At 37.5% G+C, this 72,089-nt stretch overlaps 1 long non-coding RNA gene and 1 other non-coding gene across 3 annotated transcripts; one reads left to right on the forward strand and one right to left on the reverse strand.

The window, feature by feature from the left end:
* The first annotated feature begins 37,282 nt into the window (after nt 1–37,282).
* Nucleotides 37,283–37,389, forward strand: LOC136201636 (small nucleolar RNA R71). The gene has a single exon (XR_010673982.1). It is a non-coding gene; the product is annotated as a small nucleolar RNA R71 (small nucleolar RNA).
* Nucleotides 37,390–38,687: 1,298 nt separating this feature from the next.
* LOC136200979 (uncharacterized) lies at nt 38,688–41,435 on the reverse strand. 2 transcript variants are annotated; one of them, XR_010673629.1, is made up of 2 exons: nt 41,260–41,435; nt 38,688–39,460 (listed from the first exon to the last, which is right to left on the reverse strand). It is a non-coding gene; the product is annotated as an uncharacterized lncRNA (long non-coding RNA). The 2 variants fall into 2 exon arrangements; XR_010673630.1 differs by having other exon boundaries at nt 38,688–39,490.
* Between the last annotated feature and the right edge of the window lie 30,654 nt (nt 41,436–72,089).

Below are 72,089 nucleotides of genomic sequence, written 5' to 3' on the forward strand. Positions count from 1 at the left end.
TTCTAAATTTCTAAACATAAAATTCTAATTTGATTCTTATTAATTAAATTCATCACAATCCAATTCAATTTAAACGATTTTCTATAATACAAAAACGAGTTTGGGCGAAAATAAAAAAAGACAAAAATTCTTATTTTACCACACTACTAGATACTCATCAGCAGGTCAATACAGAAACGAGTTTGGGCGAAAATCGTGTCGTGGGGACACCTGATAGTCACGCAGGGCGTATGGGCATGTTTGCTCGTCGAAAACTGGCCTTTTTAGGCCAGCTTACCGAGCTGGGCTGGAGGCCAGCTCACACCGAGCTGGCTCACCTAGCTCGGTGATCTGACTTGCGGGAATCAGTCTTTTGACTGATTCCCGGCCCCACGACGCCATGAACGGTCCCACGTCTTTCCACCTGCAAAAGGAAACGAATTAGGTCAGAATGGGGGCCCAAACCGCAACTATAAATAGAACTTTTAGTTTGTAAATTAGATATCTTTCATTATTGTAAAAAACCCTAGCTTTCTCCCTTGAAGAATCCTCTCCACCTCCTCCATCTCCTTCAACCTCCATTAAAGAACCTTCGAAGCTCCGCTCACCGAGGATTGTTCAATATCCATCCTTAAGTCCTAGGAAGACGCCTGTAGTGGTAGACAGGTTCCCTAAAAGGGATTTTCTCACCCTTTTCATAATTTGTTTAGCTCTTGATACAGTCTATGAATCCTAGGCTAATTGTATCTCTATGACAATATTTCTCCATCTTTAATGATAATATAGTTTTTGTTTTGTTCAATCAGTTTATTTATTTAATCATTGTCTTGCGCTTTATTCAATTGGTTTAACTCATTCATAAGTCCAAAAATTAAGTTGGCACATATCGTATCATTCCATGTTCCTTCGGGTAATTTCATTAGTGAAAGATCACTTAGGAGTAGAATAACTTAGTTAGGAGTAGAGTAATTTAATTAGGAGTATGTTAACTTAATAAAAACCAAACTCAACCCCCCCCCCCCAAAGCCTAGATAACACTAGAACTCGAGTAGCTCGATACTTGCAGGAGTAAATCCTGTGGATTCGATACCTGGACTTGTCTAGATTATTACTTGATAACGATGGGGTACACTTATCCCTTAGTGAGCTTAGTGGTCCGATGCCGTTACGCGCATCAGTCCCCGATCCTAATGAACTCCTTCACTGGATCCATGTAACTGTCCATATATCTGCATATCTGAAGCTTGTGAGATCAGCTCTCTGTCTCGACAGAAAACATTGTTACATGCAAGTCTCTACAGTATTATGTGTCAATCCCTATTCAAAACATATTACTTGACTTGGGGTGGTTTTAAGTTTTTAAGTTTATTATAATGTTTTGTCTCACTTCATGCTTGTATGAACACTTTATAATCACTTTAAATAAATTTGGGGATTTCCTTTTATTAGACTTATTTAGTTCTTAAAAGTAATTGCCTCTATACAGTTTGAAAACCATATCTTATTAAAAAAATGACATAAAGAACAATTCATTTACAACTGGTTTATATCCTAGAACAATTGACTATAGGACACTAAACCCCAACAACAACAGACATCATCCTGTAGTCACAGATCAAGTCTGGACGAATAAAAAAATGCAGCATCATATAGCACAGAGTCATCAGCCTTGGCTAGGAGGCATCAGTCTTCTCCACGGCAATGCATAAGGCAAGAATATCAGTCATCCACAGTCCATGTGCAGAGCTTGAGTCTTCAATCAGCTTGATCACTCGAGTTTGCTGGGATATTTAGAAATAAAGCCAGTGTGTCGGCATCAGAGTATCCAGATGTAGGTAAAACTAGAGGTCTAGACCAAGTTCAAGAAACTCTCAGTATGGCGCAAAATTCTTTGTATGTAGGGCAAAACTCTTATGTGGTAAACCTAAAGACATGAGCAGTCTCATCCCATAAGTTCACTGCAGCATTCAAGATCTCTTGGTTCATTGTCGGTGGAGTATAATATTGGATGTTCCACATACATAGTGGAATGTGTTGGTTGTACTCATCTTTCAAAATAGTCCGCCTATAGTCGTGGCATTGCTTTTGAAGTCCTTGCATGACTGGATCAACCACAAGTTTGGTTTTAGTTTGTGAGATGACAATGATATGTGAAGCATTCAACATATATGACAAACGAGCAACCAATGTTTTATTTATCACAATAAAATATAAAAGTCCAAGCTTTCATATTGTTTTAAGCAAGCTATTGGCAATGACTACATCCTAGTCCTATCGCCTAATCCTCCTCAGAATCGCCAACATCCTCAACATCATGTCTATCGTACTAGAGCCACATAGCTCGGAGTTGTGATCGTATATTCGCCAGCTCAGCCTGGCTATCTCGTAAAGCCTGCTCCCTCGATAGAGCATCCTGCATTTTGCACAAGTTAGGAGTCATAAATATGTATATAATTACATGCATACATTCATTATCACATTGAACAGGCTTACCGAAAACAAGACTGTCACACCCGACCCTAAACGGCATCGAGTACGACGAAGAGACAAGATGGCGAACGCCTATTTGTCTAAGAGGCAAACCTATTTTCTACGAAATCGACCGATCACTTTTTAAACGTAAAAGTTTATTAATTTATCATAATTAATTCCATCGAATTATCTTTTAACTTATTATATTCTTCAACTAGAAAAAACGTTGATTCAGACTAGAGTAAATTACACCAATGATACCTGAACTTTACCATAGTTCATACTTTGCTACCTATATTACATTTTGTCTCAAAAATATACCTGAAGTAACGATGACTGAACAATTTAGTATATTTTACCGGTCAGTGGGCAGTCAATACGAGTTTGATGAGTAAATTACATTGATGGTACCTGAACTTTACCCCAATTCACACTTTGGTACCTATATTTCATTTTCTCCAAAAATACACATCAAATAAAGATGACCCAATATTTTAGTACATTTGACCGATTAGTGATCGGTCAATGCGAGTATGACCATTTTAAATTAAAAATTGAGACTCATCACACACTCAATTAACATAAAATTACAACACTACTATTTAGCTATATATATATATATATATATATATATATATATATATTAAATGGCAATATTATAATTTTATGTTCATTGAGTGTATGGTGAGTGATAGGGACGTTTTGTCCCTATCTTTTAACGTGATTTACGGTATAATTTCGAGCTTAATAAACAAGTTTAATTACAAAAATAGAATGTTTTCGAATAAATTACAAAATAAAAATAAATTTTACGTTTTTAGTTAATTTCCTTAATTTTTGATTAATTTTAGAAAAAAAAATGTTTTTAGTTAATTTCCTTAATTTTTGATTAATTTTAGAAAAATAAACATCAAGCTAATTCGGTTTTCAAGGATCGTATTTTGCAGGTAGAAGCCAAGAGTAAGCAGGTAGTAATTCATAGCTACGCGGGGCGCAGAACATGGCACGCGGTGCGTAGAACAATGCGCCTCAACGAACGGCAGTTAATTGAGCATTCCCACATGGTCAACACCAACCACGCGGGGCGTATATCATGGTATGTGGGGCGTCTAAGGTGTGAATTGAAGACAAAAGTTCCAGGAGCTCAACCACGCGGGGCGTTCCCCAGTTTATACGGGGCGTGGTTGAGTCCACAAGTCTAAATCTGGTCCACGCGGGGCGTACCATGTGAAACCTGTATTTAAAATGTGAATTCTTACTTGTAACTTGTGTATTTACGATTTTACCCCCGAACTTGATGTGTATAAATAAGAGTGATTAGCACTCATTTCATGCATTCAGAATTTATGTAATAAAAACTCTACCACCTTGAGAGCTTGTACGTTTATTCCGTCACTCCGTCGAAGTTCCGTTCCATCCTCTTCCACCAAGCTCGAGAGTTCCACCTCCAAGTCCTACGAGACGGCCTTGAGTCCGGTTAGCTAGTTCCAAGGGCCGATTTTTCTTCCCTTTCTACTTGCTAATTAGCTTGCACTCTTCCTATGTACTAGGCTTGGTTGTATTCCGCATTTACGCGTTCCACATTTATAATATATGATTTGCAATTTCCGTTTCTCTATAGTGTTGATATTTATTGCTTGTTTTGATATTCGTAATTGATTATTGTGTAGGGGGATGTGATTCCCGATAGCTTTTGGGAACCACATAGGAGTTGACAACCCAAAAACCGTAGGAATTAACAAGCCACGGAACTCACGGGCCCTAGTTTTCGATCCCTCGTATTAGACACGCCTTTAGGAGGAACCACGTAGTCTAAGTACTTCACGGGTCGGTCGGTCTACACATAATCGTCTTTGCAAGAGTAAATTATCATTCGTATATGTTCGGAATTATTATTTATTATATTTTATAACTTAACGCCACCCGTATCACTCCTTTAGAGTTTGAATTATATAAATCTGTTTCACCATAGTTTAGGAGTAGTTTGTAATTGTCACCCAACCCAAACTAAAATATTCACCGCTTAGATAACGTGTAAAACCGAGTAGTTTAATACTTGTAGATATAAATCCCGTGGATTCGATACCCGGTCTTAACCAGATTATTACTTGATACGACGGGGTACACTTGCCCCTACGTAGTAGCGTCTAGTAGAGTTTAAGCATACACACAACATCTTACTTATTTCACCCATCTATCACATATTTTTTATCGCTCTACCTAGATACTCATCAAGTTTTTGGCGCCGTTGCCGAGGATTTATAGTTTCTTGCAATATTAGACAAAAGCATTTTATTGTTAGTTTAGGCATCCTTTTTGTATAAATTGTTTATACTTTGTTTATATACTAACAACCATTCTTTTCTTGTTCATATTTTCTTTTATTTTCTTTTGATTGTTTATGCTCACCCGATCTCGAAGTGATACTCTCGTTCCTATTGATCTTGAAATTGAACGTACTCTTTGTAGGATTCGGAGAAAGAAGATGGCCAACGTCAACAATGAAACCAACCCACCGGTGAACAACATCCTGAACGGAGGAGGAAACGACACCCGAACAATGATGGAGATCCTAACTCCGCATCGACCATAAAATCGCAACGGAATCGTCGCCCCCACCATTCTAGCCAACACATATGAAATAAAGACTAGCATGATCCAATTGGTCCAACAACTCGGTCAATTCGGAGGAGAACTTCATGAGAACCCTAACGAGCATCTTGATAAATTTCTTATGTGTGCCGATACTTCTCGGCAAAATGGTGTCCCGGTTGAGGCCGTACGTCTAAAACTTTTTCCTTTTTATTTGACAGGCCAAGCGTTGGAATGGTTGCACTCATTAGAAGCCAGAACTATCACGTCATGGGACAAGCTCGAAAAGGAGTTCCTCCTTCCAAGACGGTGAAGTTGCGCAATGATATCACTTCCTTTCGGCAACTCGAGTACGAAGCCCTTCACGCGGCTTGGGCGAGGTTCCGAAAATTCCTTCGAAGTTGCCCGCACCACGACATCCCCAAGCACGATCTTGTAAGTACTTTCTATCATCGTTTAACGCCTACTAATCATGCTACCGTGGATTCCGCAGCAGGTGGGGACCTATTGAGGAAATCGGCAAGCGAAGCATATGAGCTCATTAATGAGCTCGTGAGAAAAAGCGTTCAATGGCAAGAAGATCGGCTTGCCGGACCCCCGAGACATCAAACGTTCGCCACGGAGAAAAAGGCTCCGAAAAGTTCCATAGTTGAAATGAATAAAAAAACTAGACGCTTTAATAGCACAATTGAGCCTCAAAGATGCACAGGTCCTGATGTGCAACTATTGTGGTGGCGATCATGACGGGCAAAATTGCCACACCGGCACCCCTTTTGTCGGTGACACCGAGAATGTAAGTTACGTAGGAGGTAACCAAAGGTATAACTCTAACCCGAACTCCTACCCTAACACATACCACCACAATAACCATGATAATGGGTGGAGGCCTCGATACCAGCAACCAAACTTGTTGTATGGCAACAATAATAATGTATTGAGGCCCCCACCCGATTTTCACCAAGAATATAGGGAGCACGGGCTCGGCCAATCTCAAACCACTTCCGGTGGCTGAAATACCCAACCTCCCAACAACGTACAAGGCCAATCGGTGACTTCCTTGTTAAAGGATATTCTAACTCGTCTTGCCGACAATGAGGTGTTTTACAGGGATTTGAGTCACCAAGTGGCTCATCTAAACCGTCATCAACAGAAGAGGCAGCTAGGAACTCTCCCAACAAACACCGAACAAAACCCACGGGCTAAGAATAGAGAATCCGGACAAGCAATAACTCTCCTTAATGGTAACAGTTCAGATATCATGCAATAGACACACCCGCCGAGAAAGTCGAGCTACTCCGACTATTAACGTAACACCGGTTTGCATCCTCCAAACCTTTGTTTATATGTATCATACGCATTTTTCAAATTATTCTCAACTTTATTTTTGCGTGTTTTCATTTTTTCCAAGTCTTTGCGTTGTTTTCGTTTCCGTTTTACTAAATTCACCTTCTTTTTCCTCTTTGCCAAAAAAAAAGAAGAAAAAAACAAATCCCACTCCAAATCCAAAACAGCTATGCGGGGCGTATCCCCAAGCAAGCCCCACGTAGGTGAGTTTTTGGCCCTTTTTAGTGCCACCAAGCATTCCACGCGGGGCGTACCCCCTACTACGCCCCGTGTGCTCTTAGACCTGTAGGTTCCCCCCTAAATAATTACGCATATAACAGGTCACGCGGGGCGTGCCCCTATAATACGCCATGCGTACCCTTGGGGAGTTGCGAAATTCAACTCCCCATGACACCCCTATTTTCCCTTTATCCACCCTAACACTCCACCTCTTTCTTCCACCACTCACATCACTCTTCCCACTTCCCCATTTCTTTCTCCATTTTCCCACTCCACCTCTTCTAACCCCCACTCACTTCCATTCATTTCAAATTCAAAAATAAATTAACCTCCCTCCATAATTACTTTTCCATTTAAACCACCACCTTAATTACTCATTAAAAACCCATAAAAATTAAAAACCATTAAAAACCCCAAAAACATTAAATGCATCTCCAAAAAACAAAAAACTCGTCCCACTTCTGTCTTCTACGCGGGGCATACTCCCACGCATGCCCCGCGTACCATCCTTCATTCGACCAATTTTTGGTCAGAGACCCAAGTACGCGTGGCGTACTCCCGAGCACGCCCCGCGTCCCTTGGTTTTATTGGACCAAAACTTGGTCCAGAGAGTAGGATATGCGTGGCGTGGCCCCTTCACGCCGTGCATACCCCTTAGGAATCCGAAAATTCATTGGATTCCCAGCCCCCCTATTTAAACTTCCCTATTTCCTTCCCCCTTCTCCTTCACATTCACTCCACCTTCCTAACTCCGTACCACACTCACTCAATTTCCTCTCAGCATGACTCGCCGAAGGAGATCCGCCATCGAACATGTTCCCCGTTCCTCTTGCTCCCGCTCTTCACAAGCCAACCGAACACCATCACCACCACCACCCAAGGAGACGAAACACCACCACTCACCCTCTAATACTGAGCCCCCTTTCATATTCTGACCAAGGGTGAGGGGATAGCCTACCACAACGTCTCCCGCTCCAAAATCATGCCACTCCCCTACATTACCCTCGACGCCCTCGACCACCACAATATTGGTTGTGCCTTTGAGGACCGTCTCTGTGCCCTCGGATGGCACGAACATTTCAGTGCACGCCACCGCGTGTACCCTACCTTGGTGACCGAATTCTTCACCACCCTCGCGCCCACCGGCCTCCACGGTAGTTATGTCCTCGCCTTCGGCCTCCAAAACCGGCCGTTCTCTATCACCATGACATGGATCCGCACTCATTTCACCAAGCAAGGTGAAGATACCGGCCTTACCTAATGGCCCCCCGGAGTCGCTCCCCACGACTTTTGGAAGTCCATTACGGGGCGGGACAACTATCACATCTCCAACCTCCATCCGGGTAGCATCCGCAACCCCATCCTCCAACTCCTCCACCGGTTGATCAACTATTACTTCTCGGGGAAGGCCGAGGCCACAAAGGTCAACAAACTCGAGCTCCTCACCCTCTATTGCTATGAGAACGGGCTCACATTCGACCTTTCCCTCCTCGTTGAGACAATGCTTCAACAAATGAACACGAGGAGGCGTGCCGGGATCGGGTTAGGGCACTTGGTCACTATTCATGCCTCCTCCGCCCTTGGCCAAGCGGCTCTTGACCTACCCCACTACGACCCCCGTCCTTTGGACAAGAATGCTTTCAAAACCCTCCACCACAACACCTCCGGCCCGGGTGAAATTTCGGGGGCCGCTCACCAACGTGAGGGAGAGGAGTGGGACTCAGACTTTGACCTCGACTTTAGCCCACCCCCGGTCCCTCCTTCTCCACCAACCCCCGACTTCCAATTGGTTTATGCCTGGTTGGACATTTTGGAGGGGAATCAGAGGCAAGATCAGGCTCACATAAACGCCTGGTTTGACACCCTCGAAGCCAACCTCGCCACCCGCTTCGACACCCTCGAGGCTAATCGCCTCATGGACTAAGCCGCCTTTGCCACACGCTTCGACGCACTCGAGGCACACCGGCAAGTGGACCGGGCTAGCTTCGAGGCCTTCACCAACACATTCTTCACCCATTTTAACATACATGGGAATCCGCCACCACCTCCACCGTAGTTTCTTCGTTATTTTTTTCGTTTTATGTTTTTGTGTTTTCTAGTTCATTTTTTATGTTCTTTTGTGTTTTTGTTTTCTGTTTGTTTTTATGTCATTTTCTTTTTGTTTCGTGTATTTTTTTTTCTATTAATACAATTCCATTTCCGTTTATGTTTGCGTTTTATGTTTATACGTTTTGGTGCATTAATAAGGTTCACGCGGAGCGCCCCTTTCGGCAAGCCTCGCATGAACCACCTTCTGACATAAAGAAGGGCCTAGAATTCAGAGCACGCGGAGCGCCCTTTTGGGCACGCTCCGCGTATCCGAGTCTCTGCCCCCGAATAACCAACAATAAGTCTGTCACGCGAAGCGTATCCCATTGTACGCCCCGCGTAAGAACAGACATGTAAGGTCCTAGTTTCTTTTTAATTCCTCCTTTATTTTTCATTTTGTTTTTGTTTTCTTTTCTTTTCCGACGTCTTTGGAATAAACGTCATTTTAGCCACGCGGAGGGTCGTGCAACCCCGCACTTACAGTTTGTTTTGCACTAACAAAATAAAATAAAAATAAAATAAACAAAAAATAATTAAACTAATTTATTGGCTCGGAAATTTCCCGACACACTACCCTCTTCGGAAAATAATTAAAAGTTCTGTTATTTGTCTTCAAAAGTAAATACGTAGAATCACAAAGGATCGCTTTAATTAAGAAATTTAAGTCTTGATTTTGAAGTTAAGGAATTTATGCAAAGCCGAGATTCGTACTAAACAAAAGCATTGAGTCCCAACCCACAAGTTATTTCTATAATGAAATTTAAAAAGGCAATAAAGATGGGATTTTTGAAATTTTTTACGAGAACTTGAAAGTACACAATTTAACCCGAAATTCATGTGAGGTCTTTTTTAGCCTAAAAGAGTTCGTACAAGAACTCTATTTCTTTCACAACATTTCGAGAGCTTTGACTTCACTCAAATCATAGAGTTTGTGTCTAATACCGGGTTAAGTACACTTATTTTGGTAAGAAGGGTAATAGATGATAAAACAGACCCACTTAGGCTAATTCTTTTCTTAATTATTTTTCTCGTTTTCATAATCCTTTAGGAAACCCCCTCGAGCCTATTAACCGACTTCTTTGCTAACACCTTTTTAACATTTAACCCTTTTTCCTCTTGTTCAAATACCAATAAAATCAATCGTATCAGAATTACCCAAAACAAACCGGAGCCTTAGCAAGTAAGCACAATAAATCTTTGAAACTGTTTTTGTGCCGCTCTCAAATAAAAAGAAAAAGAAAAAATAAATGAAGCAAAAATAGAGAGCAAAAAGCATTCTCAAGCTCCACCCCGAGCAATTTCAAGTTATATCTTACGAGCTTGCTAAAGCCAAACAAATGAAAAAGCGATGCGATCATCAAAATGGTGTTTGCACTCGAGTTTCTAAAAAAGTAACCACTAAAAAGCCACCCACATTACAACCCCCCTCCGGGTCCATTTTTAATATTGCCTAAACCATAATATAGGTGGAAAAACCCGGATGAACATGCAAACTCGAGGTGACTTTGAGTAAGTGCAAAGAAGAGCGTAAAAACACCAACCCACCAAAGTTTGAGCGTAAGAGTGAAATCCCTTGGTGAGGTACAATCGGGTTCTCAAAAGATAATCAATCCCCGTTAATATTGCCTATTAAGTTTGATCATGGAGGTTTCGATTAAGTTTTGATCACTCATTCGCTTGCGTAAGTACTTGTCAAAAACTTCTCGTAAAACCTTAGCTTTGAAATCACGCACTTGGTAAAACCAACCGGAGGTTTGTTTCTCAATTGTCTCAATCCCTTGTCTTTCAACTTTCTTTACTTGAGGACAAGTAAAACTTTAAAGTCCGAGGAGGTTGATAGGGACGTTTTGTCCCTATCTTTTAGCGTGATTTATGGTATAATTTCGAGCTTAATAAACAAGTTTAATTAGAAAAATAGTATGTTTTCGAATAAATTACAAAATAAAAATAAATTTTACGTTTTTAGTTAATTTCCTTAATTTTTGATTAATTTCAGAAAAATAAACGTCAAGCTAATTCGGTTTTCAAGGATCGTATTTTGCAGGTACAAGCCAAGAGTAAGCAGGTACTAATTCATAGCTACGCGGGGCGCAGAACATGGCACGCGGTGCGTAGAACAATGCCCCTCAACACACGGCAGTCAATTGAGCATTCCGACATGGTCAACACCAACCACGCGGGGCGTATATCATGGTACGCGGGGCATCTAAGGTGTGAATTGAAGACAAAAGTTCCAGGAGCTCAACCACGCGGGGCGTACCCCAGTTTACGGGGTCGTGGTTGAGTCAACAAGTCTAAATCTGGTCCATGCGGAAGAAATTATCAACGGAATGGGTTAATTTTACAGATACGCGGAGCGTACTACCTTCCACATGGGCGTACCATGTGAAACCTGCATTTACAATGTGAATTCTTACTTGTAACTTATGTATTTACGATTTTACCCCCGAACTTGATGTGTATAAATAAGAGTGATTAACACTCATTTCATGCATTCAGAATTTATGTAATAAAAAACTCTATCACCTTGAGAGCTTGTACGTTTATTCCGTCACTCTGTCAAAGTTCCGTTCCATCCTCTTCCACCAAGCTTCTGAGTTCCACCTCCAAGTCCTACGAGACGGCCTTGAGTCCGGTTGGCTAGTTCCAAGGGCCGATTCTTCTTCCCTTTCTACTTGCTAATTAGCTTGCACTCTTCCTATGTACTAGGCTTGGTTGTATTCCGCATTTACGCGTTCCACATTTATAATATATGATTTGCAATTCCCGTTTCTCTATACTGTTGATATTTATTGCTTGTTTTGATATTCGTAATTGATTATCGTGTAGGGGGATGCAATTCCCGATACCTTTTGGGAGCCACATAGGAGTTGCCTTACCGAAATTGACAAGCCACGGAACTTACGGGCCTTAGTTTCTGATCCCTCGTATTAGACACGCTTTTAGGAGGAACCACGTAGTCTAAGTACTTCACGGGTCGGTCGGTCTACACATAGTCATCTTTTGCCAGAGTAAATTATCATTCGTATATGTTCGGAATTATTGTTTATTATATTTTATAACTTATCGCCACCCGTATCACTCCTTTAAAGTTTGAATTATATAAATCCGTTTCACCATACTTTAGGAGTAGTTTGTAATTGTCACCCAACCCAAACTAAAGTATTCACCGTTTAGATAATGTGTAAAACCGAGTAGTTTAATACTTGTAGATATAAATCCCGTGGATTCGATACCCGGTCTTAACCGGATTGTTACTTGATATGACGGGGTACACTTACCCCTACGTAGTAACGTCTAGTAGAGTTTAAGCATACACACAACATCTTACTTATTTCACCCATCTATCACATATTTTTACGTAGATACTCATTAGTGAGTCCCAATGTTTAGTTTAAAATGGTCAAACTCACATTATCCGGTCACTAACCGATCAAATGAACTAAATTTAAGATAAAATAAAATTCAGGTACCAAAATGTAAATTAAGGTAAAGTTCAGGTACCATTGATGTAATTAACATATGAAACTCACGTTGACCGGTCATTAACATGTAAAATACACTAAATTATCTGGTCATCGTTACTTTAGGTATATTTTTTAGACAAAATGTAATCTAGGTACCAAAGTGTGAATAAGGTAAAGTTCAGGTACAATTGGTGTAATTTACCCTTTATACAAGAATAAGCCACTGAGTAACTCCACTCAGCAACCTTTAAACTAACTCAGTAAAATTTCAACTATGATATCTGAACTCTTTTAAAAGAATCCATTCAACAAGTTTCAGAACTGAGTATAGTAAGTATGTTCTCAATACTGACCTACTTCCGACCCTGAACTCAGCCTTACTTGATTAAACCTTAAAATGTTTAAAGTAAAGCTAAGTCAGTAGTCCAACCCTTATGGGGGAGAATTTCAGAAGTCAAGGAAAGGTCAACAATCATTGGGGGGGGGGGGGGGGGCTCAACACTGAGTTCCTAATTTAATATTTTTGCCAATATCAAAATGTGTGAGTTTGTTGAAACACCTTTCCACAATGATTTTGATTTGACAAAATTATTTAAATTTGATTTAAATTCCTATGATTAAATATTCCAACACATTAAATTTAAATGCTTTGATTTATTTACTATTAATATGTTTGTTCAATGTTGAGTATTTAAATTAATAAGAATTAGAAGACATTAAAGACCAATGCCCAAAAGCCCACAAGAGAAAGTCAAAGCCCAAGTCAACAGATCCAACTCAGCATCAGAACGCGGCCTAGTAGATGGAAGGATCCAGAAGGCGTTCCTAACAACTTCATGATGAAGCTGCTGAGTCGAGTGGATAGAAGACAAGTCAGCAGTTGACTTGAACAACTTCGAGACAAAGCCATTCTACGTTGGGAAAGATTCAGACGCCGCAGGAAGCTGCTTGGAAGACTTTACCATAAGTAGAGGGACAATCTGACGCCTACCGAGCGGAAGTACCTGGCAACTGAATCAAACAGAAAAGGAAACGTTCTCATTGGCCGAAGACACTGAGTACTGACGAGTGAAAGCAACAGCAAGCCGTTTCCCTCCAACAGTTATTTTGAAATTCGAAATAACTGGTGCCTCGGATGTCACAATAAATAGGCCTCTCATTTGCTTCATTCGATGCTGATCTTCACCAAGTCGAAACGCTGATCAAATTGCTACTTGAAGTTCTGTGCCAAAGCAAAGCAAAGCAAAGAAATCTTACACTCATTTTTATTTTGTGTAAAAGCCTAGATTGTAAATCATCTAAAGTGTTCTTTGTACTTAGAACAAAACATTTATCATTTCTAGAGATTAGAAGGAGATACTGAGTTGCTCGGTTATAGCACTCAGTGGTAGAAATATTATTGGGTATAGGATATAGACGAAGGTACTCTGTATACTCACTGATTATTGTAAGAGGTTTGTGCTCTACCTGAAAGAGCTTAGTAGTGGATTAAAGCTCGGAAGGATTCCGAGGACTGGACGTAGGCAGGAGGCCGAACCAGGATAGATCTACTGAGTAACACTTTCTAACTCTTACTCCTTATATGCTTGCTTTGTACTGTGCCTAGTAAATCATTAAAATATATATACTGAGTTGTGTGGTTTGAGCACTGAGTTCAGGAATAGACTTCAGTGCTATCTCCTGACTCAACGATAGAAGCAATATTAGTTACTAGTTAACTAAACCTACCTCTGATCTCACTCAGCACCACTGTGCTAAAAGACTAAGTAAAAGTCTTATTTGAAAAAGAAGTCAGCCTTAAGGAGAATTTTTTTAAATAGTTCCTAACCCCTCTTGGAACTAATTCTCTCACGTTATACAGGACCAATAGTTTCGTCATAGTCAACTCCTTACTTTTGACGATATCCCTTCGCTGCTAACCTAGCTTTGTAGGTACTAACCTTTCCATCCATGTCTGTCTTCTTCTTGAAGGTCCACCTGCACCCAATGGGTTTTATCCCTTCAGGTGGATCAACCAAAGTCCACACTTGGTTGGTATATATGGAGTCCATTTCAGAATTCATGGCTTCAAGCCATGCTTTAGATTCTGGACTAGCAAGAGCCTCTTTGTAGGTTTCAGGTTCGTCGTCTAACACGGGAACCTCTTCGTCATCTCTCACTAGAAAACCATATCTAAATGGGAGTTCACGAACCCTTTGAGACCTACGAGTGGGTAGTGACACTTGTGTTTCATTTAGTGAAACAGGTTCGGATTCCACTTCCTCTTCCGCAGTTTCAATAGGTGTTTCCTCTTGAACTTGGACTGGCATAGGACCACATACATCTGAATGTATTAATCCTAGAGTGTCTGATACACGCTGACCTTTATTGCTAAAGGGTGTCTTTGTCAATTTTCCTTTTAAACATAACTCACATGTTCCTATTGATTCACAATCAATTGAGTCTATAAGCCTATCTTGATGTAGTTTAAGCATGCGTCTCTGGTTTATATGGCTTAAACGACAATGCCACAAGTAAGTTGAATTATCTATCTTAAGTCTTTGGTATCAATTGTGCAAGCAGAAATCTTATCATTCAAAATATAAATCCCATTTAATGATATTCCTGAAAAATAGAAAATACTATTTCTATACATTTTGCAACCATTGTTCTTAATTGAAATATGAAAACCATCATCCACAAGACAGCTAATAGAAATAATGTTACGAGACATCTCTGGAACATACAAACAGTTCCTCAATTCTATTACAAGTCCTGATGGTAGGTGTAGAACATAATCTCCAATCGCGAGTGCGGCAACCCTTGCTCGATTTCCTACTCGCAGGTTTATGTCTCCTTTCTTCAAATCCCTAGTCTGCCTTAGCTCCTGCATATTTGTACAAATATTAGATCCACATCTGGCATCCAATACCCAAGACTCAAACTGTGAAATTGAATTAATTTCAATATAGAATGTACTAGATGTTGAAGCACCGTCCTTTCCCTTATTGAGAGAAGCTAGGTACTCCTTGTAATTTCTCCTTCAATGCCTGCCTTTACCACAAAAGTGGCATTCACCTTTGGGCTTCTTGGCTTGCTTTCCTTTGGCTTGGGCTGGTTTGGCTCCCTTGTTCTTCTTGGATATTTGGGATTGGGAAAATTCCCTTTCCTCTTCCTGGATCCCTCAATGACAAGTGCGAGTATTGCCTTATCTTTCTTCATATTCGGCTCAATAGTCTTGAGCATATTGGCGAGCTCTTCAAGAGAGGTCTGTAAGTCATTCATTTGATAGTTCATGATGAACTAGGAATAACTTTCTGGGAGGGATGACACTTAGTTCATGATCCATCGCAAAACCAATATTAGAAAGTTTGGTAATATAGCCAATCATCTTGACACAATTTGTCATAATAGATGTGCCCTCTTGCATCCTGCAACGAAACAACAACTTTGCTATCTCATAACATTCCCAACGATTCTGTTTCCCAAACAGCTCTTTCAAGTGCATGACAATAGAATAGGCATCCATCTCCTCAAGTTGCCTCTGGAGTTCTGGTGTCATCGATGCAAGTATGATGCATCCCGCATGTTCATCATCGGATCAATGCTTCTGATAAACATCAATCTCTTCAATGGGTGCATCATCATCCGGAGCTGCGGGTATCGACGTATCGAATACATACCCTATCTTTTCGAACTTCAAAACAATTTTGAGGTTACGAAACCAGTTGGTGAAGTTTGAACCATTCAGTTTGTTATCGGTAATGATATTTCTTAGATCGGTTTTCGATATGATTACTAGAGTAAGATTTGTTATAATATGAGAGTGAGAAAAGTGACGGATGTTATCTATTTGTTTAATTTATTACAATTTAAATGTGTAGGACTTTACTGGTTTTTAAATTGCTCCCACTATTGTTTGTACTAAAAGTTTTTCAGTCATCATATAAAAACTTCTTAAAATTAATTGGATTTTTTGGAGTGTTTCTTCAATATATTGAAGAGAATTTTTTTTTGACTCTGCGACAGCGATTCTACTATTATTAGTATTAATGAATATTAGTATTAATGAACAATAATAGAAAAATTCCTTAAATAGAAAAATTCCTTAATAAAAACTTCCTTCATATTCATAAAGATAGAGGACATAATTCACATGGATATAGTAAGTCTCGCTTGGGCTGCTTTAATGGTAGTCTTTACATTTTCCCTTTCACTCGTAGTCAAATTAATAACCCTCCATATTAATTCGAAGAATTTCACAAACTCTTTAGTGAACTAGAATCCTAACTCCTAAAATTTCACTTTGAGTTTGCTCAATAAGCTAGTTTTATTTATTAGGTAGATTCATGCAATCAATCACATCAACCATGTGATTTCTAGGTTATTGGGTTACTTACCACATTAGTAAACGATATCTTTTGTTATCAATCCCAACCATATTTCCCATTAGTTTAGAACAACATAAGTTTGCTCATCAATTATTCTAATCTAATTTAAGTCGTTATCCCATATTTGTGAAAACAATTTTCAATAATTCAGGTGTTACCCATAAGACCCAAGATTGAGTTTGCTCAACAACCCTAAGTCCCCAGATACTGCGGCTGAATTATAATATCAGGGAGGGGCAACCGATTTTTACAATAACTTGCTTATTGACTTAACTTTTGATTAGTGAAGGATTTTATATTTAAAGTCTCATAATCTAACCTAGTCTTGATTTGCATTAGCATACATCAGACACTCATACATTTTACATTGAAAATTATTGACATATTTCTAAATTTATTCCGGTGAGCCAGAAATGGAATAAAATGTCAACCATATGGAAATACTAACTATTACATATTTCTCCTTTGAGTCCTCCGTATTTTCCCTGGCGCCTTGAATTACAACAATATTCAATTTCTAGAAAATTTCAATTTAATTGCAGGGATTTGGATGAGAAGAGAAATACAATAGAGAGTAAGAGAGGCAGGACACGCATGCCCTATTTCAAAAATACCGAAAGACTAAATAACTATTAAAGGGGGTTCAGTTAATATGTCTATAAAGTCAAACATGCAAAGACTCAATTAAATTAAATTTAATTTGTTGATTACATAAACTATTTATGTAACATATAAGTTAATCAAATTAACATCTTTAAATTAATTTATATCCAATTTTATTAATTTTGTATCCCTTATATTTTATCTAATCAAAATTGTATCAAATACATATTAGATAAACATATAACCTATACAAACATGATTATGCATATTCAATTTAATCATTCATTTAAACATTTTGAATTTACATCAAACCTTTAAAAGAATTTTACAAACAAGTTTTATTCTGAAAATCATATATATATATATAACTGTTTTTAAACTTATTTTAAAAAGAAAATAAAATAAAAACCCATCGGGTCGAGCCGATTCGGCCTAGCCCTATATGTTGCTGCTGCAAAGCAGCATCATCATCAAGGTTGCTACCGCAAGGCAGCAACCTTTTAATATATGAGGTTGCTGCCTTGCGGCAGCAATCCTATATAATTAATTTTTTTATTTTATTTTATTTATAAATATATATATATATACACACTTTTAATTAAAACCATTTTAATTAAAATATTTTCAGAAACTCAATTTTGTTTTCAAAAACCTTTATCTTTAGATCAATCAAACAAATCAATAATTTGTCAAATCACCTAACAATATCTCGTTTCAATGATTTTATAAATCAATTAACTTAGGATTGATGCATAACCATTTTAATTATCAAATAATTAACATTACTGTTTATCTTTAGATTAATCGATTAAATCAAATTTATTAATTAACCTAACAATAAACATATACAATCTGATTGAATACCCTTTTATTTACATATACGAAATAACAGATTAACATAGGCTCTGATACCAATGAAGGAAAATAGACAAGCCTAGGCGCAGCGGAATAATAAAATTTATCTATTTCCCTTTTCCAAGATCTGTTAATTGTTATTTCATACAAAGAGGGATAGAATGAAATACCTTATCTGACGAACTATGTACCGTTGCAAACGAAGTTCCCACAACTTCTTAGATTTAATCCGTGAGCCACGAACTATTGACTAACACAAAAAAGAAGAACTGTTAGTAATCAACCTTAATAATAGTAAGAAAGATAGTAATTAAGCCCGGATGATTTCGGAACGGTTCCTCTAGCCACCTTATTGTGTTGGCCGAAATTCTATAGGGAGAGGGTCTATTTATAGACTTCTCAAACCCTAACCCTAGTTGTATTATTTAATTAATTAAATAGAATTCAATTCAGAATAGAATTACTAATTAGATAATTAAATAAATACTTATTATTATCTAAATAATAACTAATTATATTTAGATAATATTACTAATCTAATTAGTTATTTAATTTATGTTAGGGATAATTAATTAGAGTTATAATCACATTAAAACCTCTAATTAATATTATCAGATAATCCTTTAATTTAATTCATAACTATAATCTAATTATAATTATTAATCAAATTAATTATCCCTACTTTAAACACTAAATTCCGGCCCATCCATGTAGTTATACTAAATTACTGTTTCGTCCTCTGGTTCCAAGTCCCATGTGCGACCCACTAGGTCCTTATTGCTACTAGCCATATATAGCCTTTGAAATTTAATTCATCCTGATTAATTTCAACATGTATATAACGCAATGTCGTCGCGAGCCGTTACTAGCAGAACCTATGACATTCCCCCAGAGCAAATAAGAAGTCAACCATAGAAGCTGAGTACATTGATGCTGGAAGCTATGTTGCCCAAGTCCTCTGGATTAAGCAACGACTTGAAGATTTTGGATTAAAGACAAAGACTATTGAAGTCATGTGTGACAACAAAAGCGCTATTGATCTATCCAAAAACCCCATCCAGCACAGCAAGATGAAACATGTCAGCACATGGCATCACTTCATCAGAGATCACGTCCTTAAAGAAGACATTAAGTTGATCTATGTACCTTCCGAAGAACAGCTTGCTGATATCTTCACCAAATCTCTAGCATGAGAACAATTATGCACCTTTAGAGTGGCAATAAGTATGTTCAATCCTATTTAATAAACTCTGAGCTATAAATGAAACTTGTTCGCTTCTGGATGAAATTGTTTGCATGCTAAATGTCTCTTCCGAGTTAATGTCATGTCTCCTAGGGTTATCAAATGCATTTAACCTAATGACTAGGATGGCATCACCTTCATCGTTATAGCTAAAACGCATGCGCCGTCACTGCATTTAATGTCAGAATCTAAGCTATAAGTGGCTCAAACTCTGACCCTTAAGTTCTGACCTCTCATCTAACACCACTTTCCCTATAAAAGGAAGAAAAGCTCTCCATTCCCATCTTTACGCTTAAGCTATTCTCTCTTTCTCTCCCAAATTTCTAGAAATCAAGCTTTCTTTTCTCGAATGAAAATGTCTTCCATTGATGATAGAACCTTTTCAAGTGGCTCTAAAAGCTTGGAGCACAACTCTTCTGACATAAATCCTTCATCACTTGAAGAACATCAAGTTGATTATGACGATTCTCCTACACATGAAACCCAGGAAGAAGAAACCCAGAACAACCAAAAACACCATGACCGTCAAACCAAGGAACACCATGAACGTTAAACCCAGGACCATCAAGAACACCAAGCTGAGGAAAACCCTAGCCAAAACCCTAACGAAAATGTAGAAGAGCATGCTTCTGAGCAAGACGCTGAAAAACAGGCTCAGAAGAAGAAGAAGAAAAAGAAGGATCGGAAGGAAACATGACCAACACAATACACCTTCTACACGGTCTATGAAAATCTGGACCAAATCAAAGATCTAATGGTAAACGAATCAAGACATTTCTCCCCTGATCTTCTATCTACTGTGCAACCCTTCTGTACATGGATCACCCAGCAGCAATGGAATAAACTCTTTGCCCTTCTGAGCATCGTTTATCCATGACTGGTCCGAGAATTCTATCTCAACCTAAAGTCTGCAGAAGAAGTTTGTGACTATCTCACCAGCACAGTCAACATTCAGGAGATAATCATAACTCCGAAGATTCTGGAAGATCTTCTTAATCTGAAAAATGAAGGCACCGAGCTTCGGAAGCTTGGTGATGAAAAGAAGGCTTCCCCAGAGCGACATTGCAAGCATAAAGGCTACGTCGATGAACTTTTTGCCACTTTCATGACTCAGCCCTCCTGAACAAAATCTCACTCCTCCACCATCACTCCCCCATCCGTGCCAGCTACTTCTCCAAAATCCAAGGCTACGTTGGTGATGAAAATAAGGCTTTCCTAGAGCGATATTGCAAGCACAAAGATCATTCCCCCATCTGTGCCAGCTACGTCTCCCAAATCCAAATTTCATCCAACTGATCCAAAGAAAAGGTACAAAGTAAAATGTTCTAAGCTTCAAGTCAGCTTTGCTGAACCTTGTGCATCAGACCCATACTCTGATGTTGACCCAAATGAGCTTGATCTTTCTTTTCCTACCTTCACCCCATCAGAACCTCTGGCTCCTGAACCAAACACAGAAAATCAAGTCTCTGTTCCTAATTCTAGGGAACAAGCCACAACTGATGCCAACAAGGGCCAAACTTCTGAAAATCAAGCCTCTGCTCAATATCCTCAAACCACATCTGAGCAAGCTTCTGAGCACACTGAAGCTAAAGATTTTGGATTGGACACAACTCCTCTCTTTCCTCCTACTTCCTAATCAAATCCACCAAAATAAACAAAGGAACCTACCTCTGAGAATATAACTCAACCTCGACCATCTAATGATGAAAACCAGCATCAAGCTTCATCTTCTATATTCACATATGCTACTATTGAAGAACAAAAGCTTCTGAAAGAAGCTTTTGATCTTATCTCAGATATGGCTAAGTCTGAAGCCTTTGCTTCCACCTCTGCGCCCTCTATCGAGCCAAATACTTTGAGTGAGATAATGCAATTGTTGACTGAGCTTAACAACATCAAAAAACTCCTCAACATTGTTGCTGCTTTGGTCTCCTAACAAGACCATCATGTCTTTGCTGAACGAATGGCGACAATCCAACTCCTGATGATCCAGCACATAGATCTTCTAGAAGCCAAAATTCAGGCTCTTCCTCAAAATGTGCAGTTTGCTAAACAACTTTCTTCATGCCTAGCCATGGAATTCAAGTAGATGAACTTCGAGCTCAACAAGATCCAGCAGACTATTGAAACATCTTCATCTTCTGTGTTGTTTCCCCTACAATTACGTGGGAACTAATTGGAAGAGATCAACGTAGAAAAGGTGCCGAACAGAGAAAGGGCCGGAGAATACAGCTCAACGGGAACTAATCGCGGGAAGCGGAGCAGGCTGACCAAAACGATAGGAGAAATAAAGTCTAAGAAAAAGCAGTAACACGCCCCACGAACCAAGGCTAGAGGAGCTTGAATGCATGAAAACGTGGCAGGTGGGAACATGGGTAGTTAATGGAGAAACAAAACCTGTTGCACAATAGAACTAACTGGGAAAACGTGGGTCAGTAGGAGCAAGAATGTGGGCACGACAATTATTAGCACTAGCAAACCAGAGTATTTAGAGAAGAGAAAAACCATGAAACAGGATCCAACTCAAACCAATTCAACAAAATGAAATCAAATCAAACCCAATCCTAATGGAATTCAAACAATTCTCACATTACGGACTTTAGCTATTCTACAGTTTATTCATCTTGATCTAACTTTCAACTTGTAAGTCCTAGCTTTAGCCTTCCAGTTATACCAACTCATTCAATGCAATGCAAGCAACGTTTTACCTTTAAATTCTCTCTTTTATGCAACATCTTAGTGTAGTCATAATCAGTCTTATAGATTTCGCTACGAACTTTAAGCACTTTTATGTCCTTTAAGCTTTTTACACTTTTGTTTGATTAGAAGTTAGATCCAATTTATAGTTCTTTTTGTAGTTTTAGATAAAGCTAGTGGCACGCTCGCAATCCGACCTAATCCACACAAGAAAGGCACTAAATAGTTGTTGATCAAATTGCTGAATCTATCCGCCTTCTGAACATCAACAGAACGGTAATAGAAACATTGGACCAGAAGGCCTCAACCATCTTCCAGCAGAACAATGACACATTCCATCAAGTTCAAACTCTAGCCAATCAAAATCGTATACTAGATCATGCACTGCTGAATATTCACCAAAAATATACGTCTGCTCTTGCTGAGTGTGTTGTTTGGCACACCAAAGCCTTCTAACACATCATCACTTGCACGAGTAGTTTCGGTGGTGTTCCTCATTCGCAAATACAAAATGGCTCTTTATTGTTTGCTGGACTGAACACCAGCACTAAAAAGCTTACGAAGTACACCAACAGCTTAACTCCAGACACGTTGGTAACCACTCAACCCCTCCGGGCACCTTCCCCATCGTTGATGATGGAAAAAGGGGGGAAAAGTCAAAGCCTCTGAGGGAGAACACAAACACAATTCAAAATTTGACAAGGCCGCAACTTCTGGACAAGCCTCCGTGACTTCTTCTCAGCAACAACAAACTCAACAACAATCTTCTAAGTCTATGAAGTCTAATCCAGTCCGAGCCAATATCAAATGTTGACAGAGAGTGACTAGTACTGTTTAGGATTACTTAGATTGTTGTGCTTATAGGTTGTTTAGTCTTATCCGTTGTTTTTTATGTGTTGAACTATCTATATACTTCTATCTTTCCAATATTACTTCTATGTCTATTTTATTAACTGTCTTATACTCTGATCTTAATTTTTGAACTCTAAACTCATTATGCTAACTCATAAGCTATTGACTTTAATCAAACAACACGAGAACTAAAACAAATCAAAGATAAATATATCAAGTATGATCATTTGAGCCTTAAACTAAACTCCGAACAGTTAATCACGTTAAGCCTCCGAGAATCATTCACACACAAGGCTCTGATATAGACTCTGATACATGAACAATTCAAAGACGTTAACAACAAGACTCCGAACAATGTTTTGACCTAAGTTTTGTTTAACGTAGATTATATCTAAGTATCAGCATCTGCCTTTGATATGTTTCACCTCTGATTAAACATGCTTCTAACTCTGAACTTAATTCTTACTATTAAACTCTAACGATTATTTTCTGTTTAAGTAAAATTATTTTTTAGAAGCTCAAACCCTTATGGGGGACAACTCAGAAGTTGAGTAAGTTCAACAATTATGGGGGAGTTTATTATTGTGTTCCAATGTTATATATTTTTGCCAACATCAAAATGGGGGAGTTTGTTGAAAGACAATTTCCACATTGATTCTGATTATGATAAAAAATATTAAATTAAATCAATTTCTCCATAATTAATAACACATTAAAATTAAATGTTGATTTATTTATACTAATGTGTTTGTTGAAGTGTTTAATGATTTAAGGCCAAGTTCAAATAAATTAGAAAAGGCCTTAAGCCTTTAAATCCAAGCACATTAGGCTTGTGGATCAAGCTTCAACCCAACAGGCAAAAAGATCCAGAAGTTTGCCTAGCTTTCTCAAAGATAAGATCAATCTGGAAGACAAGATCAAGCCACATTGGACAAGATCAAGAGTTGACTTCTGCGCAACTGACAATGCCTTAACAAATAAGGAAAGATTCAGAACCAACAGACGGCTTATCTCCTGGTCAACCTCAGAACTTTGTCTGATTTGGCTAGACCAACCAGTCTGCTTCCGACTAGCTCTGAAGCACAACAGACAAAGCCAACGGTAAAAGATAGAAGATTATTGGCTGTTGACATTGGCCTCTAAGGAGTGAAAACGACAACTGAATGTTTCCCTCTCAATGATTATTTTGAATTTCGAACTGATCCCATCCTCAAGTGTCAACTATAAAAGGCCTCTCATTTGCAACTTTGGAACTTGATCTTCAACGCACAAAAATTATGAGTGAATCATTCCTTCAAGTTCTAAGCAAAGCAAAGCAAGAACTGTTACACAAACTTCTTTATCCTTCTGTGCAATCTTTTTTTAGTTCTTCCAAAGCGTTCTTAGATTAGAACAAAAATTATCAATCTTTACAGATTAGTTCGGAAGCTCTGTTTGTTTGGAATTTAGCAAACAGAGTTAGATAGTTCTAAGTGTAGGATTATAGAGGAATGTACTCTGTAATTGCTCAACAGCTATTGTAAGGGTTTGTGCTCCACCAGAAAGAGCTCAATAGTGGATTAAAGCTCGGAAGACGAATTCCGGGGACTAGATGTAGGCAGGAGGCCGAACCAGGATAAAACTGATGAGTATCATTTTCTAACTCTTACTCCTTATAACTGCTTGCTTTTAATTCGGAAGTGAAAAATATTAAATAGTCAGAGTTGTGTTTTAAACGTGCTAAGTGTTGAAACACAATTTTCCATAGAGTTTTTGAATTTGACAAAAATAAGTTAATCAGAACCCCAAATAAACAAACTAAGGCTCAAATTGGTTTATTTACGAATCTTATGTGCTAAGTGTATCAAACTAAGTTGTAGCCAAGTAAAACAGAAGGGGCTTGAGATAAAGAAAGCTTCATCATCCATCTAGATGACCATATCCATATCCAGAGTCCACAAGACAAAGAGGATAAACAGCTGGCACGCTTATTCACAAGGCTTGATCTAAAAGAATAAGTGATACAGTGGACATGTCATGTCAACGTACCTTTGCCATGATCACAAACAGAAGTGGTTCAGAATTACACGGTCCAAGACTGAAGTTGTGGAGGTGTGGCAGACATTTCCACCTACCAGACAAAGAGGTGTCAGGACTGGAGAAGAAACCTTCATTCTATCAGAAAGGTAACTTCAATTTCAAACGGATCTCTTGATTCCTCTGCCTATAAGTAGAAGCTCACAAACTCTAATTGAAGTTGATGAAATCCAAAAGCACTCAAGCAAAATCAACCTTCAAAAGCATAATACAATATCCAAATATTCAAGCATTGTTCTTATCTTGTTCGTCCAAGGATATTGTTTAGATCTTCATTGTATTTCTTGCAAAAGAAAAATCATTGTTCATAATATTTTTCATTAGGAACTATGTTGGTTGCTTCGGTAATAAGCAAACAACAATAGCATAGATAGTTGAGTGATTGTAGAGGAAGGTACTTTACAGAGGCTCTATCTATTTGTATAAGGTTTGTGCTCTACCTCTGAAAGAGTGCTCTTGTGGATTAAAGCCCAGAAGAAGGTATTCTAGGGATTGGACATAGGCTGGAGGCCGAACCAGGAGAAGTCTGCTGAGTAACTATTTTCTAATCTATGACCTGCTTCCTCTGATTATTCATGTGTTATAACCGATCTTGCATAAACTGTATAACTGACTCTGTCTCATTATTTGCTTGTCTAAGTATGGCGCATTGTGAGTTGTCCTCTGATAAGTTTAACACCAAGCTCAGAAGCTAATAATTAAAATTAGAACTATTAGGCTAAACAGATTCATTTGTCTATTTTAAGCCAGCCTCTGATTCTAATTATTGTGCTGACCAAGTGAGAATTTATTAAAAAGGTAAAATTACCAAATAGTTCCATCCACCCCCCCCCCTTTTGGAACTAATACTACCTCACTAGGGACCAACACTAAGTTCGGAAGCTCCTTTAGGCGTTATCTTTCAAACTAAGGACAGAAGCAATCTTAGTTGCTGATCAGCTAAAATTGCCTCTAAACCTTTAACAACTATACGTTGAATCGTGCTATTATGCTGTGAGAAACGTTTATACTTGGCTAAATTTTTTAAATCCTAAATAGTTCCATTAACCCCCCCTTTAGGAACTAATTCTCACATAACAAGGGATCAACAGGGTTGAATGTCCTGGATTGATTGGTGCCTTGATAGGACCTTCCCACATCGAAGATAGAGTTGCTAGGGCATCTGCCATCTTATTATGCTCACGGGCTACATGATTGAACTCGTAGCTATCGAACATGGATTTGCAATCCCAAAGAAGTTCTAAGTAAGGCTTCAAACTCTCTTTACGGACTTCCCATATTTCATGGGCTTGTTGGACCATGAATAGTGAATCACCAATGACACGGGCATTATGTGCGCCTAGTTTGATCAATGCCTCCATACCAAATAAACAAGCTTCGTATTTCGCTCCATTGTTGGTAATGGGGAACTCTAGATGTTTAGACAAAGGAATGATTTCTCCGTCAGGAGTAGCTATAATGACTCTAATTCCTGCGCCGTGTTTGTTAACGGCTCCGTCGAAGAACATCATCCATCTTTTGATCTCGATGATGTCTATCTGTTCATCTGGAAAGCCGAGATTCTCTATGTAATCTGACTCAATAGGTTGATTGGCAAGGAACTTCGCTACTTCTCTTCCCTTGATCACCTTCTTGGTTAGGTACTCGATGTCAAATTTAGACAATAGATGTCACACCCGACCCAAAACGGCATCGGGTATGAAGGGAAAATAGGATAACAAACGCCTATCGGTCTGTTGAGCGATTTCCGCAAGTGCACGGTATACGCTTGTAGTAATAAAAGATATCGAATCCACAGGGAACGCTTTTTAACTAAAACTTATTTTAATTCAGTTCTATTCACGTCTTTAGGTTTAACTAAAGAAAATCGTTTAATTAATTGTATTGGTTTGTATTGGATTGGATTAATTAGGATTAGATGAGAACATTATATTAAACTTAGAATACAATTCTGTCTTGAGAATTAATTACAAGACAGAAGCTTTCGTGTTTAGAATAAACAGTGTATAAAACTTATTTGCATTAAGCAAAGAAAGCAACTATAACTTTGATAAGATTATGAACATGTAATAATTCAAGAATTTATGCAATTAAATGGCTTTGAACCGTAGAAATCTCTCTGGATCGGAGCAGATTTCTACCTTAATCAAATTGGTATTTTATATCCGATAAGCCGCGCTAACAATCATATCATCCATAAAAACTAATTCTTTCAAGTGTTCAACAAAGTTTCCTTGTAAATATAATTGTGTAAAACGTTTTAATGAAAACACCAGTTTATTACTTTGAAAATCATTTTGTCAGAATAACATCAAAATAACAACATGAAGAATATATTGAATAAGATAAATGTATTATTAATGAATTGTGAATCTTCACAAGTTAACAGAGAGGAAGAAACATGGATAGCATTTTGACGAAAACTTTGAGATCCGGGTTGTCAATCTTTCCCTCAAACTCCGTAGGTTTTGTCAGACCCTTTTGCGCTTCAGCCGTTAGTTCTTCTCGCTGAATCTTCGGAATAGAGACCGCTAGGTCCACTACCAGAATGAGAATTTGTCTCTGAACAATCTTTAAAACTAAACTAATCACTACTGTGTTTATAACTAATCTAAGAACAACTTGTGTACATCAAGTTTGTTTTTACAAGAATGTAATCTAAACTTCTAATTCTTTTCTGAATCAGAACATAATAACAACTCTCTCTAAACTATAATTTCTTCAATTTTTCCAACTCTTGAATTCTGAAATGAATCACTTATTTATAGTTGGTGAATGGTTGTAATTGAAGGGTCGTGTCCGCTGGTGAAGGGTCGCTTTTATCCAAACGAACAGACGCGTTTTTTAGATTTCTGACATGTGAAAGCTGTGCAGAATTCTTCGCTGTCTCAACCGAGATTCTGAGAATCTCAGTCGCGACAGGGGCACGGGAGAAGGCTGACGAAAGTTGAATTTTTCGTGACTAAGGTTAGCGTGTCGCGATTGAGATTTTGAGAATCTCAGTCGCATAGGGACGTTTTCCCCATCTCTCGGCTGCTTCTAGTCTCCTTGAATCGGTCTTCTGATTAACACGTATTTTTGGCACGTAACTTAGGTTTTTCCCTTGTTTTTGCTCCGTTTTAGCTCCTATTTGGATTTAACCAAATAATTAAGTACCTTGCATTAAAGAAGTATATAAAGACGTAAAAGTATTCTAAATGAATATAATTAGCACGATTTCAATGTAAATTTAACGTATTTATATATGATATTTTAGGTATATTTTGGGCTTAACAAACTCCCACACTTAAGCTTTTGCTAGTCCCGAGCAAAATTTCACTGAATTTATTCTTTAATCAATCTCTTTATAAATAGAACATATATCCATATATTCCTCTTTAAATTAGTTAAACTGAAAGAAAAACTTTTCATGGTAAATTTATACGCAAAGTATGAAACTAGTTAGTGTAAAAGAGATATGTCAATCGTCTTGTATCTCAATTTTTATATTGAAGTATTCGGGACGGTGTAAGCACGCATGTTTTTGAATCTTTCGTCTCAAGGCATTTCAAAGCACAAAATTTCCTTTCCCAAACCTAAACTATTACAAATATAGATTTATTAAGGACTTAGGTTTAATATATTTACTTAGTCACGCCCGTGATAAGGGTGGTCTCGTCCGTGACTTTATATGAATTAATTTGCTTTTGTGTTCGTTTAAGAGGTATCGACCATGCCATGGGTGGACGCAATCGTTACTTAAAACTTTAAACACGCAATCGTTGCTTTTATATCTATCATGTACTTATGATATAAAATAGAGATTTGAAACTAAAGAAATTTTACTTATATATATTTACTCGAGACGTTTTGTAAAAAAATCGTTTCGGAGATTTGTAAAAAATATTTCAAAAAGATATTGCCCGCATAGAAATATTATTTCTAACGATAATGGTAACCTTAAAATATGTTAAACATTATTTTGAAAATTGAATTGTTGAAACATATGAAATATAGTCTAAAATTTATGTTTATGAAAAATGTTATGTTTTTGAAAAAAAACGTCGCACTTTATATAAAAACGTTGCATTTCTGTTTATAAAAATGTTGCATTATATACATTACTTAAACATTAATAACAACATGCATTTATACTTAAATAAATAGCATTCATTCTCATGAGTTGCATTCATTCGTACTTAAAATTAAAACGAATATGAAATATTTCTTCCCACACTTAATTTGGACCATGTCCTCATTGGTGCAAAAATTGATAAAGAACGAAAAAAAGTATGAAATTAAATCATACGAATGTGAATTAAAAATATGGTATGAGAACATTCAAACATAATAATAAATATAATTGTACCAAACTTAACACAACATAATAATAATAACGAAAATGAGTGAAAGATAGAAAGGATAAAACCTATCATGGTGAACTCGGTGGTGAAGGCGTAGTCTCAACTCCTTGGCGTCGGAAGAAAGATAGCAACCGGCGACGAGTAGATTTGTGCTCACATCTCAGAGTAGTGATATTGGCATGCACCGTGTTTATCCTCGAACTCAATTCGGTATTGTTGGCAACGACTTCATCTAACCGCAAATGCATTTGACGGTTATTCTCGTTCATTTGTGTCAAAACACGTTGCCATCCAACCTGTTCTTCAATATTTGGTTCCTTATTTGCTTGCTCATGGGCATTTGCATCAACATTCTCCTCCTCCTCTTCTTCATAAAATTCCTCATCATGTTCCTCATCATCTTCTTGGGCACCTAATCCTTGAGAACTTGAAGCTTCACCACCCAAAGTAGCAAAAATACGTCTTGTACGATCCTCATATGATATAAATGCGGGTGGTCCCAATTTTTTCAACAAATTGGCTCTTTGAAGTGCCGTGATATCCAAGGAAGGCAAACCAACGTGAGGCAAATTTTGATAATCCGCTAATTCACCCCGAGCACCCAAAACAATGCCGGTAATTAAATTACCCATTGGAACTTGCTTATTACGGGAAGCGGAAGCTCGGACCAAATTAGTAAATATCATTCCAATACTATCATTGGTAAAATTCTTAAAAATACAATCTAACACAAATAAGTCACGGATTTGCACCTTTGAACTTTCAACCCGACCAAATAAAGAAAAGGATAAAAATTTGTGAAAGAAAAAGATACAATTATCCTTAATTAACTTACTAGACGTGTTTTTCAGATGAAAAACATCTAAGCCGGTTAAAGAGTGCCAAACCGTGTGTGCATCAAACGTTTTTGGTTTGGAATAAAAATCTTGAGTAGGAAAACCAAACCATCGGCCCATCGCCGCATACCCGACCTCAAAACGAATACCATTATTTCGAAAAGAAATAATACCACGTTTCTTGTTATAATCGAGAGTGACTAAAAACTCCACAATATGCGATTTACTACTAGGAAAACGCATGCTAGCAAATTTTGTCCAACCAAGAACGGACAAAAATTCATCAATACGTTCAGTAAAAGAAAATATGTTTACCATTTCAGTATCGATAAAAGGCATGTCGATGAATTCTATCTTGTGATGAGAAAAGTGGAGAAATTTTTGGCCCTCCGCCTCCGTCGCAATATCGAATGGTGCTCCATATTGAACTCGTAATCTATTGACTTCAGTGGCTTTGGTTTTGTTGGCAACTCTCTTTTCTCTAGGCATTTTTGTGTGATGTTGGTGAAAGAGATGAAGAGATTTGAAAGAGATAAATGGTAGAGTAAAGATAATGGTGGTTTAGGGAAGAAGAAGATGAATAGGGTAAAGATATATTGGGAAGGTGAATGAATCTTGGTTTTGGGAAGAGTAAAAGTTGATTGATTGGTGTAAACAGAGGTGATGTATATAGGTGTAAGTTATAGGTATTAAATAGGTTAGATTAATAGGTATGTAATTTGAGTAGGAATAGGAATTACCCAAAAATCAGCCCAAATCCCATCACACAAGTCGCGATAGCAAGCCTTCCAAGGGACGTAATTCTCCTAAAAATTGGTTCTTTCGCTGTTTCCACTGAGATTTCAGAATCTCAACCGAGATTCCAGAACTGCTGACTAAAATTGGATATTTTTTACAATATCAACATGATTAATTCAACTCCTTTTGTAATTAAGTAACATTAATGCTAAGTTTTAATTCCTGAAACTAAAAAAACAAAACTGAAACATTAAATTGAAGGAAAACCTAAGGTTTTGCCTTAATTAAAAAATTAATGATGAAAAGAAAATGGAAATTATTATTCACAATGAAGATAATTACATTGAATACCTTATTAGATATATACATAAAAACAAAACATCTATGTACACAAACAACAAACATATTTACACTATGTACAATCAAACAATATCAATTTAAACAGTATCCCTATGAATTGGAATACGGCGTGCATTGGCCCTGTCAATCTTCGCTTGAATGAAGATTTGTCTTTCTCCAGGAGAAAGAAATTTTGGACCAGAACGAAAAACTCTTTTTACAAGTCCCTCACTTTCCAAAAACTCGTAATTAAGAATAGGAAATGGTTCCTTATCAGTCCAAGGAACAGAAACTGATCCCTTGGTACCCAGAATTATTCCACATATGATATTCCCAAACCCTATTTTCTGATTCTTCGAACGGGAAGCGGCAACTAATCCCTCCATTAAAGTCTTTGAGGAATTAACTGTGTTGCCTTGGAAAATATCTCATAACACATACAAATCTGTATCTTGGACGACACTGCTTCTGACTCGACCAAACAGACTATGACAGAGAAATTTGTGAAGATACAGCATGGAGTTAAAATTTATTAATTTGTTGTAGGCAAGACTTAGATTGAATCTCCAAAATCCCGTCAACATTCTCCATATATTTGCAGAAGTCATATCTCTGCCAGGATGGTGGGGAGTAGTGTCCCGTGGTGGAAAACCAAACCAAGCATGAAGTTCAGGATATCCAAAAGTGAATAGTTTACCCTCACAATGAAAACTGAGATGAACACGCCTCTTGTTGACGAAACGAACAGTAGACAGAAACTCTAGTACCCAGTTTCCAATAATAGGAAACTTCATGGATGCAAATTTGGTCCATCCTAAGTTTGTCAGATAGCGATTCATGTCATCGCTGATCCCGAGTTCTTCACTCAGGAACTCATCCATATACAGCATTCCACAAAACTGTGCATATCTAAACCTCAAATATCGTCTTCCCTCATCATGATTGTAGATGGGAAACCATGCTCCATAGCGTGAAGAGATATCAACACGCTTGCTACGAGCAGAAGTATTCTTCCTAGCATTTTTCAGAGAGGTAGTCATGTTTGTGAATAAAATTGTGTCTGTAACCTTTAGAAATGAAGAAAGAAATTCAGAATTCTGAAAGAGATGAATTGAAATAAAAGAATTCTGAATCTACAGGAATATATAGGTTACTTAAGTGAAAGATTGTGTCTGTTGAGAATGAAAAGTTGTGTCTAACTGATACTTTTTGGACAAAACTGACTGAATATCTCAACTTAGATTTCTGGAATCTCTATTGAGAATTCCCTAATTCTAAAACATGGAGAATCTCAACTGAGATTTCTAGAATCTCCACAGAGATTTCTAAATATTTATTTTTTTTTCAAAAACACTTAATACTTTAAGAAATATTTCAAAACATGACTAGATTGGAATTTTAATTTACAAAAAACTTATTTGGACACAAATTCAAAAATAAAAATAAATAAAAATAAATTAAACTAAAAATGAAAATAAAAATAGATTAATTTAAAAAGAAATAAAAATAAAAATTATGAACAAAAGATAAGAAAAACTAAAAATAAAAAATATGAAGACTAAATAAATTAATTTTCAAAGAATTCGTCCACGAATTCAATTGCTTGAATTGGAGCTCCTTCGTAATAAATTTTGCATCGATTACCGTTAACCTTAAATTGATCGCATTTGGAATTTTCTAACTCTAAAGCTCCATAATCAAATGTTTTAATAACCACATACGGTCCATTCCATCTAGACCTGAGCTTACCTGGAAATAACTTTAATTTGGAATTAAAAAGCAAAACTTTATCCCCAACATTAAAGCTTTTAACTTTAATTCTGGCATCATGCCATTTTTTAACTTTTTCCTTATAAACCCTTGTATTTTCGTAGGATAAATAGCGTAATTCATCTAACTCGCTTAAGTCGAACAAACGCTTTTTTCCTGCGCTTTGCAAATCATAATTAAGGGGTTTTATAGCAATATGCTTTATGTTCTAACTCTACTGGTAAATGACAAGCTTTACCATAGACTAGTCTATAAGGTGTCATTCTTATAGGTGTTTTAAATGCGGTACGGTATGCCCATAACACATCGTTAAGTTTATGTGCCTAGTCTCTTCTAGAAGACAAAACTGTTTTCTCAAGTATCCATTTGAGTTCTCTATTTGATATTTCCGCTTGACCATTCGTTTGAGGATGGTATGGCGTAGATACACGGTGGTGTACTCCGTATTTTCTCATAAGCGACTCAAAGCTTCTATTTATGAAATGAGTACCTCCATCGCTTACCATAACTCTAGGGATTCCAAATCGACAAAATATTTCATTTAAAAACTTAACAACTACCTTAGAATCATTTTTCGGGGTTGCAATTGCTTCAACCCACTTTGAAACATAATCTACGGCTACTAATATATAATTTTTGCCAAAAGAAGAAGGAAAAGGACCCATGAAATCGATTCCCCACACATCGAAGATTTCAACTTCCAACATGTTTGTGAGAGGCATCTCATCTTTCCTTCCTAAATTCCCGATTCTTTGACATTTATCACAACAGGTAATAAATGAACAGACATCTTTAAACAGGGTAGGCCAAAAGAATCCACATTCTAATATTCTAGCTACTGTTTTGCTTACGCTGTTATGACCTCCATAAGCGCTTGCATGACATTCTAACATTATAGAGTCATATTCAAACTCACTAACACATCTCCTAAGCATTCCATCGCCGCATGTTTTGAACAAGAATGGATCTTCCCAAAAATATCTCTTAACTTCCGAAAAGAATTTCTTCTTTTGCTAAGAATTTAATCCATCTGGTACAACATGAGCAGCTAAGTAATTGGCTATATCCGCATACCATGGTGCTATGACACTTTTTACTTGCATGAGATACTCATCAGGGAAATCATCTCGAATGCCTAATGTTTCACCGATGGGACCGTTTTCATCTTCAAGTCTTGATAGATGATCGGCGACAAGGTTTTTGATTCCCTTTTTATCTTTAATCTCTATGTCAAATTCTTGTAATAACAAGACCCATCTAATAAGACGCGATTTTGCATCTTTCTTAGCAAATAAATATCTTAAGGCTGCATGATCGGTATAAATGATGACTTTAGATCCTAACAGGTACGACCTAAACTTATCACATGCAAACACTACCGCTAGCATTTCTTTTTCAGTTGTGGTGTAATTTAACTGTGCACCGGACAATGTGTGACTCGCATAATATATAACATGAAGTTTCTTATCCTTCCTTTGACCTAATACATATCCTACAGCTAAGTCACTTGCATCGCACATAATTTCGAAAGGTAAATTCCAATCGGGTTTCGATATTATAGGTGTACTGACTATAGCTGTTTTCAATGTATTGAAAGCTTGTAAACAATCCTCATTAAAATCAAAAGTTGAATCTTTCATAAGCAAGTTAGTAAGTGGTTTGGAAATTACAGAAAAGTTCTTTATAAATCTCCTGTAAAAACCTGCATGACCTAAAAATGACCTTACTCCCTTAACAGTAGTTGGTGGGGGTAATTTTTCTATAACTGAAGTCTTTGCTCTATCCACTTCTAAACCTTTTTCAGATATCTTATGACCTAAAACAATTCCTTCGTCTACCATGAAATGACATTTTTCCCAATTTAATACTAAATTCGTTTCTTCACATCTAGACAATACTTTATCTAAGTTCTGTAAACATGCATCGAAAGAATCTCCATAAACTGAAAAATCATCCATAAAAACTTCCATGATATCTTCAATGAAATCATTAAATATTGCTGTCATACAACGTTGAAATGTTGCTGGTGCATTACATAGACCAAAGGGCATTCTCCTATATGCAAATGTTCCATAAGGACATGTGAAGGTTGTTTTGTCTTGGTCATCTGGGTAAATGTAAATTTGAAAGAATTCAGAATAACCGTCTAGGAAACAATAAAATGCATGACCGGCTATCCTTTCGATCATTTGATCAATGAAAGGTAGAGGAAAATGATCTTTCCTAGTTGCTTTGTTTAGGTTCCTATAGTCTATACAAACCCTCCAACCGGTGGTGGTTCGCGTAGGTATTAATTCACCTTCGTCATTCCTTACAACAGTTATGCCTCCCTTTTTAGGTACACAATGGATTGGACTAACCCATTCACTATCCGAGATCGGATAAATGATTCCATTGTCTAAAAGTTTAGTAATCTCATTTTTTACTACTTCTTTCATGTTCGGATTTAAGCGTCTTTGCCTATCCGCTTTAGGTGGCTTATCTTCTTCTAAGTGAATTCTGTGCATTACGATACTAGGATTAATTCCTTTTAAGTCTGAAATTTGCCATCCCATACTTCCTATCCTATTTCTAACAACTTCTTTCAATTTTTCTTCTTGATCATTTGTTAATTTGTTAGAGATAATTATAGGTAGAGAATCGCCTTCGCTTAAGAAAGCGTACCTCAAATGACTGGGTAATTCTTTAAGTTCTAATTTAGGGGGTATTACAATCGAAGGCGGAACTGGTCCATCTTCTCGAATCAAAGCCTCTGGGTCCTTATCTTCTAATTCTTCACCCATTATAGGTTCTATTATTTCTTCTTTTTGAATAACGTCATTGACACATTCTTCAACTAAGTCAAGTTTCATATAAGCGAATTCCTCCATAGGATATTTCATCGCTTTGTTCATATTAAACTCGATCTTATCTTCTTCTATCCTTAAAAGTACTTTCCCTTCCGACACATCAACTAGAGCACGTCCTGTGTTCATAAACGGTCTACCAAAAATTAGTGGACAATTAACGTCATATGCAAAATCTAATATAACAAAATCGATAGGAAAAATAAATTTGTCGACTTTAACTAAAACATCCTCAATTATACCATATGGTCTCTTAGTGGTTTGATCCGCTAATTGCAAAACTATATTGGTACGTTTGATATCTTCTTCTAAACCTAACTTGTTAAAAATAGACAACGTTAAGTTTATACTTGCTCCTAAATCACAAAGACAACTTGGGAATTCAATATCTCCCAACTTACATGGAATCGTAAAACATCCGGGATTTTTGAGTTTAGTGGGCAAAGTACTTGACACTATTGAACTACAGTCCTCAGTTAGCGAAATAGATGAAATTCCTTCCCAACTAATTTTCTTCGAAATTAAATCCTTTAAGAACTTACCATAGTTAGGAATTTGCGTAATTGCATCCATAAATGTTAAATTAATGTGCAAATTTTTAAGTTTATCCAGAAATGTTAAAAGTTGTTTGTCATAGTCCTTATTTCGGACTTTGTGCAGAAAAGGTGGTTTGGGTACAAAAGTTTTTGTACTTGAGTCAATTGGTGAACTTTTTGTGTTTGATATATCTTCTTTGGGTTTTGGTAAATCAGTTCCTGGTAATGTTGCATCTCCGGACATTTCCGGACGTAGATAATTTTTCCCTGAACAAAGAGTGATAGCCTTTACATGCTCTTTCGGATTTTCTTCCGTATGGCTGGGAAGACTTCCCTCTTTTCGGGATGGAATTGATTTAGCAAGTTGACCAATTTGGACCTCCAAATTATGGATGCTAGATGAGTGGTTTTTAATAAGCTGATCGAATTTATTTTCGATAACCATCGTCGTGATTACTTATTTTTCCACCGATAGCATCTATAAATTTGTCGATTTTAGAAGATAAAGTGCTAATCGTATCTCTTGACTGATTTTGATAATTATTGGTACGATTTTGATTAGCATTTGTATTATTATTATTGTTATCTTTCCAGTTAAAGTTAGGATGATTCCTCCATCCAGAATTATAAGTATTAGAAAAAGGATTATTAGTTTGGTTTTGCCCTTGGACAAAATTTACCTGTTCGATATCACTCATACTTTCATAATCCACATCTGTTTGGATTGGATTACCATTGGTATCGCACGGTGCCATAAACCTATCAATTTTGTGCGATAAGGCAGAAAATTGGGCTTGTAACATCGCGACTGGATCAAGATTCACTATACCTTTAACGGATGATGTGGTTGAGGATGATGGTTTTGCCACCGGTATATGTCCACATTCCGCGGGCCACATACTGCTGTTGATTGCCATTTCCTCCAAAAGTTCTCTTGCTTGGGCTGATGTCTTCTTCAGCGGGCAATTGGTAGGATTTAATCCATTATAAAATGTTTGCATTAGAAGTTCAGTGGGCAATTGGTGGTGTGGGCATAAACGTTGAAGTTCTTTAAAACGTTCCCAAGTCTCATAAAGAGTTTCATTATCATTTTGAGAAAAAGATGTTAACTCTTTTATGACTCTTGCGGTTTTTGCTAAAGGAAAATATTTTGATAAAAATGCTTGGGCTAATTGTTCCCAAGTTGCAAATGTTGCGCCTGGCATCGAAGTTAACCACTCTTTGGCTTCTATCCTTCAAAGTGAAAGGAAAAAGGCGAAGTTTGATTGCTTCGGCAGTCACATCTGGTATTTTAAAAGTGTCACAAATTTCAAGGAAATTTGTCAAATAGGTGTTAGGATTTTCGTTAGGTAACCAGTAAAATGTTACATTATTTTGAAACATATTAAGCAATGCTGGCTTAATTTCAAATTGGTTTGCGGTGATTTTGGGTTTAACGATACTATTGGTTACACCGGCCACCCCTGGCCTAGCGCAATCCATAAGTGTTGGTGGGTCTGCCATAATATCTGGCTCGGTATTTGTCTTTAATGGAGTTTTGTTTTTGCTTTTCTTGTTCTTTTTAATGGTTTTTTCAATTTTTATGTCTAACGGGTTTGGTGCAATGCCTGAACTTCGAGAACTACGCATGAACTTGAAATAGTGCACAAACCGAAACTACCTTCAAAACAGAATTTTTGAAAAATAAATATGTTAGTAAATTAAAATTAATAAATTGCAAAAGTTAAAATAAATATGTATAAACCTAGATTCGAAATAAAACACGAAAAATCTAATTTTTTGTTAAAAAATTTGGCGTTCCCCGGCAACGGCGCCAAAAACTTGTTGACCGATTTCCGCAAGTGCACGGTATACGCTTGTAGTAATAAAAGATATTGAATCCACAGGGAACGCTTTTTAACTAAAACTTATTTTAATTCAGTTCTATTCATGTCTTTAGGTTTAACTAAAGAAAATCGTCTAATTAATTGTATTGGTTTGTATTGGATTGGATTAATTAGGATTAGATGAGAACATTATATTAAACTTAGAATACAATTCCGTCTTGAGAATTAATTACAAAACAGAAGCTTTCGTGTTTAGGATAAACAGTGTATAAAACTTATTCGCATTAAGCAAAGAAAGCAACTATAACTTTGGTAAGATTATGAACATGTAATAATTCAAGAATTTATGCAATTAAATGGATTTGAACCGTAGAAATCTCTCTGGATCGGAGCAGATTTCTACCTTAATCAAATTGGTATTTTATATCCGATAAGCCGCGCTAACGATCATATCATCCATAAAAACTAATTCTTTCAAGTGTTCAACAAAGTTTCCTTGTAAATATAATTGTGTAAAACGTTTTAATGAAAACACCAGTTTATTACTTTGAAAATCATTTTGTCAGAATAACATCAAAATAACAACAGGAATAATATATTGAATAAGATAAATGTATTATTAATGAATTGTGAATCTTCACAAGTTAACAGAGAGGAAGAAACATGGATAGCATTTTGACGAAAACTTTGAGATCCGGGTTGTCAATCTTTCCCTCAAACTCCGTAGGTTTGTCAGACCCTTTTGCGCCTCGAATCTTCGGAATAGAGACCGCTAGGTCCACTACCAGAATGAGAATTTGTCTCTGAACAATCTTTAAAACTAAACTAATCACTACTGTGTTTATAACTAATCTAAGAACAACTTGTTTACATCAAGTTTGTTTTTACAGGAATGTAATCTAAACTTCTAATTCTTTTCTGAATCGGAACATAATAACAACTCTCTCTAAACTATAATTTCTCCAATTTTTCCAACTCTTGAATTCTGAAATGAATCACTTATTTATAGTTGGTGAATGGTTGTAATTGAAGGGTCGTGTCCGCTGGTGAAGGGTCGCTTTTATCCAAACGAACAGACGTGTTTTTTGGATTTCTGACATGTGAAAGCTGTGCAGAATTCTTCGTTGTCTCAACTGAGATTCTGAGAATCTCAGTCGCGACATGGGGCACGAGAGAAGGCTGACAAAAGTTGAATTTTTGGTGACTGAGGTTAGCGTGTCGCGACTGAGATTTTGAGAATCTCAGTCGCGACAGGGATGTTTTCCCCGTCTCTCGGCTGCTTCTAGTCTCCTTGAATCGGTCTTCTGATTAACACGTATTTTTGGCACGTAACTTAGGTTTTTTCCTTGTTTTTGCTCCGTTTTAGCTCCTATTTGGATTTAACCAAATAATTAAGTACCTTGCATTAAAGAAGTATATAAAGACGTAAAAGTATTCTAAATGAATATAATTAGCACGATTTCAATGTAAATTTAACGTATTTATATATGATATTTTAGGTATATTTTGGGCTTAACACGGTCTAAAACACGAATCTATTTTCTAATAGATAAAAATTTATTTGAACTACCTAAAGTTTTATTAATTATTTGGCTTGGACTTGATAATTCTATCAAGCTTCCTACGTATCCCGAACGTCTTTTAATCTTTAAACCGGGAATCAAAGCCACGTAGTTCTACCTATTTTAGGTAGTTTCAATAGATAGTTCTTTTAACTTATTAACTCGTTTTAACTTGTTCACACGTTGAATGACACGCTAATACTTTAATTGGATATTTCACTTTGTTATAATCTTTATATATATATATATATATATATATATATATATATATATATATATATATAAATCATTTTATCAAAATGAAACAAATCGAATAACGTTTTATCAAAACGAATCAAATCGAATAACGTTTTATCAAAATGAATCAAATCGAACAACGTTTTATCAAAATGAATCAAATCAAATAAACCGCTTTATCAAACCAATTCGTAATCAAAGAAACATTCTATCAAATAAACTCGTAATCAAATAAATTGTTTTAACAAACCAACTCATAATCAATCAAACGTAAAACATTATAATTCAAATCATCAAGCATTTCCAAAACGTAATATAAAATTTGTGTGTCCATCCTCGAATTCCACCCGTGTAGCTTATCATAACATCAATCATATCAATAATCAAGATATCTCATTCATATCTCGCCTTGCCTAACGTTAGGACTACCAGCCGTGCACTCTGGCCATACCGCCCTTAGGTATGGTCTTACAACTTACAACTCCTACCCCGAACAATCCTAGATGGACAAAACCATTTTTATCTATCGTTCAAAATATCGCAACATAAAATCATATTTGGATTTCAATCCAAATCACAGAAATACTAGCAATAATCGAATCAGCTTTCTCAATCCCCAAAATAGTTTAGCTTTCTAAATCCATAAACAATTCTCATAATATAATCAAATTCATTTTCCAACCCAATTTTCAAAATACCACAATAATAAACAATTATTTAACCAAAATAACAAAATATATAACTATTTAAAGAATATATTTTAAACCATTTAATCTAACGTATTCAAAACCACTTAAATATTATATAAATAGTTTAAAACTAAATATTAAACCACATACTTTTATGTGACTTATTTTTATCTGTCACCGGAATAATTATGGATAACACTAAACCGGTATAGTTAATTTAGACCAAATATACTGTTAGACTCGTTCTATTGTCACAAGTCTATTTGTAGTAATTTGATATTCAACTTTACACCGACTCTAATAGGCAAATATTGATATTAGTTCTTCCAATTTATAACTTATTTTAATTCGATAATTTAACGTCCCTTAATTATTATATAATATTAAATTTTCAACCAACATTTTTATCAGACTATTTATGTTCGTCACCGAAATTGTAAACTGTAACACTAAACTAGTATCGTTAATTTTGACTAAGGGTTCCGTTAGACTCGTAAACTTGCTAGAAATCTATTAATACCGAATTTCACGTTAGTAATGGACAACTAGTCTAAAATTATATTATGATTGATTGACGCTAAATTATTAATCGTAAATCTATTAAAATTTGACGACACTAGACTTACTCAAAATCATCCCTAGAACATTTTAAAAATAATTCAGATATAAAATACAGTTACCGAAATATCGTCGTCGGTCAATGAAAATTAATCGGTATGATCTGTTCACAACTGATCCCGAACATCATCGTTGGTCACCAAAAATTAATCGGTATGATCTGTTGACAGCTTTTGATTTTCCAAAGGAATACCTTACTTTCATTTCTTTTCTTCTTTTTTTCTTTTTAAAATACGCCCCCCTTCCTCCTTTTTTTTCTTTCCTTTCTTTTTTTTCATATATATATATATATGAGGAAGACTAAAAATGAGACCTATCTTTTCAATTGACACATATCCTTAGAAAACTCAATCTAATGACACGTTTTTTTTAAGATAAACCACCAAATGACACCTAAGGTCCCATTATTTATTCATTTGTTTAATAAATATTTTTATAGAAATATATATATATTAACATAATTAATATTAATTGTAATATACCTATCATAACATTCTTTCTTATTTTTTGTATATTTATGATTTGGTAATTGAAAAATATTGATTTTGATCCTTTAATTTATAACTTTTTATAAAAGTTACCCAAAACTTTTAATTTACACCTAAAAATATTAAATTAAACCCAATAATATATTTATAATATCCAATTAATGAATAATCTGTATATTATATTCTATACCGGAATCTAAGGATTGAAACTTACGGACACGGTCGTGACAATAAAAGTAACCATCTGGACAATTTTCCAACTAGCACTGGAGCTGAACACAAGTACTTCATCGGATCAACCTTTGCTACTACTTGAATGAGATAAGATTGGAAGTAGTGGAGAAGCTTCTTTGTGAGCCATAACATCATTGCATAAGTCTTTTCCACTATAGTATAGCGGATTTCATAATCCAACAACTTCTTACTGAGATAGTAAATGGCATGTTCAGATTTATCAGCCTGTTCCTAAACTAGCATTTCTCCAACTGAAGATTCTTCCACAACTATGTATAAAATAAAAGGCTTGCCCGGCATAGGAGGATGCAATACCGATGGATTAGTGAGATACTTCTTAATCTTTTCAAAGGCCAACTGACACTGTTCATTCCAAACAACTGGTTGTTCCTTCTTCAAAAGTTTAAAAATGGGTTCACATATTATAGTGAGGCGTGAAATGAATCTGGTGACATATTGGAGTGATCCAAGGAAAGATCGAACTTCTTTTTCTGTCTTTGGTGCAAGCATCTCAGTGATTGTTTTTATCTTATTTGGATCAATCTCAATACCCTTCTGGCTAATGATAGGCCCTAATAACTTCCCGGAGGTGACTTCGAAAACACACTTCTTTGGATTTAACCAGAGATTATACTTTTCTATTCGAGTTAGGAAATGATACAAGATAGCTGGATGCTCTTCTCTTGTCATGGACTTTACTAACATATCATTGACGTAGACCTCGACTTCTTTGTGGATCATATCATGAAGAATTACTGTTACTGCACGTTGATAAATGGCTCCAGCATTCTTTAATCCGAAAGGCATCACCCGATAACAGTAGGTACCCCATTCTGTAATAAAGGACATTCATCAGGATCTGATTATACCCATAGAATCCATCTATAAAGGAATACATAGTTGCTCTAGCTGCACTATCAATTAACATGTCAATGTGTGGGAGAGGAAAATCGTCCTTTGGAGAAGCTTTGTTCAAATCGCGGAAATCTACGCATACCCAAACTCTACCATCCTTCTTTGCTATAGGAACAATACTGGCTAACCAGTTTGATTGCTAAACCACTTCTATGAATTTGGCTACAAACTGCTTGACAATTTCTTCTTTGACTATTAATGCCCATTCTGGACGGAGACGTTGTAGCTTCTGTTTGACTGCCTTAGGTACCGGCCAGATTTTCCATTCCACAATCAGTTCCCTCACCGAAATGGAAGCCGCCAGTGCTCGGGTCAATTAAATGCAATATTGATGGGGAATTATTTAAAGGAAAATAGGCAAACGTTTGGCAGCGGAAATATAACATTTTAACCTTTTTCCATTAACCCAAGATCCGTTAATCGTTATTTCATATAAAGAGGGATAGAAGGAAATACCTTTTAGAAGTTCTATCTACCGTTGCAATTGAAGTGCCCACAACTCTTACTTCGAGTTCCCGAGCACACGACAAAAACACAATTCAAAACAAGTTAGAACTCAACCGTGTAAAAGCAATCAAGAATAGATTGCCTCTACTTAATCAACACAAGATCAAGTAATAAAAGAAAGAGATGAAAACCGATCGAATCGGAAGGAAGGAAGGGGTCGAAATTCTCTCTCTTCGGTATACTAGGGTTGGCCGATATTCTCATGTAAGGGGGGGTATATATACTCCCTTGTATCTAAACCCTAGTTAGATAGAATTAGGTTACTGAATAAGAATTTAATTTTGAATAAAATTCTTATTAGTTATTATCTATAATTATATCTAAATATAAAGATAATAATAATAACCTGACAGGATAATAATAGAAGCAATTTAATCTCATTAAACCTCCTAACTTATTTATCCTTTAATTAATTTAATTCACAATCATAATCTAATTAGAATTGTTAAAAAACAAATTAATTATTTATGTATTTTATATACATAAAATCGCCCCCCTCACTTACTGGGCCTTAGTCGACTCAGTTGGGCTTCCATCAATTAATTAACATCTGTTTCTCTTTTGGGCTCCAAGTCTTATGTGTGACCCATTAGGTTCTTATTGCTTCTAGCCGTATGCAACTATTAAATTAATTTTCTCAGAATTATATTTAATCTTTGCATAACGAAATGAGTGCGCGAAATGTGATTAGCAAATTCGAAACATTCCCCCAGAGCTATAAGAAGACAGGTTGATTCTGTCGTTGACCTTTCCGTATTAGTTACAGTATAATTCGATCCTTTATCAACTACATCCTTGAACTGAATCTTATGACTATGGATAATGTCAAGTCACATATAGTGAGACGTTCGTTTTACTTGTACAGGCCGAGTCAACTCCAATTAGATAGGTTAAGTGAAATCTGTATTTCAAGTCTTAAGCTATCACCTTGCAAGGATTTAGAGTCAAGTCTTCCACAAGCGATCCTTGGACGTATCTCCCATTTATCGGGAGTGACAAATGCTCAATCCAATGTATAACTATCCTGCAATTACTTCCTGTGATACCCAACGTCTGCCGTTCACACCCCAGAGTCATCTCTGTTATGGATCGTGTTACAACAGGGTCAAAGCATCACATTCCGTAATCCAGAATCACTAATTAGCATTCCTTTGAGTCTTAGGATTATTTATACCTATTAATACCAATGAGATGAACGGGTGACAATGATAAATCTACCCATCCTGTTATCTCAAGTCGGCTCCCCAATCCTAATGAACTCCCTTTCATTGGATCCATGCAACTGTCCAGATTATCTGTATATCTGAAGCTTGTGAGATCAACTCTCTGTCTTGACAGAAGACATTGTTACATGCAAGTCTCAACAGTGATATGTCAATCCTTTTCTAAACATATTACTTGACTTGGGGTGGTTTTAAGTTTATTAGTTTATTATAAAGTTTCGTCTCACTTCATGCTTGTATGAACACTTTATAATCACTTTAAACAAACTTAGGGATTTCCTTTTATTAGACTTATTTAGTTCTTAAAAGAGGTTGCCTTTATATAGTTATGAAACCATATCTTATTAAAACAAAAGACAGAAAGAAAACTTCATTTATATTTAGTTCATATCCTAGAACAATTGTCTATAGGACACCGAACCCCAACATACTCCCACTTGGACTAAAGCCAATTGTTTCTACAACTTATCCCAGTAGAACTTAGATGACGATCATGTACTTTTTGGGCTAAGGGCTTTGTCAACGGATCTGCAACGTTGTCCTCAGTAGGTACTCTTTCTATTCTCACATCTCCTCTTGCCACAATCTCTTTTACAATGTGGTATCGTTTTAGGTAATGCTTGGATGCATTATGAGACCGTGGTTCCTTTGCTTGTGCAATGGCTCCATTGTTATCACAGTACAGTGTAATGGGATTTACAATGTCAGGCACCACACCAAGTTCAGTAATGAACTTCTTAATCCAAACCGCTTCCTTTGCTGCTTCCGCAGCAGCGATGTACTCTGACTCGGTCGTAGAGAAAGCTACGCTTCCCTGCTTGGAACTCTTCCAACTGACCGCGCCCCCATTCAAGATAAACAGGTATCCTGATTGGGATCTAAAATCGTTCTCATCTGTGAGATGACTGGCGTCTGAAAATCCTTCTATTTTCAGATCCCCTTCTCCGTACACTAGGAACATGTCTTTAGTCCTTCTCAAGTACTTAAGAATGTTCTTGATGGCATTCCAATGCTCGTCTCTCGGATTACCTTGATAACGACTCGTTATACTTAACGCGAACGCTACGTCAGGTCTAGTGCATAACATAGCATACATAATCGAACCAATTGCGCTGGCGTACGGGATTACAGCCATGTGTTTCTTATCATCTTCGATTTTAGGACATTGATGATTGCTTAGCTTTACTTCATGTACCATGGGTAAGTTACCTCGTTTCGATTCAAGCATGCTAAACCGCTTTAGCACCTTTTCAATGTATGTAGCATGTGAAAGACCAAGCAGTCTTCTTGATCTATCTCTGTAGATCTTTATACCAAGTATATAAGCTGCTTCACCAAGGTCTTTCATGGAGAAGTTACCTGATAACCATACTTTCACCGACTGTAGCAGAGCTATATCATTTCCCATTAATAATATATCATCCATATATAATATTAGAAATGCAACTGAGCTCCCACTTGCTTTCTTGTAAATGCAAGCTTCTTTTCGTCAAAACGTTTGTTCCAGCTTCTAGATGCTTGCTTGAGTCCATAAATGGATCTCTGTAGTTTGCAAACCTTGTTTGCATCCTTTGATATGAAACCTTTAGGCTGCATCATATATACATCCTCAAGCAGGTTTCCATTTAGGAAAGCTGTTTTCACATCCATTTGCCAAATCTCGTAATCATAGTGAGCGGCAATAGCGAGCATTATTCTGATTGATTTGGACATAGCCACATGAGAGAAAGTTTCGTCATAATCAATTCCTTGTTTCTGACGATATCCTTTCGCTACTAACCTAGCTTTTTAGGTACTAATCTTTCCATCCATGTCAGTCTTCTTTTTGAAGATCCACCTGCACCCAATGGGTTTTATCCCTTCGGGTGGATCAACCAAAGTCCACACTTGGTTGGTGTACATGGAATCCATTTCAGAATCCATGGCCTCGAGCCATGCTTTAGAATCTGGACTGGTAAGAGCCCCTTCGTAGTTTTCGGGTTCATCGTCTAACACGGGAACCTCATCATCATCTCCCACTAGAAAACCATATCTAATTGGGAGTTCACGAACTCTTTGTGATCTACGAATGGGTGCCATTTGAGTCTCATCCAATGAGACTGCTTCGGGTTCCTCAACCGCCTCTATTGTTTCAGTCGGTGTTTCTTCTTCTTGAACTTCATCAAGTTCAATCATGCTTCCCTTTTCTGTTTCTTCGAGAAACTCTTTCTCCAAGAAGGTTGTGTGCTTGGATACTATTACTTTCTAATCATCTGGATGATAAAAGTAATACCCTACAGTTTCCTTAGGGTATCCAATGAAGAAACACTTATCAGATTTAGAATCCAGTTTGTCTGACGTTATGCGTTTGACAAATGCTGAACAACCCCATACTCTCATGAATGAGAATGTGGGTTTCCTACCAACGAACAATTCATATGGTGTGGAACTAGCGGATTTAGTTGGTACCCGATTTAGGGTGAAGAGGGCAGTTTCTAAGGCATAGCCCCAGAATGTCTTTGGAAGTAATGTTATGCTCATCATAGATCGTACCATATCTAGTAAGGTACGGTTCCTCCTTTCGGATACACCATTATGTTGTGGTGTATAGGGAGGTGTCCATTGTGAGCATATCCCACACTCAGTTAGATAATTCAGAAAATCATCTGAAAGATATTCGCCACCTTGATTGGATCGAAGTATCTTTATTTTCTTTCCTAATTGATTTTCTACTTCATTCTTGAAGCATTTGAATTTCTCAAAAGCTTCGGACTTGTGCTTCATTAAGTAAACATAACCATATCTGGTATGGTCGTCTATGAAGCTTATGAAGTATCTGAATCCTCCTCTTGCTTGGACTGACATAGGACCGCATACATCTGAATGTATTAATCCTAGAGTGTCTGATACATGCTCACCTTTATTGCTAAAGGGTGTCTTTGTCATTTTACCTTTTAAACATGCTTTGCATGTTTCCAATGATTCAGAATCAATTGAATCTATAAGCCCATCTTGATGTAGCTTAAGCATGCGTCTTTTGTTTATATGGCCTAAACGACAATGCCACAAGTAAGTTGAATTATCTAGCTTATGTCTTTTGGTATCAATTGCGAAAACAGAAATTTTATCATCTAGCACATAAATCCCATTTTGTGATATTCCTGAAAAATAGAAAATCCCATCTCTATAAAACTCGCAACGTTTGTCTTTTATTGAAATATGAAAACCGTCGTCAATAAGACGGCTAATAGAAATAATGGTTCTAGACATTTCTGGAACATACAAACAGTTCCTTAATTCTATTACAAGCCTAGAGGGCAAACTTAAAGCATAATCTCCAACAGTGAGGGCGGAAACTCTTGCTCCATTTCCTACTCGCAATTTTATGCTTCCTTTCTTCAATTCCTTAGTCTGATTTAGTTCCTGCATATTTGTACAAATATGAGATCCACATCCGGTATCAAGTACCCAAGATTCGGACTGTGAAATTGTATTTATTTCAATATAAAACATACCAGATGTTGAAGCACCGTCTTTTCCCTTCTTGAGGGAGGCTAGGTACTCCTTGCAGTTCCTTCTCCAATGCCCGTCTTTACCACAGAAGTGGCACTCTCCTTTGGGCTTCTTCACTTCCTTTCCCTTAGCTCTAGTGCGCATGGCCCTCTTGCCTTTCTTGGGATGTTTAGGATTGGGAAAATTCCCCTTCCTCTTCTTTGATCCCTCTATGACAAGAGCCGGTATTGCCTTGTCTTTCTTCATATTGGGCTCAACTGACTTGAGCATATTTGCCAGCTCTTCAAGAGAGGTTTGCAAGTCATTCATCTAGTAGTTCATGATGAACTGTGAATAACTCTCTGGGAGGGATTGAAGAATTAAGTCTATGCTTAGTTCGTTATCCATCGTGAATCCAATACTAGAAAGCTTGGTAATATAGCCAATCATCTTGACACAATGTGTCATTACAGATGTGCCCTCTTGCATCCTGCAACGATATAGCAATTTTGATATCTTGTAGCGTTCGCACCTAGTCTGTTTCCCAAACAACTCCTTTAGGTGCATGACGATGGAATAGGCATCCATTTCCTCATGTTGCCTTTGCAATTCCGGTGTCATCGATGCAAGTATGATGCATCCCGCATGATCGTCATCAGGCTTGTGCTTCTGGTAAGCATCAATCTCTTCGATGGGAGCATCATCAGCTGGGATAGGGGGTATCGATGTATCAAGTACATACCCTATCTTATCGAACTTCAAAACGATTTTGAGGTTACGAAACCAGTCGGTGAAGTTTGAACCGTTCAACTTGTTATCGGTAAGTATATTTTGCACATTGGTTTTAGTCATGATTTTAAGAGTATTTTAATTTAACCTGAGAGTGAGAAAGAGTAAACGTATGTTATTCATTTGCTTTAAAGTACATCAATCTAAAATTATAGGTCTTTTAGTTCATTTTAGATTGCTCCCACTATTTTGCCAAATTAATAGCCCTCCATATTAATTCGAAGAATTTCACAAATCCTTTAGTGAGCTAGGATCCTAACTCCTGAGATTTCACCTTGAGTTTGCTCAACAAGCTAGTCTCATTTGTTAGGTAGATTCATGTAATCAATCACATCTTTAATGTGATTCCTAGGTTATTGGGTTACTAACCACATTAGTAACTAATATGCTATTCATATTAATCCCAACCATATTGCCCATTAGTTTATGATAACATGAGTTTGCTCATCCAATTATCATAATCTAATTTAAGTATTACCCCATATTCATGAAAGAACGATTTTCAATAATTCAGGTGTTACCATAAGACCCCGATCTTGAGTTTGCTCAACAACCCAAAGGCCCCCAGTACTGCCGGCTAAATTATAATATTAGGGAGGGGCACCCGATTTTAATAACTTGCTTATTTACTTAACTTTTAATTAGTGATGTATTTTTATTTTAAGTCTCATAATCTAACTTAGTCTTGATTTACTTTAGCATACATCAGACACATACATTGGTGTTATGGACATATTATCTAAATTATTCCGTCGAGCCAGAGACGGAATAAAAAGGCCAAACCTAGGGAAATACTAACTATTACATATTTCTCTTTAGGTCCTCCGTCTTCTCCATGGCGCCTTGAAATTACATATTAATTTCTATACTACTAAAGAAAACTTCAATTAACTTGAAGGGAATTAGATGAGAGGAGAAATTACAATAGATAGTAGATAGGCAGGACTCGCAGGCCCTATTTCAAAAATACCAAAAGACTAAATAGAGGGTCCAAATATGTCCATAACTCCAAACATACATAGACTCAATTAAATAAATTTGGCAAAAAGCATCCTGAGGCCCCTGATCTTTCATTGTTTGGTGCATTAAGCCCTCGATCTTTTATTTAGACACATTGAGCCCCTGATCTTTCACCATTTGGTGCATTAAACCCTCGATCTTTCATTTAGACACATTGAGCCCTTGATCTTTCATATATGGGTGTATTAGGTCCTTCCATAAATCAATTAATATATAGGTTTATTAAGGGCATGTTTGGTGTGACAACAAATGATGTTCTAAAAATAACAAATTCTAAAATAAAAAATATATTATACAAATTAATAAAAATAATTTAAATAAAAAATAAAAAAATTATTGAACACAATAAAACCTTGTTTTTCGATAATTATGTTCTAAAAATAAAAATAATATTAAAATTGAACCACATTTTGTGAAAATAAGAAGGGTAATTTTATCAATAACAAGTAACTATAAACAACTGTTCATAAAAAGAGCTTTTCGTGAAAAGCTCCAAAATGTTGCAATGTCTAGAGAAAATGCGAAATGCTACAGTTATATAAACCTAACCAAACATGCCCTTAATAAACCTATATATTAATTGATTTACGGAAGGGCCTAATACACCCATATATGAAAGATCAAGGGCTCAATGTGTATAAATGAAAGATTGAAGGCTTAATGCACCAAATGATGAAAGATCAGAGGCTTAATGTGTCTAAATAAAAGATCGAGGGCTTAATGCACCAAACAATGAAAGATCAGGGGCCTCAGGATGCTTTTTGCCAAATTTATTAGATTAATACAACTATACAAAACTTTATTCATGCATGTCCCAATTATTTTGATTTTAATTCATTTAATACTTTCGATTTACAAATAAGTAAAACAGACTTTTAAATAAAATTTTCATTCGATAATCAAAACAGAAAACTATTAATTTCTGAAACTTATATATATATATATATATATAAATATATTTAAAACTATTTTATTTTTAAAACGGTTTTAAACAAAATAGGGTTTTCCTCGTGTCGGGCCCACGAAAAGGGGCCCGACACCTTAATACGCTGCTGCCTTTTGACAGCGGCGCTGCGGCTGGCCACCGCTGCCTTACGGCAGCGACGTCCAGTCGCTGGACGGTTGCTGCTGCGAGGCAGCAACCATGAACAGTAGTTCGGGTTGCTGCCTCGCGGCGGAACCCGGACTACTGTCCCCTTTTTTTTTATTATATATATATATATATATATATATATATCAGTATTAAAACGGGTTTAAAACGATTTTTAGAAAATAGGAAAACCTTTCAAAGATTTTCTGTTTTATCTTTAGGATCAATAAAACTAACTTTTATCAATCTAACTATAAAACTAATAGTTTTTGTTATAATGATTATCAACCAAAACAATTAGGAACATATGCATAATCTATTTTAATTAACAATTAATTAATCAAAACAATTTCGTTAATTAACCTAACTATAAATATTCATTCAATCTGATTGAAAAACCTTTTAATTTTCATATATGAAATAACGGATTTAATGCATGCTCTGATACCACTGAAGGAAAATAGGCAAACGTTTGGCAGCGGAAATATAAAATTTTAACCTTTTTCCATTAACCCAAGATCTTTAATCGTTATTTCATATAAAGAGGGATAGAAGGAAATACCTTTTAGAAGTTCTATCTACCGCTGCAATCGAAGTGCCCACAACTCTTACTTCGAGTTCCCGAGCCCAAGACAAAAACACAATTCAAAACAAGTTAGAACTCAACCGTGTAAAAGCAATCAAGAATAGATTGCCTCTAATTAATCAACACAAGATCAAGGAATAAAAGAAAGAGATGAAAATCGATCGAATCGGAAGGAAGCGGTGAATGATCTCGTCCTCAACTAGGGGTCGAAATTCTCTCTCTTTGGTAGACTAGGGTTGGCCGAAATTCTCATGTAAGGGGGGTATATATAATCTCTTGTATCTAAACCCTAGTTAGATAGAATTAGGTTACTGAATAAGAATTTAATTCAGAATAAAGATAATAATAATAACCTGACAGGATAATAATAGAAGCAATTTAATCTCATTAAACCTCCTAACTTATTTATCCTTTAATTAATTTAATTCACAATCATAATCTAATTAGAATTGTTAAAAAATCAAATTAATTATTTATGTATTTTATATACATAAAATCGCCCCCCTCACTTACTAGGCCTTAGTGGACTCAGTTGGGCTTCCATCAATTAATTAACATTTGTTTCTCTTTTGGGCTCCAAGTCTTATGTGTAACCCATTAGGTTCTTATTGCTTCTAGCCATATGCAACTATTAAATTAATTTTCTCAGAATTATATTTAATCTTTGCATAGCGGAATGAGTGCGCGAAATGTGATTAGCAAATCCGAAACATTCCCCCAGAGCTATAAGAAGACAGATTGATTTTGTCGTTGACCTTTCCGTATTAGTTACAGTACAATTCGATCCTTTATCAACTACATCCTTGAACTGAATCTTATGACTATGGATAATGTCAAGTCACATATAGTGAGACGTTCGTTTTACTTGTACAGGCCGAGTCAACTCCAATTAGATAGGTTAAGTGAAATCTGTATTTCAAGTCTTAAGCTATCACCTTGCAAGGATTTAGAGTCAAGTCTTCCACAAGCGATCTTTGGACGTATCTCCCATTTATCGGGAGTGACAAATGCTCAATCCAATGTATAACTATCCTGCAATTACTTCCTGTGATACCCAACGTCTAATGTTCACACCCCAGAGTCATCTCTGTTGTGGATCGTGTTACAACAGGGTCAAAGCATCACATTCCGTAATCCAGAATCACTAATTAACATTCCTTTGAGTCTTAGGATTACTTATACCTATTAGTACCAATGAGATGAACAGGTGACAAGGATAAATCTATCCATCCTGTTATCTCAAGTCGGGTCCCCAATCCTAATGAACTCCCTTTCATTTGATCCATGCAACTGTCCAGATTATCTGTATATCTGAAGCTTGTGAGATCAGCTCTCTGTCTTGACAGAAGACATTGTTACATGCAAGTCTCAACAGTGATATGTCAATCCTTTTCTAAACATATTACTTGACTTGGGGTGGTTTTAAGTTTATTAGTTTATTATAAAGTTTTGTCTCACTTCATGCTTGTATGAACACTTTATAATCACTTTAAACAAACTTAGGGATTTCCTTTTATTAGACTTATTTAGTCCTTAAAAGAGGTTGCCTTTATATAGTTATGAAACCATATCTTATTAAAACAAAAGACATAAAGAACACTTCATTATTTAGTTCATATCCTAGAACAATTGTCTATAGGACACCAAACCCCAACATTATTCATGGAGGTAGGGAGTTGTGGGTTGGGAGAGGTGGTCAGGGATGCTACGGGCGCATTTTTATTTTTACAGTGGCAGCTACGTTGCAGGTTCTAGGGAGCCTCGAGTGGTTGAGGTGTTAGCGTTACGTACAAGCATGATTTGGTTGGCAGCTTTGCATTACACACATGTTGAGTTTGAGTCTGATTCTAAATTAGTTGTGGATGCGGTTTTGTCAAGCAAAAAAGATATCTCGGAGTTTGGCTCTCTTATTCATGATTGTAGACTTATTCTCTCATCCAACCCCGATTTTAAATTGTCGTTTATTCCTCGTTTAACGAATAGGGCTGCACATTTAGTAGCTAGGCAGGCCTATTCCAATGCTAGCGATTTTTTATCTTCTGAAGTTCCAGAATGGTTGTTAAACACTATTATTGAGGATGCAAATCCTACTTTTAGATGATATTTCCGATTTTTGGGTTCAGAAAAAAAAAGCTATCCTATTTCTATTTTTATTGTATCCTCAATTTTTTATCATTATTTTTATCCCGCAACACACCAAACATCCCGAGATAAGTTATGGGTTTTGCTAAATACCGCTCCTAAATTACTTATTACCACCCCCTCTTGGACATTTCTGCCCTTTTCATTTTTTCTATCCAAAAACTCAAAATCCTCTCTCTCTCGAACTCGAGCAAGAAATTGGAATTTTAAGAAAATGGATCCGAGCATTCCGGAAGTGGACGAATTCGAACACGATGTAATGTTTCGATCCTACAAATAACTAAATTTGCGAAATCTGTTAATTTAAATAAAATTTATGAGTTTGCCAGAACGGATGGCGCACGCTGCTCGTCCCACATGCCAAACAGATGAACTTTTCATTGGGCCACAGGGTGAAACGCGTGCGCCACTCGTTCCACCCATGGTACGGGTAGCGTGCGCCACCCATTCCACCCGTGGGACGAGCAGCTTGTGCCACCCGTTTTACCATATGGTCGAACGGGTACGGTGTCGGTTCCTGCCTGGGGTAAAACGAGTGTCATGCCCATGATAGGGACGTTTTGTCCCTATCTTTTAGCGTGATTTACGGTCTATTTTTGAGCTAATAATTAAGTTTAATTACAAAAATAAGTGTGTTTTCAAATAAATAATAAAATAAAAACAAAACTTGTACTTTTGATAATTTTTTCTACTTTTCGATTAATCTCAGAGAAATAAAACATCAAGTAAATTCGATGTTTATAGTCGTATTTTGCAGGTACGGGATTATCTCACGAACAAAGGAAGAATTGGAATTTCATGCCACGCGGGGCGTAGAACACTTCACGCGGAGCGTGCCACATAACTGTACAATTCCCACTAATTCACGCAGTCAACCTACTCGTTCCCACGAGGTCAACCAAGTGCACGCGGGGCCTGCATAGTGTGAAATAGTGAACAAAGTTCTAGAGACCCAACTATGCGGGGCGTCCCTTGATTCACGCGGAGCGTATAGAAGCAATGTCTCAATCTTGAGTTCTAGAGACTCAACCACGCGGGGTGTACCCTGGTCTACGCATGGCGTGGTTGAGTCAACTCTTCTAAATCCAGTCCACGCGTAAGAGAAATCTTCAACGAAATGGGTAATTGCCAGACACGCGGGGCGTGCCATGTGAAAACTGCAACAACAATGTGAAATCATTCAAGTAACTTGTGTATTTACGATTTTACCCCCGAACTTGATGTGTATAAATAAGAGTGATTAGCACTCATTTCATTCATTCGGATTTAGTATACTAAAACTCTACCACCTTGAGAGCTTGTACATTTGTTCCGCCACTCCGTCGAAGTTTCGTCCACCCTCTTCCACCAAGCTCGAGAGTTCCACCTCCAAGACCTACGAGACGACCTTGAGTCCGGTTAGCTAGTTCCAAGGGCCGATTCTTCTTCCCTTCTTACTTGCTAATTAGCTTGCACTCTTCCTATGTACTAGGCTTGGTTGTATTCCGCATTTACGCATTCCACATTTATAATATATGATTTGCAATTTCCGTTTCTCTATACGTGTTGATATTTATTGCTTGTTTTGATACTCGTAATTGATTATTGTGTAGGGGGATGCGATTCCTGATACATTTTGGGAGCCATATAGGAGTTGCCTTACCGGAATTGACAAACCGAAAACCGTAGGAATTGACAAGCCATGGAACTTACGGGCCCTAGTTTCTGATCCCTCGCATTAGACACGCCTTTAGGAGGAACCACGTAGTTACCTCACGGGTCGGTCGGTCTACACATAGTCGTCTTTGCAAGAATAAATTATCATTCGTATATGTTCGAAATTATTGTTTATTATATTTTATAACTTATCGCCACCCGTATCACTTCTTTAGAGTTTGAATTATACGAGTCTGTTTCACCATAGTTTAGGAGTAGTCTATAGTTGTCACCCAAATCAAACTAAAGTATTCACCACTTAGATAACGAATAGAACCGAGTAGTTTAATACTTGTGGTTATAAATCCCGCGGATTTGATACCCGGTCTTAACCGGATTATTACTTTATACGACGGGGTACACTTGCCCCTATGTAGTAGTGTCTAGTAGAGTTAAAGCACGTAGAAAGACCTTAATAGCAACACATATAATAACCTCATCACCGCTATACTACTAGGCACCGCGCATCAGCCCGTCGCCCTTAAAAACGGACCGAAATGCACTAAAACGTTACATTTGTAATTTTTAACGGCTTTTTAAACAATTGTTATGCATTTCTTATATATTCAGGAACCGTTAGAAGATTGGTATACCAATGGGATTGATTACAGTCGCCATTTCATAATGGACACTGTTTTCCCTTCATGTTCTGATGCTGTTGAATGGGCAAAAAATGTTGCTTTTCAAAATGGGTTTGAGCTAATAATATCTTCACACAAACATAGGGGAAAGCAGAAGCTATTGAGATGTTCACGGGGTGAACACTATAGATGGATTGTCAAAAATCCTGAAGAGACTTTAAGACGAAGAAGTAAAACTAAAGCGTGTCGTTGTAAATTTCAGATTAAAGCCTTTCAAAATGCAGACCTTTCTGGTTGGGGGATATATACTAAGGCTGGGTCAATGGGTATGCACAATCATACATTACGTGTTTATGTAGAGGGAAGTTGGCAGATAAGCGGACTTAGTACCACATCTAAAATAATTGTGCGTGATATGAGTTCGGCTCAAGCAAAGTCATGTGCCATATCGTCAGTAGTTAAAGAAAAGCATCCAGCAGACAACCCAATAATTAAAAACGTCTACAATTACATGGATAAGTTGAGGAAAGATGGGTTCGAAGGTAGAGACCTGGTTAGTCAATTCCTCCATATTGTTGTCGAGAACAGGTATGTTAATTGGACCCTTGGTGATCCTGAGTCTGGTGTGATAATGCATATGTTTATGGCACATCCACACTTAGTGGATTTTTTCAGGACCTACTACTAATATATCGGCATTGATTGAACGTACAAAACTAACAAGTACAAAATGCCTTTTGTTGAAATTATTGGGATGACGCTATGCAATAGCAACTTTAAGATAGCGTATGCGATAATTAAAGATGAGACTAAATAGAGCTATCGTTGGGTCCTGCAGATGCTGAGGATTTTAATAGGGTTTGATCTTAACCCGACTGTTATTGTGAGTGATAGGGAGTTGGAGTTGTTGAAGCCGATCAAAGAGGTTTTTCCACGTTCAACACACTTGCTATGCACCTGGCATATAAATAAAAATGTAGAAGATAAAGTCTATAGACTAATGGAAAATGGTAAGATATATGTCGGTAAATTCAAGAATAGCAGATGGAGAACGATAATACAATCCCCAACCATTGCTGAATATGAGATAAATCTGAGCAAGATGAGGGATGCGATGTGTAGGTACCAAAATGTTATCTCTTACGTTGAGGAGACATGGTTGGTGCATAAGGAGAAGTTCGTTGTTGCTTGGATGAAGAATTTCCTACATTTTGGCAACACAACTTCTTGTAGAGTGGAGAGCAAACATGTGAGTTTAAAGCAATGGCTAAATACCACCACTAGCTCCCTCGATACGGTATGGCAGAAGGTTCACAAGCAAATAAAATCTCAAGCAACTAATATCAGATATTAGCATTTGCAATTTGTTCTACTGCAGTTAATTAATTTTCATTTATGAATATAGTTTATAACTGATAGTATGTTTTTCTTCTTATCGGGTACATGCTTGAGCAGTCAAGGCTTCGTAAAGGAGTCATGTACTCCGAATTTCCATGAACTACCAGGTTTTTAATGTCTCCCACCACTGTATGTAGTTGCTTAGTGATGAGTTAGAGCGCATGAAAGGTTTGAGTAATGAAGTGAATATGCATTGCGGTTGTATATTGAGAACCTCTCATCAGATCCCATGTGCATGCGAGCTCAGAAAAGCTTATGATCTTAACTATCCGATCAGTATTGAGAGTGTTCATGTGTTCTGGAAAACACTTTTAATTGATTCTGGTCACACTAGTGAAAATATAGAGTGTAATGATTAGACGGAGGATCAAAGATACTTTCACTCCTTAGTTGACCAGGTCGTTAAAGGCGACCCAACCTTTATGCGGAATATTTCATTACTTATCCATGATCAACTGCACCCGGATCAAGCACAATATACTGAACTAGATGTGAAAGTTAATATTTGACGACGACCTAAGGGGAGTAAATCCACAAAACGTATGCCGAGTGCCTGGGAGTACAATGGCACTCGTTATGGACGTGCTCGTTCTTTTAGTTCGTCTCGGAGTCGTGAAAGTCGTGGGATTCGTGGTAGAAGAAGCTTCTCATCATTGGTCCATGATGTTGCTGAAGGAAAATAGGCAAATGTTTGGCAGCGGAAATATAAAAAATTTAACCTATTTCCTTAAACCAAGATCCATTAATCGTTATTTCATACAAGGAAGGATATAAGGAAATACCTCTTATGATGAACTATCTACTGTTGCTAACGAAGTGCCCTCAACTCTAGTTCCAAGTTCACGAGCACAAAGAAAAACATAAGATCAAACAAGTTAGAATCTCAACCAGGAAAACAATCAAAGTAGATTGTCTCTAACAAATCAACACAAGATCAAGGAGAAAGAGGAAGAGATAAAATCAATCGAATGGAAGCAAGCGGTGCGATTCCGTCCTCTACTGTAGGGGGGTCGAAATTCTCACTCTCCGTGATGATTAGGGGTTGGCCGAAATTTACAATAGGAAGGGTATAAATAACCTCCTGTATCTAAACCCTAGTTAGATAGAATTAGGTTACTTATTAAGAGTTATATTCAGAATAATACTCATATTATTATTATTTATTATCTATAATTATATCTAAATATATAAAGATAATATTAACTTATTTAATATGATAATAATTAGAAGCAATTTAATAACAATAAACCGTCTAACTTAATTATCGTATAATTAATTTAATCCACAATTATAATCTAATTATAATTGTCAAAATTAAATTAATTCCCACATGTGATTATACACATGAATTCGCCCCCTCCCTATATGGGCCTTAGTGGACTAAGTTGGGCTTCCATCCATTAATTAATATCCATTCCTCTTTTTGGTTCCAAGTCTGATGTGTGACCCATTAGGTTCTTATTACTACTAGCCGTATACAACCATTAAATTAATTTTCCAAAATTATATTTAATCTTTGTTTAACGGAATGAGTGCGAAGACTGTGATTAGCAGAACCGTAAACATTCCCCCAGAGCTATAAGAAGATAGGTTGATTCCGTCGTTGACCTTTCCGTATTAGTTACAATATAATTCGATCCTTTATCAACTACATCCTTGAACAGAATCTTATGACTATGGATTATGTCAAGTCACATATAGCGAGACGTTCGTTTTACTTGTACAGGCCGAGTTAACTCCGAATAGATAGGTTAAGTGAAATCTCTATTTCAAGTCTTAAGCTATCACCTTGCAAGGATTTATAGTCAAGTCTTCACAAGCGATCCTTGGACATATCTCTCATTTATCAAGAGTGACAAATGCTCAATCCAATGTTAACTATTCTGCAATTACTTCCTGTGATACCCAACGCCTGCCTGCCCGCACACACCTAGAGTCATCTCTGTTATGGATCATGTTTGAACAGAGTCAAAGTATCACAATCCAGAATCACTAATTAACATTCCTTTGAGTCTGAGGATTACTTATACCTATTAATACCAATGTGATGAACATGTGATATAGGATAAATCCATCCATCCTGTTATCTCAAGTCGGGTCCCCAATCCTAATGAACTCCTTCACTGGATCCATGTAACTATCCAGATATCTGCATATCTGAAGTTTGTGAGATCATCTCTCTGTCTCGACAGAAAACATTGTTACATACAAGTCTCTACAGTATTATGTCAATCCCTATTCAAAACATATTACTTGACTTGGGGTGGTTTTAAGTTTATTAGTTTATTATAATGTTTTGTCTCACTTCATACTTGTATGAACACTTTATATTCACTTTAAATAAACTTAGGGATTTCCTTTTATTAGACTTATTTAGTTCTTAAAAGTAATTGCCTTTATATAGTTTGGAAAACCATATCTTATTAAAACAAGTGATATAAAGAACAATTCATTTACAGTTGGTTTATATCCCAGAACAATTGACTATAGGACACTAAACCCCAACACACTCCCACTTGGACTAAAGCCAATTGTTTCTACAACTTATCCTAGTAGAACTCAGATGACGATCATTTACTTTCTGGGTTAAGCGCTTTGTCAACGGATCTGCTACATTGTCCTTTGTAGGTACTCTTTCTATTTTCACATCTCCTCTTGAAACAATCTCCCTTACAAGGTGGTATCGATTAAGGTAATGCTTGGATGCATTATGAGACCGTGGTTCCTTTGCTTGTGCAATGGCTCCATTAGTATCACAGTACAAAATAATGGGATTCACAATGTCAGGCACCACACCAAGTTCAGTGATGAACTTCTTAATCCAAACCGCTTCCTTTGCTGCCTCTGCAGCTGCGATGTACTCAGACTCGGTCGTAGAGAAAGCCACACTTCCTTGCTTGGAACTCTTCCAACTGACTGCGCCCCCATTCAAGATAAACAGGTATCCTGTTTGGGATCTAAAATCGTTCTCATCCGTGAGATGAATGGCATCTGAAAATCCCTCTATTTTTAGTTCCCCTTCTTCGTACACTAGGAACATGTTTTTAGTCCCTCTCAAGTACTTAAGAATGTTCTTGACAGCATTCCAGTGTTCATCACCTGGATTTCCTTGATAGCGACTCGTTATGCTTAACGCGAACGCTACATCAGGCCTAGTGCAAAGCATAGCATACATAATCGAACCAATTGCACTGGCATACGGAATTACAGCCATGCGTTTCTTATCATCTTCCATTTTAGGACACTGATGATTATTTAACTTCATCCCCTGTCTCATGGGTAAGTTACCTCTTTTCGATTCAAGCATGCTAAACCGCTTTAGCACCTTTTCAATGTATGTAGCTTGTGAAAGACCAAGCAGTCTTCTTGATCTATCTTTATAGATCTTTATCCCTAATATATAAGCTGTTTCACCTAGGTCTTTCATGGAGAAGTTACCTGATAACCATACTTTCACCAACTGTAGCAAAGCTATGTCATTTCCCATCAATAATATGTCATCCACATATAGTATGAGAAATGCTACTGAGGTCCCACTAATTTTCTTGTAAATACAAGCTTCTTCGCAGTTGTGTTCGAAACCAAATTGTTTTATGGTTTCATCAAAACGTTTGTTCCAGCTCCTTAGTGCTTGCTTGAGTCTATAAATGGATCTCTAAATTTTGCAAACCTTCGTTGCATCCTTCGATGTAAAACCTTCAGGTTGCATCATATATACATCCTCAAGCAGGTTTCCATTTAGGAATGCTATTTTCACATCCATTTGCCAAATCTCATAATTCGGATTGATTTGGACATGGCTACTAGATAGAAAGTTTCGCCATAATCAACTTCTTTTTTCTAACAGAATCCTTTCGCTACTAACCTAGCTTTGTAGGTGCTAACCTTCCATCCATGTCTGTCTTCTTCTTGAAGATCCACCTGCACCCAACGGGTTTTATCCCTTCGGGTGGATCAACCAAAGCCCACACTTGGTTGGTATACATGGAATCCATTTCAGAATTCATGGCTTCAAGCCATGCTTTGGAATCTGGACTTGCAAGACCCTCTTCGTAGTTCTCGGGTTCGTCGTCTAACATAGGAACCTCTTCATCATCTCCCACTAGAAAAACATATCTAACTGGGAGTTCACGAACTCTTTATGATCTACGAGTAGGTAATGGCACTTGATTCTCATCTAATGGGACTGCCTTGGGTTCCTCAATCGCCTCTGTTGTTTCAGCTGGTGTTTCTTCTTGAACTTCTTCAAGTTCAATTATGCTTCCCGTTTGTGTTTCTTCAAGAAACTCTTTCTCTAGAAACACTGCATGTTTGGACACTATTACTTTCTGATCATCTGGATGATAGAAGTAATACCCTACAGTTTCCTTAGGGTATCCTATAAAGAAACAATTATATGATTTAGGCAAACGTTTGGCAGTGGAAATATAAAATTTGGTCCATAATGTTGCTGAAGAAAAATAGGCAAACGTTTGGCAGAGGAAATATAAAAATTTTAACCTATTTCCTTAAACCAAGATCTGTTAATCGTTATTTCATACAAGGAAGGATAGAAGGAAATACCTCTTATGATGAACTATCTACCGTTGCTAACGAAGTGCCCTCAACCCTAGTTCCGAGTTCACGAGCACAAAGAAAAACACAAGATCAAACAAGTTAGAATCTCAACCAGGAAAACAATCAAAGTAGATTGTCTCTAACAAATCAACACAAGATTAAGGAGAAAGATGAAGAGATAAAATCAATCGAATGGAAGCAAGCGGTGCGATTCCATCCTCTACTGTAAGGGGTCGAAATTCTCACTCTCCGGGATGATTAGGGGTTGGCCGAAATTTACAATAGGAAGGGTATAAATAACCTCTTGTATCTAAACCCTAGTTAGATAGAATTAGGTTACTTATTAAGAGTTATATTCGGAATAATACTCTTATTATTATTATCTATAATTATATCTAAATATATAAAGATAATATTAACTTATTTAATAGGATAATAATTAGAAGAAATTTAATCACAATAAACCTTCTAACTTAATTATCCTATAATTAATTTAATCCACAATTATAATCTAATTACAATTGTCAAAATTAAATTAATTCTCACATGTGTTTATACACATGAATTTTACCCCCTCCCTATATGGACCTTAGTGGGCTAAGTTGGGCTTTCATCCATTAATTAATATCCGTTCCTCTTTTTGGTTCCAATTCTTATGTGTGACCCATTAGGTTCTTATTGCTACTAGCCGTATACAACCATTAAATTAATTTTCCAAAATTACATTTAATCTTTGTATAACGGAATGAGTGCAAGGACTGTGATTAGCAGAACCGTAAACATTCCCCCAGAGCTATAAGAAGACATGTTGATTCCGTCATTGACCTTTCTGTATTAGTTACAATATAATTCGATCCTTTATCAACTACATCCTTGAACAGAATCTTATGACTATGGATTATGTCAAGTCACATATAGCGAGACGTTCATTTTACTTGTACAGGCCGAGTTAACTCCGAATAGATAGGTTAAGTGAAATCTCTATTTCAAGTCTTAAGCTATCACCTTGCAAGGATTTAGAGTTAAGTCTTCCACAAGCGATCCTTAGACATACCTCCCATTTATCAAGAGTGACAAATGCTCAATCCAATGTTAACTATTCTGCAATTACTTCCTGTGATACCCAACGCCTGCCCGCACACACCCCAGAGTCATCTCTGTTATGGATCGTGTTTGAATAGAGTCAAAGTATCACAATCCAGAATCCAGAATCACTAATTAACATTCCTTTGAGTCTGAGGATTACTTATACCTATTAACATTCCTTTCGGTTACGCGGGCAGGCAGATATTGATTTTTTCTAGTACTGTCTTACCATTGTATGCCGCCTCCACTTCTATAAGACCATAACGGGAGATAGTTATAGCTTATTTAGGGATTAACTGTCCACACTATATCCGTTTAAATTTAGCTATTGAATTTCTGGTACCCCCTATATTGTCATACTAGTACCATTTTCGTGATCGAAGCATTGAAGGGTGGGAGCGCTTGTATGATGTTCGGAGAGCACATTGGAACAAATTGGCAAACATTAGGGGCTATTAGTTGTATTGTTATTGTGTATTTGGTAGACTTTATGTATTTGTTAGGCTTTACGTTTCAGTTATATTCAGTTATATTCAGTAATGTTACAGTTATGTTCAGTTATATTACAGTTATGTTACAGGTTGATACTATTTGAGTTTTGTAATGTTCTGGAATGATTTAGTTATGTTTCAGTAATATTCAGTTATATTACGGGTTGATAATATTTGAGTTCTGTAATGTTCTGGAATGATTCGGTTACGTTTCAGTTATGTTATAGGTGATTAATGTTTGAGTTCTATAGTGTTCTGGAATGATTCAGTTACGTTTCAGTTATGTTTAGTTATATTACAGGTTGATACTATTTGAGTTCTGTAATGTTCTGGAATGATTCAGTTACATTTCAGTTATATTCAGTTATGTTACATGTGATTAATGTTTGAGTTCTATAGTGTTCTAGAATGATTCAGTTACGTTTCAGTTATGTTTAGTTATGTTACAGGTGATTAATGTTTGAGTTCTGTAATGTCCTGGAATGATTCAGTTACATTTCAGTTATGTTCAGTTATATTACAGGTTGATAGTATTTGAGTTCTGTAATGTTCTGGAATGATTCAATTACGTTTTAGTTATGTTCATTTATGTTACAGGTGATTAATGTTTGAGTTCTGTAATGTTATGGAATGATTTAGTTACGTTTCAGTTATATTCAGTTATGTTACATGTGATTAATATTTGAGTTCTGTAATGTCCTAGAATAATTCAGTTACCTTTCAGTTGTGTTCAGTTATATTACAGGTTGATACTGTTTGAGTTCCGTAATGTTCTAGAATGATTCAGTTACGTTTCAGTTATGTTTAGTTATGTTACAAGTGATTAATGTTTGAGTTCTGTAATGTTCTGGAATGATTCAGTTACATTTCAGTTATGTTCAGTTATGTTACATGTGATTAATGTTTGAGTTCTGTAATGTCCTGGAATGATTTAGTTACATTTCAGTTATGTTCAGTTATATTATAGGTTGATACGGTTTGAGTTCTGTAATGTTCTGGAATGATTCAGTTACGTTTCAATTATGTTCAGTTATGTTACAGGTGATTAATGTTTGAGTTCTGTAATGTCCTAGAATGATTCAGTAATGTTTCATAAATAATAAAAAAATCAGGATCAGAAATCAGCAGTGTAAAATATAATCCGTACAAATATAATAAAAAAAACTAAAATACACTCCTAAATCACTTGGCCAAATGCTAAGCACCCTATAATCTACTCCAACTCTTGTGTGTGCACCGCCGCCTCGTCCTCATCATGCCTTTTCAGCGCTTCCAACACATCTTGCCCCCAGTTAGATAACCGACTAACCCTCTAACAAAAGAAAAAACACAGTTACTTAATAAATATCATTTCATATTTGTAAATCAGTAGTTTAAAATCATAATCACTTACAATCTCATTGTTCGATCGAGTATGAACAGTCGGTGCGAGTGCCGTAATCTCCTGTAGGAGATGAGGATGTAAATGACGGGTGTGAATTTACCAATGCATGTTCTGATCATGACAGGCCGACGAAGTTCGAGCCGGAGTGAACCGAGATAATGTAAGCACGGCCGCTGATGTGCCTATAGACTAATGCTCTACGGACTCACTAAGGGATAAGTGTACCCCGTCGCTACCAAGTAATAATCTGGACATGTCCATGTATCGAATCCGCAGGATTTACACCTGCAAGTATCAAGCTACTAAGTTTATGATGTTACCAAGTTGATTTCTCGTCGGTGCTCCACCTGTGGGGGAGCCATTGGGTTCGACCAGGGGGACTCCGATGATAAAGTCAGTAAAGTGTATAAATGGATAAAGCAAAAGCATGAAGGAATGGTATTGGAAAGTGTGTACCTCAATAGCTTGGAGTGTAAGTCTATTTATACTAGGTTTAGTCGTAACCCTCGATTTGGTAACCAGAAAGTCCCCATTAATGCCTCATTAATGGTGGTTACTGAGTTCATTCAAGTTCGGTCGTAAAAGCTCATTAATGGGCTTTTACTTGTCTTTAATGATGTCTGTTTTCCCAAGGAAATGCGACGTGATCTCTTGGCAGATGTATCGATACCTGATGGCGTATCCTCCAAGAGGTGGTGAATACTAGCCTCTTTATTGCGTTTGACCATCTAAGGCGTATCCAGGACTCCATTGACCCACCAGGTTTTACAGCTTGCTTCGTACGCCTTAATTCTGGCGTATCCCCTGTTCGTTGTCGTTTAGTTAATTTCCATTTTGGTCCTTCGATCATATCTGGATGTTATTAGAAGCCCCCCTAAAAGTGACGATAAAGCCCTTTAGGGCTTTTGGACTTCCACGCATGTTGTCTATAGGCGGCCTATTGATAGGCACTCTATCCCATGCCATAAACTGGCTGACAGGTGTCCTAAAGACGTGGGTATCGAGGCGATGACGTCAGAGCCTCTTCCTTTTTAAGCTTTTCTCTCTCCTTTTTCAATTTTTTACTTCGTTCTTCCCGGTTTCCTTCTCCTTAAGCTCTCGTTTTCTCCGAGTTCTTCCTAGAATTGTTCCTTCGTGCTCAGAATCGACCGTCGAAATCCTTCATTGTTCTTGTCTTTGGCTTCATTTTCGTGTAACTTCATTTGGTCCTCTTTTTCTTTCCCCGTCTGTTTGTTTTTATGAGTTCGATTTCTGAGCTTTTTGGCTCAAGTTCCTCTAGTGAGAGTTCTTCAAGCGAGGAGTCCTCTAGGAGTACTCAGAGTTGCGATTTCTCGAATTTGCACAATGCTCTAGAGAATCGCAAAGTCTATCAACCTGGGTTTTTAGAAACCCAGATTTCCTTTGCGGCTGTTGCTCCTATTGTGACGGCGGCAACGTCTAGAGTTGCTTCTAGGATGGAGGCTACTTCCTCTGTTCCCTATAGGAAGAAAGCAAAAGGTCCTCGTGTTGAAATCACCTCCTCTCGTATGAGTTTTGGGGATCTCAATGCCTTGGCGGGTCTTTATCCCTAGATGAAGGACATGGAACTATTATTGGTGGATGAGCATCATCGTCCCGATGCACCCCCTAAGGGGCTTTTCTCTATTTATAAAATCCACGTTGAGAGGGGTTTTCGTTTTCTGGTCCCGAAAGTGATTGGAGAGATCCTAGATTACTTTGGAATCACCGTCTTCCAGCTACATCCCAATGGCTGGCTGGATCTTGTGCTGGATGTTCATCTGGCCGCAAATCTGAGAGTGGTCTTGACCCCTAGAGTTTTTAGGTCCCTTTATACGCCCACCAAACGTAAGATAAAAGACCACATAACCTTCGCCAAGTCGAGGGGTTACTCACCTTTTAGGGATAAGATGTCCAATGTCCATAACTGGGATGAAAAGTTCTTTTTTGTTAAACTGGCGAAGGGCGAATCTCTCGGTTTTCCCTCATATTGGAACCATAACCCTCGCCACATGACTGGAGAGACCATTACCCTAACACCCGTCAAGGAGAAGGTGGCTGGCCTTATGAGAGCGATTAATGCAAACTTTTGGTCGTACGCCCAAGCCTTGGAATTCGTGACCCACGATGCTCTGTTGGTCCGCCGAGAGGGAGCTTTGATCAGCTACAACACATATCCTCAACTTATCGGAGGTATTTATTCTTACTTTGAGAATTTGACTTTTTTCTTGTTCCCCTGGCAGGGAGACGTCTGACACCGATATTGCCGTTGCAGAGAGGTGGAGGAAGATGAATGAGCTAGATGCAAAAAAGAAGACTGAGCTGATGGCGGTGGTGGATAAAAAGAATGGGAAACGCCCTCGGGAGGATGCCACTCTTCCTGCTGATAAGAGGACCAAAACCGCCCCTGTTGGTGGGGTAAAGTTGATGGCGACGGCGGCAAGGCTGGTAAGCCTAAGGTGGAATGGTTTCCACTTTCTTCTGGACAGGTAGGGTCATTTCTATTTTCTCCCTTTCATCCCTTCTTCTCCTGCTTCTAACTTAACGTTTTCACTTTTAGTTGGTGAAACCAGATCTTGGCGGATACTGGGTCACCAAGCATGGAGCTGGAGCTGTCGTGGAAAGTGAAGCCATAATGAATGACCTCGACGAGGCTTTCGGGCGACTCTGGACCGTTCAAGAGAACCAGACGAAATATTCCGGGACCAGCCACACGAAGATGGGGAAAAGGAAGCTCCTGATGGTAATACTTCTTTTCTTTTCGATTTTTTGGATGAAAGAGTGATCCTGATTTTTTGAATCTGCTCCTAAAGTTTTTTATTTTAATAGGCCTATACCCATATATGTGCCATGGAGTCGAATGTTCTTCAAGGTGTTGCTGATAAGGCCACCATAAAAAGTTTGGAGTCTGAAGTCTCCATTGTCAACTCTAACGTAGCTATGGCGGCGGCTCTTAATAAGAGTAAAGACGCCAAAATACAGGAGTTGGAAGAAAGGTTGGCAGCGGTCACCAATGATCTCGAGGCTGCCAAGGTTAAACTAAAAGGTATGGATACCTTGTGTGGTAGCCGTGCCTTTTATTATGGCGAGCGGATCATGGTCGTCGTCAAGATTAATCACCCTAAGATTGGTTTTGTCGATCTCGAGCTCCGCGTCCCTCGTGCCAAAGAAGCTCGGAGGTATGGCCAGATGGAGAATGCTCGTGACTTCATCTTTGGGCAGGTCCAGACTAAGATGAAGAGAAACACTGGGGAAGATGTTAAGCCCTTTGTCAACTTGGAGGAAGAGGCGGATCATCCAAGTGAGGCATCGGGGGAGAAGAGTGAGCAAACTGGGCTCATAGGGGTGAACACTGGCGGTTGATGTTCCTAAGAAGGATGTATCTTCTGCCAAGGCTGGGAGTGTAACCGCCATAGTGTAGTTTCTTTTTATTTTTAATGTTATTATAACTAAGTACAATTTCACTTCTATCTTTTTAATATAATCCTTGTAAACAAATCATGTTTTGTATCACAGATTTAATAGTAGGAATATGTTTGGGGTAAGGTGGCCAACCAGACCCCGGCGAATGAACCTTAAAAGGTTCTTTTAGTTTTAAGTCCTAAATTAAGACTGCCCTTGATGGCGGACAATCGTTTTCCTGTCTTTAAGGTAAATTGATCCGCTGGTGGGACTTTCCTTCTCCTATCTTTGAGGAGAGTTTTAGGGTGTGATTATCTTTGGGATAATTTTAACCCGCCCTTAGTGGCAACCAATCTTTTTCCTATATTTGAGGTAAATTGGTCCATCGGTGGGACTTTTCATTCTCCTATCTTTGAGGAGAGAGCAGATGCGCCATAACTGAGGGTTGAGAATTTTTAATGGGTAGCATTTGTTGCCTCCCACCTTTGAATCGGGAATATTTATGTTCTGCAAAAGATACTTAAAAAGAATTCAAGATAAACATAACTTTTACTGAATGGAAATTCACCTTATTATAGCGGATCGGTCCTTTATGTGAGCCTCATTAAAACCTTTAATAAGAAAAACCCAGTGGGAAAAACCTTACTAAAGGAAAAGGAGTACTCAAGACCTTATTACAATCTATTCTTTAAGAAAGTATTTGCGGAGATTTTGGATATTCCATGTCCGCAGCAGAGTGTTCCCATCCATGTCTTGAATTTGAAAGTGGCGGGTCCGGTTTTGGCGACTATATTGTATGGCCTGTCCAAGTGACTCCAAGCTTGACTTTGCCTTCTGTGGATTGAATTTTGTCGGCTTTCCTTAGTACCAAATCCCCTTGATTTAGTTCTACGAGCTTGGTATTCCTATCATGATAGGTAGCAATCCGCTGTTTACAAGCTGCGATCCGGACATACGCCTTCTCTCTTCTTTCCTGCAAACGATCAAGACCTTCCCGTAATCTCTTTTTATTCTGGTCTTCATAATAGAACGAAACCTTGTCGCTTGGTATTTGAATTTCTACTGGAATGACAGCTTCTACTCCATAAGTGAGAGCAAATGGCGTTTCGCCGGTGGCGGTTCGGGAGTGGTTCTGTACGCCCATAGGACATTCATCAACTGATCCGCCCATTTCTTGTCGTGTTCGCCTAGCCTCTTTTTTATGCCCTTCACAATAGTTCTATTAGTGACTTCAGTCATCCCATTTGACTGTGGGTAATATACCGAGGCGAATTTGTTCTAGATGCCCTGGTTTTCACAAAATGATTTGGATTCCTCACAGTTAAACTGTGTTCCATTGTCCGTGATGATCGTATGGGGGACTCCAAATCTTCCAGCGATGTTATCTCTTACGAACTCCACTATTCGTTCGGCGCTAATAGTTGAATCAACTTCTGCTTTTACCCATTTTGTAAAATGATCGACAGCTACTACCACGTACTTTCTTTGTTTCCTTGTTGACGGAAAGGGACCGACTATGTCGATGCCCCATGTGGAAAATGGCCGACCCTCGATGATGGGTTTCTGTAAAGCTTTAGCTACATGACTCTCATTTGCATGGACCTGGCAGTTATGGCAGGATTCCACAAGTTTCTGGGCATCTGATTCCGCAGTAGGCCAATAGAACCCTAATAGCTTGTATTTCTTGAAGATAGCGGCGGATGCCTCGTGAGCTCCACATACGCCTTCATGCAATTCTTTAAGGATCTCCTAACCTTCTTATGATGTGACGCTTTTTAGCTAGGGCTGACTAAAAGATTTGCAGTACAAGTGATCATTGACTAGTGAAAAATACACCGTTTTCCTCACCATTCGTCTAGATTTTTCCTTGTCTTGAGGCAAGGATTCGTTAGTAGGGATTGACGAATCGGTAAACGCAAATCACCAGGAGCGGATGTCATAACAGCTATAAATTTTGGGGCGAATGCTGGTTTAGTTTTTACTTCGAACGAACATTTAAGATCCACCCACTGGTCTCTGCTTGAAGCTAACTTAGCCAGGTGGTCTTCTTCCGTATTCGATCCTCGGAGCACATGGACCATCTCCCACTTCATCTTTTTGCTTTCCAGGTGGTTCAACATCCTCTTAGCCTCTTCTACATATTTAACCAGTGTTTCATCTTTGACACTAAAATTCTTGATCATCTGATTGACCATCAGCTTTGAGTCACTGTAAAGTACAACTCGCTCTGGTACAATCTCTTTCAATAAGCGTAGCCCAAGGATCAGGGCGTGTATCTTGATATATTAGGGCCCTTTAATCACAACGCCTATCCCTGCACCTTTGGCTGATGATGCTCTGTCAGTGTACATTGTCCATTCTTCTTGTTTTGTCATCATTTTGCTTTTTATCATCTTAGACAAATCTATCTAGCTTCCCTTTTTCGATTAGCCTTTCGATTTCTTTAGCTAGCTCCCAACATGCGTCCGTGTCATGGCCATTCCTTCTATGGTATCTACAATAATTTTTAGGTTCCAACATTGGTGTATTCCCCCCCTTTTGGTTCGGGATATGTAATGTGCCGCTTATATTGGATGTTCTCCAACCACATCAATACCTCGCTTTTGGAGGCGTTCAACGGCGTGTACGCTGGTCTGTTCCTTGAACTCCTGCATCTACCCCTAGCGGATGGTTCAGAAGATTTTCTTTCTCTTTTTCTTTATCTTTATCTTTTCGTCCGGATTCATTTTTTCCACGTTTATGAGGGGATGTAGATTCCCTCCGAATGTCATCGATCTCTATGAAATCCTTGCATCTTTCCATTAGCTCCGTAATGTTCCTAGGTTTGTGCCTCACCAACTTCTCTTGTAAGCTTTTGCATGTGGTACTTTTTATCACTACCTCAACAGCTGTAGCAGATCAACCACTTGGATACATAGTTTGTTGAATTTGTTGATGTAATCTCTAAGGGGTTCATCCTCCTTCTGGTTTAGCTCAAAAATCTTATGAGATGAGACAACTAGGGGAATGCTGCCTGCAAACTTGGCACAAAATTCCCTGCTCAATTGATCCTAACTGTCTATAGACCCTAGTGGAAGGGACTGAAACCAATAATACGCCGGCCCTTTTAACGTGGTTAAGAACATCCAGCATCAGATTGCTTCACTTGCACCATTGATTGCAAGCAACTCCTTGTATTTTCTTGCATGAACCTCTAGATTGTCCTCTCTCATGTAACCTGGAATATTTGGGATTTTGAATCGTCTATCTAGCGTTGCCTCTTGTATTTGCCTTGAAAATGGCGATTCCCTATTAGCATGTGGATTGTGCCTTGCATTTTCTTCGTTCTGCCTTTGGAAGGCTGCTCGAATTTCCCTATTAATATAATCACGATTTATCCTCGGGTGTCCCCTACTGTTGGAAGTGCTTTGCCAATATTCGGAGGAGCTTGACGATGATGACAGATCTGATGGTGATCGATCGCCACCTCTACCCTGTCCATCGGGCGGAGGTCGTCCGCCACCTCCTCCTTGTCTCCTAGGTGGTGGTGGGGTCCTTCGATGGTGTGATCGTGGTCACCTTCTACTGCGGGAACGAGATCTGGATCGTCTCCGACCTTGAGACCGGGTTCGCTTCCTACGCCTAGGATCAGCCTGTCCATCTTGTTGGTGGCCCCAATCAGCTACTACCTCAAGAATCTGCTCATGTCCAGCCGGCACCAATGGAGGTAATGGGGGCACACGTTGTCCGCCAATGGTGATCCCTAGGTTCAACACATTTCTGGGTGGTACCTGATTGTTCCTCTGACTCCCTTCTGGCGGATCCTCGAACAATCTTCTATTTATTGGTAGGGCACT

This window comes from Euphorbia lathyris, chromosome 7 (genome assembly GCF_963576675.1).
Source record: "Euphorbia lathyris chromosome 7, ddEupLath1.1, whole genome shotgun sequence".
Taxonomy (NCBI): domain Eukaryota; kingdom Viridiplantae; phylum Streptophyta; class Magnoliopsida; order Malpighiales; family Euphorbiaceae; genus Euphorbia; species Euphorbia lathyris.